General features: G+C 33.9%; 7 protein-coding genes across 7 annotated transcripts in view; 3 read left to right on the forward strand and 4 right to left on the reverse strand.

Annotated features, from left to right (window-relative positions):
• HELRODRAFT_75635 (hypothetical protein) overlaps positions 1-14,470 on the forward strand; it is a gene marked incomplete at both ends in the record, with an annotated part of 14,681 nt that extends 211 nt beyond the window's left edge. Inside the window, 26 exons of the mRNA XM_009015694.1 lie at positions 4,785-4,898; positions 5,217-5,319; positions 5,883-5,995; positions 6,868-6,938; positions 7,287-7,369; positions 7,486-7,580; positions 7,739-7,891; positions 8,011-8,111; positions 8,253-8,342; positions 8,558-8,720; positions 8,930-9,007; positions 9,339-9,504; positions 9,686-9,765; positions 9,915-10,016; positions 10,272-10,391; positions 10,752-10,849; positions 10,997-11,175; positions 11,281-11,402; positions 11,535-11,780; positions 11,935-11,997; positions 12,143-12,326; positions 12,449-12,672; positions 12,938-13,021; positions 13,324-13,569; positions 13,670-13,881; positions 14,245-14,470. Coding sequence (XP_009013942.1) covers positions 4,785-4,898; positions 5,217-5,319; positions 5,883-5,995; positions 6,868-6,938; positions 7,287-7,369; positions 7,486-7,580; positions 7,739-7,891; positions 8,011-8,111; positions 8,253-8,342; positions 8,558-8,720; positions 8,930-9,007; positions 9,339-9,504; positions 9,686-9,765; positions 9,915-10,016; positions 10,272-10,391; positions 10,752-10,849; positions 10,997-11,175; positions 11,281-11,402; positions 11,535-11,780; positions 11,935-11,997; positions 12,143-12,326; positions 12,449-12,672; positions 12,938-13,021; positions 13,324-13,569; positions 13,670-13,881; positions 14,245-14,470 — 3,516 coding nt within the window. The remainder of the gene's footprint in view (positions 1-4,784; positions 4,899-5,216; positions 5,320-5,882; positions 5,996-6,867; positions 6,939-7,286; positions 7,370-7,485; positions 7,581-7,738; positions 7,892-8,010; positions 8,112-8,252; positions 8,343-8,557; positions 8,721-8,929; positions 9,008-9,338; positions 9,505-9,685; positions 9,766-9,914; positions 10,017-10,271; positions 10,392-10,751; positions 10,850-10,996; positions 11,176-11,280; positions 11,403-11,534; positions 11,781-11,934; positions 11,998-12,142; positions 12,327-12,448; positions 12,673-12,937; positions 13,022-13,323; positions 13,570-13,669; positions 13,882-14,244) is intronic.
• Positions 14,471-34,440: 19,970 nt separating this feature from the next.
• Positions 34,441-39,318, forward strand: HELRODRAFT_169894 (hypothetical protein; the record flags this gene model as incomplete). The annotated part of the gene is made up of 6 exons (XM_009015695.1): positions 34,441-34,566; positions 34,695-34,863; positions 35,041-35,641; positions 36,235-36,523; positions 36,635-36,637; positions 37,027-39,318. The coding sequence occupies 6 exons, from the start codon at positions 34,441-34,443 to the stop codon at positions 39,316-39,318; spliced, it is 3,480 nt and encodes a 1,159-aa protein (XP_009013943.1).
• Positions 39,319-42,721: 3,403 nt separating this feature from the next.
• Positions 42,722-43,680, reverse strand: HELRODRAFT_75183 (hypothetical protein; the record flags this gene model as incomplete). Its single annotated transcript, XM_009015696.1, has 4 exons — positions 42,722-42,921; positions 43,117-43,235; positions 43,363-43,448; positions 43,615-43,680. The coding sequence occupies 4 exons, from the start codon at positions 43,678-43,680 to the stop codon at positions 42,722-42,724; spliced, it is 471 nt and encodes a 156-aa protein (XP_009013944.1).
• Positions 43,681-44,053: 373 nt separating this feature from the next.
• Positions 44,054-45,308, reverse strand: HELRODRAFT_169896 (hypothetical protein; the record flags this gene model as incomplete). Its single annotated transcript, XM_009015697.1, has 5 exons — positions 44,054-44,137; positions 44,270-44,321; positions 44,709-44,956; positions 45,093-45,168; positions 45,304-45,308. The coding sequence occupies 5 exons, from the start codon at positions 45,306-45,308 to the stop codon at positions 44,054-44,056; spliced, it is 465 nt and encodes a 154-aa protein (XP_009013945.1).
• Positions 45,309-45,621: 313 nt separating this feature from the next.
• Positions 45,622-46,023, forward strand: HELRODRAFT_169897 (hypothetical protein; the record flags this gene model as incomplete). The annotated part of the gene is made up of 2 exons (XM_009015698.1): positions 45,622-45,649; positions 45,725-46,023. 2 exons carry the CDS (start codon positions 45,622-45,624, stop codon positions 46,021-46,023), a joined length of 327 nt encoding a protein of 108 aa, XP_009013946.1.
• Positions 46,024-46,240: 217 nt separating this feature from the next.
• HELRODRAFT_190918 (hypothetical protein) lies at positions 46,241-54,132 on the reverse strand. The gene is made up of 25 exons (XM_009015699.1): positions 53,972-54,132; positions 53,719-53,771; positions 53,426-53,461; positions 53,087-53,174; positions 52,823-52,965; positions 52,639-52,752; positions 52,160-52,382; positions 51,783-51,872; positions 51,498-51,556; positions 51,249-51,369; positions 51,015-51,128; positions 50,473-50,753; positions 50,244-50,358; positions 50,050-50,105; positions 49,887-49,976; positions 49,256-49,439; positions 48,931-49,047; positions 48,613-48,708; positions 48,483-48,547; positions 48,076-48,243; positions 47,868-47,959; positions 47,552-47,706; positions 47,201-47,268; positions 46,829-46,951; positions 46,241-46,550 (listed from the first exon to the last, which is right to left on the reverse strand). Exons 1-25 carry the CDS (start codon positions 54,015-54,017, stop codon positions 46,419-46,421), a joined length of 2,829 nt encoding a protein of 942 aa, XP_009013947.1. The 5' UTR covers positions 54,018-54,132; the 3' UTR covers positions 46,241-46,418.
• Positions 54,133-54,276: 144 nt separating this feature from the next.
• HELRODRAFT_98272 (hypothetical protein) lies at positions 54,277-60,593 on the reverse strand. The gene is made up of 19 exons (XM_009015700.1): positions 60,446-60,593; positions 59,680-59,997; positions 59,429-59,497; positions 59,146-59,209; positions 58,766-58,854; positions 58,437-58,601; positions 58,330-58,368; positions 58,087-58,226; positions 57,712-57,829; positions 57,207-57,244; positions 56,695-56,819; positions 56,250-56,389; positions 55,918-56,010; positions 55,680-55,772; positions 55,406-55,557; positions 55,135-55,308; positions 54,861-55,030; positions 54,700-54,768; positions 54,277-54,590 (listed from the first exon to the last, which is right to left on the reverse strand). Exons 2-19 carry the CDS (start codon positions 59,932-59,934, stop codon positions 54,427-54,429), a joined length of 2,157 nt encoding a protein of 718 aa, XP_009013948.1. The 5' UTR covers positions 59,935-59,997; positions 60,446-60,593; the 3' UTR covers positions 54,277-54,426.
• Positions 60,594-62,192: the final 1,599 nt, after the last annotated feature.

The following is a 62,192-nucleotide window of genomic DNA, read 5'->3' on the forward strand; positions in this document are numbered from 1 at the left end:
TCCATCATTATCATCACCATCATTTTGGGAAACCATAGCTTTTATTACATACTATAGCTATAAGATTTGTCATCATCAATATAACATCATCGACATTGTCATCTTAAAATATGTTGTATTAGTGGTATCATCATTTAGGTAATAACCATTGCTTTGTAATCCATCATAATTTTTTATAAGAATTATTAAGCAAACAAGCATGCATACATACATACATACCTACATACATACATACATACATACATACAATTTGTATCGAGGTCCTCGGCCCCATGGACCGTAACACCTCCGGGTTTTTCAATCGGATTTGTAAAAATATCAGTATTAGGTCAGGCGATAGTAGGGAATATTTTTTTGCTATGAATAATATCTCGTGCATTCTGCAGCGGTTTTTGCGCGTCTGTGTGTTGGAAAATGTGGAGTTGAATGCCGACGGGGTTGAGTGACGTTATAGCAAATAAAATCAAATTTAGTCAGACGCTTGGCTTTTGGTGTCATTCGTCAATGATTTGGTTTTAACACATACATACATACATACATACATACATGCATACATACATACATACATACATACATACATACATACATACATACATACATACATACATACATACATACATTTTTGGAACCTTTAACATTTTGTATCAATTTATCATTTACAACAGGGATTTTTCCTAAGTGTCTAAAAATAACAAAAGTTATTTCAATTCAAAAAAGTGGTCAAACTGATCTTGTTTCTAACTACCGTCCTATATCTTTGGTATCATCAATCTCCAAAATTTTGGAAAAAATGTTGCATTCAAAAATATCAAAATTTTTTGATGAGTGTGGTTTTCTATTTCCATGTCAATATGGATTTAAAAAAGACTGCTCCACCGAATTAGCGGTTTTGGACGTAATGCAATTCATAACTAAAAACATCGATCAAAAATTAATAACTATGGATATTTTTATTGATATTTCGAAAGCATTTGATTCTATCAATCACGACTTGTTGTTAAAAAAACTTTATCATTATGGAATTCGTGGTTTAGCCTGGAGTTGGTGTCGGAGCTATTTAATAGATCGACATCAATATGTAATCAACAGAGGTGTTATATCTAATTTGTTGCCAATAGGTAGCGGAGTGCCGCAAGGATCCATACTTGGTCCACTTTTCTTCAACATTTTTATCAATGATTTAACAAATATTAGCTCATCCCTTAAATTTGTTATGTATGCAGACGATACAACAATCTTGGCAAGTGGTAATTCGGTGCATGAAGTCGAAACTCTTTTGAATATTGAACTTGTTCATTTATCTCGATGGATGACTTTTAACTATTTGAAAATTAATATATCTAAAACTAATGTTATTTTGATTGGACCTAAAATCGTGACTAATTCGCATTTTTTTTCAATAATGTATAATAACTGTCCTATAAATAGAGTCGATATGATTAAATTTTTGGGTATTATTATTACTAGTAATTTAAATTGGAAAGACCATATTATATATATTTCAAAAAAATTTCCAAAAACCTTGGTGTTATATATAAATTAAAGTTTTTGTTGCCCAGGCATATTCTTATTAGTCTTTATTATTCTCTTATATATCCTTATTTTATATATGGTATTATTATTTGGGGTCGTCAGGTTAAATGTCATATGTCAATATTAATTGGTTGCCAATATTTTTTCATTAGAATTTATTATGGTTTAAAAAAATTTGATCATATCTCATCACATTTTTAACAGTCTGGTTTATTAACAATTAATCAATTGTATGTTTTAAGAATTTTAATATTTTTTTTTAAGTTAATTGCTTTAAATATGTATCCTCAGTTCCACTCATGTTTGCTGACTTCTTATGCAGCGGGTGTTTGGGTTCTGCGCCATACCCCGATCTATCGTACTACCATGTCTCATACTGTATTACATTCAAATTTTGTATTGAACTTTGGTGTAAAATTGTGGGAGTTACTTCCATTTAATCCGCTGTCGGGGATTTGTTTGGGAATGTTTAAGAAAAAGGTTATTAGGTTGTTATTATCTAATTTTTTCTCATAATTTATTTCTTTTTCTTTTCTTCATTGTTTTGTAACATTTTAATTTACTTTGTGATGGATTGACAGATTTATCATTTTCTGTAACTTACTTGATTTGATTATTTCTGTTTGATTTTTGTTTTTGACCAGACCATACAAGCCTACTGTAGGCTTCTGGTCCAAGGTCTTGGAAATAAATAAATAAATAATAAATAAATAAATACATACATACATACATACATACATACATACATACATACATACATACATACATACATACATACATACATACATACATACATACACACACACACACACACATACATACATACATACATACATACACACATACATATGTACATGCTTAAATACATACGTACATAAAGCAAGCATACAAGCACATTCATATAAACAAACAAACAAATGCGCATACAAACATACATACAAGTATAGCATTAAATTAGTTTCATTTAATGACAAAAGCAGTTGGAAATATTGAAAAGTTATAAATTTAAAAATTGCTTCCTATCTCAAATTGGCTCTCAACAGTCAATTTCTATCATCATTATCTATCGTTGTTGTCGTGGTTATTTATTATTTATAATTATTATTATGTATTATTATTATTATATTATTAGTTTATTAATTTTTTCGTTAACTGCTCTTATCACTGCTACTGATTTAGCAATAATAATCAGTTAATCACTTAATTACTTACCTGTTTGATTAATTGATTCTTTCGTACACTCTTTTTATTTCTTTATCTATCCATTCACTCATTCATTCATTCGTTCATTCATTCATTCTTTCATTCATTCATTCATTCGTTCATTCATCCACTCATTCATTCACTCTGTCAGAAAAAAAAATCAATTTTTTTTCCATTCGTCCCATTTAATCGCACAGTTTTTAGAGAGCTGATTCTCTAACACGCAATTGCGTTTTCTGGAACGGACGCTCAGCCACACACGCACACACACACACACACACGCACATACACACACACATGTACACATTCATTGCAGACACATTTGAGATAAGACATAACGCTTAAGACTGGTGTTCTGTTTATTCTGCTACGTTCTAACAGGTCTTCTAGAACATGCTTACCTGATCATATCAGGGTTCAAATTCGTTTGGGTTCATTCGTTCGTTCGTTAGTTTGTTCATTCATTCGTTCATTCATCCATCCATTCATCAATTCATTCATTCATTCGTTCATTCATCCATTCATCAATTCATTCATTCATTCATTCATTTTTTTACCCATCTATTCATTCATTCGTTCATGCAGTATGAATTTTTTCATATTTTTTATTATTCATTCATTCGTTCATTCATTTGTTAACTCTTTCATTCATTAATTTAATTTTTCACTCATTCATTCATTCCATTATTCATTAATTAATTATTTCATTCATCATCTCGCCATCCATCCATCCATCCATTCAACTTGTTTAATTTCTGGGTCATTAAACCTTCTAGTTTATTGAACTATCATTAGTTATGTAACTTACTTATTTGCTCTTTTATTCGTACCTTTGATGATGATGATGATGATGAATGAAAATCTATCATCGTCATCTCCGCTCTTACTTTAATCATCTTCATCATCGCCTTAATCATCGTTGCCTTCATCATCACCACCATCACCACCACCATCATCACCACCATCATCACCACCATCATCATCACCACCATCATCACCACCATCATCACCACCATCATCACCACCATCATCACCACCACCATCATCACCACCATCATCACCATCATCATCACCACCATCATCGTCATCACCACCATCGTCATCATTGTCATCATCATTGTGGTTATCGCCATCCTAGAATAAATTATATAAAGATTTCAGTACAACAACCTGTTTATTTAATTTCTTAATAGTAATTAAATGATTCAACATTCAAATGGCTGGAACTCTTTTGAGAAATTAATTTCTTCTTTTGGTTTATTCGTTTGTTTTGTTCGTTCGTTCGCTCGTAAGTTCGTTCAACATCATCATCATGTATGTGTGTGTGTGTGTGTGTGTGTGTGTGTGTGTGTGTGTGTGTGTGTGTGTGTGTGTGTGTGTATGTGTATGTGTAAGTGTGTGTAGGTTTACAAATGTGTGTGTTAAATTAGCAACAAACGGTTTCTGATAACATTGCACTGATCAGCTTTATTGATATTATTATTATTATTTGTCGTGTCTGATGATGTTTTTGTTGTTGTTGCTGTTGTTGTTAGTATTATTGTTGATGTTGTTCTTTCTTTTTATTGCCAAGTAAAGTACACACATGCATATTAAACTGCCAGGCTGGTTGATGTTATGTATGGGAGTGTCGCAAATATATTGGCGGTTTTTTTTTTAACTTTTTTGGCTTTGCTATCCGCGACATTTTTGATGGGGAGTATCGAATTTGATAGCGCCGGTTCTGTTTTTTAAGATAGAAAAATAATCGGTACTCGATACCGATACTTTGGATTGGATGGTCATCAGGTGGACGTGTTTTTTATTTCTTTCATCAGTGGTTGTTTCAATTTTCAGAGTTTAGCGCACTTTTAAATGGTGAATTTGGGGGTTTTAAATTAAGTTCTATTGCGCTCTTTTCAAGATCGTGCTCTGTTCTAACTATCCTTTATCTTCACCATAATTTCCATAATAATAATAATTATTATTATTATAATAATAATAATTATTATTATTATAATTATAATAATAATAATAAATTATTACTTCCATCCCTTCCCCAATGATAGAATAATTACATCTCAACGTCCAAGTACAGTGTTATAACATTCATACCGAAGAATTTGTTCGAGCAGTTCCAGAGGATTGCAAACTTTTATTTTCTAATACTGCTCGTTCTGCAGGTAAGTACTTGTTTGTGTGTGTGTGTGTGTGTGTGTGTGTGTATATGTATGTGTGTCTGTATATATGTATGCTGAGTGGAGTGAATGAATGAGTGGAGTGAATGTATGAATGAGTGGAGTGAATGAATGAATGAGTGAAACGATGAATGAATGAATGAGTAAAACGATGGATGAATGAATGAAACGATGAATGAATGAGTGAATGGCTGAACAGATGAATGATTGAACTAACTATGAATGGATAATTGAATGAGTAAGTGAATGGATGAATGACAAAATGAATGAATAAACAAATAAATGAATAAAAAAAAATGACAGTTGATCCCCCAAATTTCTTCCCTCACTCCACTGACAACCATCATCCCACTGATTGCTGTCCTGACTATCAGTGCTATAAAAGATGCCGTTGATGATTGGGTAAGTGCGTGTGCGTGCGTGCGTGCGTACGTGTGTGTGTGGTGTGTACGTGTGTGCGTGCGTGTGTGTGTATGTATGTGTGAATGTATTTTTTGTATGTCTGTGTTAGTTATGTCTATCATCATTTACTTGCCATCATGTTCACCTTTGCCATAATTTTGTCTTTAAAAAAAATTCAACATCACCGTTCATCTTCGTCATCGTCTTCATTATCATCTACTCATCATCTTCGTCATCGTCTTCATCATCATCTTCTTCATCATCATCATCGTCTTCATCATAATCTACTCATCATCTTCTTCATCGTCATCATCATCATCGTCTTCATCATCATCTTCTTCATCGTCATCATCATCATCGTCTTCATCATCATCTTCTTCATCGTCATCATCATCATCGTCTTCATCATCATCTTCTTCATCGTCATCATCATCATCGTCTTCATCATCATCTTCGTCATCGTCTTCATCATCATTTACCTATTCATTTTCGTCATCGTCTTCATCATTTGTCCACTAAACAATTCACCACCATCACCATAGCAACGTCATAAGAGCGACAACAAAGTTAACAACCGGTCGACATGGGTGCTTTCCAGTGGTGGCAAGTTGGTTGAGGAAAGATGGCGTCGTGTTGTTGTCGGGGACATCATCAAACTAGAGAATAACCAATTCGTTACTGTGTGTTTGTGTGTCTTTCTGTGTCTGTATGTGTGTGTGTTTGTGTGTGTAAGAGTGTGTTTGTGTGCGTGTGCTTGTCTAGGTAAGAGTGTGTGTGTTGTGTGTTTGTCTATGTAAGAGAATGTTTGTGTGTGTGTTTTCCGTTTTTGTCATTCGTTCGTTCATTCATTCATCCATTCGTTCGTTTCGTTAGTTGTGTGTATGTGTGTGTACGTGTATAAGTGTATAATGCTAACGAAGATGATGCTGATGACGATGACTATGTGAGTGGCCTCAAAAGTCAGAAATAATTTTTTTTTATAATTCGTCTGGTCTGTTGGAGAGTAGTTGATAATAACCAGTCGCGCTCGGAGTTTATAAAAAATTTATAGGAAATATAAAAACAAATAAATAGATAAATAATAATAACTATTATTATTATTATTGTTATTGTTGTTGTTGAAAAAATAATATTAGAAAAGTTAAGAAAAAATAGAACCGAACCAAAACAACAACAATGAGAATGGCGTCATGTTATGCTGGGATATGTATGTATATTTATGAATGCTAATACATTTATCGATTTGTTTTTTAAACTTTGCCAGATGAAAATAATAATAATAATAATAAATAGCAATAATAATGGTAATAATAATAATAATAATTATTATTATTATTGTTATTATTTTAAAAATTATTCAAACACAAGTTCATGAGTTGCGGAGTGCCCATTTAAATTTATAGTACACAGATGTTGTAACCAGTGAGAACGTTAAAAGTTCATTCATTCATTTTTTTTTCGTTCGTTCATTTTAAAAAATATTCAACATAATAACTATTATTAATAATTAATATTAAATAATTATGAATGATAATATATATTATTATTATAGGCCGACTTGTTGATTCTATCCTCAAGCGAGCCAAACAGCTTATGCTACGTGGAGACAGCTGAACTTGACGGGTGAGGTTATTTTTATTGTTTTTATTTATTTTTATTTAATTTTTTATTTGTTTATTTATTTTTTTGTTTATTTTGGAAAACAAACAACACGCATACTTGTTTTTATTACTAAATTTCTATTCGTTTGTTGTAAAAAAAAGTCATAATTTTTCCTCTTAAATATTAACTTTTCGACGTAGAAATTTAATTTATTCGATAAGAAAAATCAAAATCAAACAATCATTATTACCTAATTATTAAAAATAAGATCGCAAATAATTTTTCGTGTTATTTCTTTTTTGTCATTTTCATTCTTCAAAATGAGATCAGAATGAATTGAATGTTAATAATTTCCGATTTAAAAAATAGCGAAACCAACCTGAAAGTCAGGCAGGCGTTGGCCGTCACTGGCAAAATGGAAAGTAACCTGGAACAGATGTCTGAATTTGACGGTAATACACTCGCCCACACGCACACACACACGCACACACACACACACGCACACACACACACGCACACACACAGGCAGACTTTGTGTAATGTGTTTTCACGTTCGTAATTTTCACAGGCCTAATCGAATGCGAGTCGCCGAATAACAATTTGAATACCTTTGAAGGGGTCTTATATTACGACGACGAATCATACTCTCTCAGTAACAATAACGTCAGTCTTGTTTGTTACCTCCCTGATAGATAATAATAATCGTTACTCTTACGTTGGTCACGGTTGATATTTAATGTTTTAATCGTTTACGTCAGCATCTTCGTCGTCATCACCATCTTCATCACCATCTTCATTACCATCTTCATCATCTTCCTCAGCTTCTCCTCCGCGGTTGCATCCTCCGAAACACGGAATGGTGCTTCGGACTGGTGGTGTTTGCCGGGAAGGACACGAAGCTGATGATGAATAGTGGCAAGGGCACTTTCAAGAGAACCAACATCGATAAACTTCTCAACAAGCTCATCATAGGGGTTAGTTGGCTGCTTGGCTGGTTAGCTAGGTTCTATTTCTTTATTTGTTCGTTCCTTCGCTTACTTGTGCTTCATTCATTCACTCATTTATTCACTCACTCACTCACTTAATGACACAGATTTTCATCTTCCTCTTCCTAATCTGTGCCTTCTGTTCGATTGGTTGCGGCATCTGGGAACTGAAGCTGGGCTATCAGTTCCAGCACTTCCTCCCCTGGGAGTCCTTCATTCCGGGAAGTTTCCTCACAAATAATCCACCACCATCCCCACCATCATCGAATCCATCATCGAATTCATCCTTGTCGTCTTCGTCGTCATCGTGGCTCGTGTCATCACCGTCATCGAAATTGAACCCGAACAGGACATACGGGGTCACGGTGTCGGCCCTTCTTGTCTTTCTCTCCTACTTCATTGTCCTCAACACGCTGGTACCAATCTCGCTGTACGTTAGGTAGGTTAGGCTGGTGGGCTGCTAGTTTTGGTTGAGTTGATTTGATTGGTTAGTAGTGAATGGCTAGTTTTAATTTGACATTAGTTTGGTTAGTTGTGATTGGCCGGTTGTGATCGGTCGGTTGATCGTAATTGGTTGATGAATTTTGTGAAATGGTCTAATCAGTTTGTTAATGTTTTTTATTTTTAATTTTTTAATTCTTTGGACGCCGATAGCGTGGAGATGATAAGATTCGGACACAGCTGGTGGATAAACTGGGATAAAGAGATGTACTACAAACCGCTGGATATTCCCGCCAAATCCCGAACTACTACCCTCAACGAAGAACTTGGTCAGATCCGGTTTATATTTTCCGATAAGACCGGTACCTTAACTCAGGTATGTTTGCGTGTGTCCGTTGAATGGTTGGTTGGTAGGTTGATTGATTGATTGATTGATTGGTTGAAGGATTGATTGATTGAAGGATTGATTGATTGAAGGATGGATTGAAGGATGGATTGAGAGTTTTAATTATTCTTGGATAGATGATTTTTTGATTTATTGGTTTACAACTACTAACTAAACATGGCCTGGCCATTGACACACAGAACATAATGGCATTCCTCAAATGTTCCATCAATGGTATTAAGTACGGTCATTCGTCTGACGATCCTAAGCTTAAAGAGGTCATTATTCTTTCATCATTTTATCACCATCATTTCATCATTCCCATCAGCCAACCAATCAATCCAACAATCCACCAATCAATCCAACAATCCACCAATCAATCCAACAATCCACCAATCAATCCAACAATCCACCAATCAATCCAACAATCCAACAATCAATCCAACAATCCACCAATCAATCCAACAATCCAACAATCAATCCAACAATCCACCAATCAATCCAACAATCCACCAATCAATCCAACAATCCACCAATCAATCAATCAATCTACCAATCAATCAATCCACCAATCAATCAATCGTAAAATATTTTTTGAATCCGTATCAGCAAAAAGGCAGACGAGTAGATTTTTCAGACAATCCCATGTACGAGCCGTCGTTCAAGTTCTACGACCAGGATCTCTGGGAGCAAGTGAAACGCGGGAATCCTCACGTACACATGTTTTTCCGTCTGCTCTCCTTATGTCACACTGTCATGCCGGACACTGTTTCAGGTTCGGTGCTTGGTTGATTGGCTCATTGTGTGGTTGGTTAACTGATTGATTGGTTGGCTGGTTCTTTGGCTGGCTGGTTGGTTGGTTAACTGATTAGTTGATTGATATATTGGTTGATTGATATAATGGTTGATCGATTGATCGGTTGGTTGATTGGCAGTTTTGAAATTGTCTCTCTCAGGTAACTTGGAATACAAAGCACAGTCGCCTGATGAGGGTGCGCTAGTTTCCGCCGCCAGGAATTTCGGTTTCGTCTTCAAAGTAAGAATGACATCATCATCATCAGTATTACCATCTACAAAATCATCATCTATTATTATTATTATTATTATTATTATTATTATTATTATTATTATTATTATTATTATTATTATTATTATTATTATTATTATTACAAACATCATTATCAGGATCGATCGATGAACTCCATAACGGTTGAGGTGATGGGCAGGACAGAGATACATGACCTTCTCGTCATCCTCGACTTCACTAACGAACGGAAACGAATGTCTGTTAGTGCATTCGTTTGTTCGTTCGTTCGTTCGTCCGTTCATTTATTTCGTCCGTCCCATCTATCAGTCAATTTTTCCATCCATCTTTCTGTTTATCTATCTATCAATCAATCAATCGAAACAAAAGAATAGTAGACAGACACACAGACAGACAGATAGACACACAGACAGACAAACATACAGACACATGAATGGACGAAGCCTGGCACACACACACACACACACACACACACACAAACATACGCACATACGTAGGTTATATTGAAGAAAGACAACAGGATAACTCTGTACTGCAAAGGGGCTGATTCAACTGTTTTCAAACTACTGGATAAGAAGTCGCATGCTCTTATGACCGAGACTAACAATCACTTGAATGTCTGTTGCTATTGTTTTAAATGTTTCAATTCGTTCTTTTGTTCGTTCGTTCGTTCGTTTGTTGGCCTGTTTGTTTGTTTACTCGTCCTACCTCGGGAAACCGGGTCTCTGGACGCAAAACGAAGATTGATTGATTGATTGATTTGTTTGTTTACTCGATTATTCCTTCATTCATTCATTCATACATACGTACACACATACATACATACAAACAAACATATATACATACAAACATCCAACATACATACATACATACAAACAAACATACATACATACATGCAATACATACATACATACATACATGCAATACATACATACACACACAAACATACATACACAAACATACGTACGTACGTACAGTTGTTTGCACAGAATGGTCTGAGAACATTAGTTTGTGCCTTCAAAGAGATAGATCCGTTTTTCTATCAACAATGGGTTCATAAATATCACAAAGCCAGGTTTATTACTTATGTTTATTATTTTTTTCTTCTTCTTATTATTATTATTGTTGTTGTTGTTGATGATGATGATAGTGGTGATAACGATGATGATGATGATGAGGAAGAGGACGATGATGACGACGACGATGATGATGACCAAAACAGCGTAGCACTGGTGAACAGAGCCGAAAAGTTGGAGGAGGTGTACGAGGAGATAGAGCGGGGCATGGTCCTGATAGGAGCCACAGCCATCGAGGACAAGCTGCAGGACGGTGTCTCACAGACCATCAACAACCTGGTGGCCGCCAACATGAAGTTCTGGCTACTCACTGGCGATAAGATTGGTCAGTCGTTGATGTTGTTGTTATTATTATTATTATTATATTATTGCTGCAATAATAATAATAATAATAATGATTGTTATTATAATTATTGTTGATGCCGTGCAGAGACTGCAGTGAACATCGGCTACAGTTGCGGCCTCTTGAAGGACGAGATGGAGGACGTGTTCATCGTCGACGAGGAAACGAGGCAAGCCACCGTGAAGACGGTCGAGGATAAGTTGAAAATTGTGCAAAATTACTGCGCCAGGAACCGGATTACATTCTCAAAATCAGCTGCCCCTTTAGCTCCGGCTGGCAGTTCATCAGCTTTGAGCTCAAAAGCTGGAAGTTCAGCTGTTTCTGGGAACGTGACTGCTAAGAATAAAGATGTTTTGAACGCTCCTGCTAAGAATTCGGCTACCGCTAATTTATCTAGTATGAGTTTTGTGGGTTTATTTTCTGCTAATTCGTCTCCTTCTTCTAGGGTCCCAGATCTTGCAGTTGCGGGTGCAGCTGTGAAGTTCGAAAGTAGGGAAGATGATGAGAGGGGAAAGAGAGAGGCTCTGTTGAAGAAGTCGAAGGCTGACGACGAGAAGAAGAAAGAGAAGAGTCGGAAAGGTGGGGAGGTGTTTCTACTGCTTGCTTGCTCGCTGTAACGTTTTTTCATTACACGTGCAATTGTTTTTATATATTTTTCATAATTATTACAATGTTCTTAGTATAAAATGCTATTTGCCAATTTCTGAACCAGTTTGTTTTCCTACTTTGATAGCCGCAGAGATGGAGGATGGTCTGTCCTCCTCACTCGGCGCCTTCGCTCTCGTCATCAGTGGAGCCAGTCTGGTTACTCTTTTTTTTTTATTTCTCCTTTCATTTCTTCATTCATTCATTCCTTCATTCATTCATTCATTCATTCATTCGCTCATTCATTCATTCAAGAAAGCATACAAATTCCACATACAAATCAAACGCACACACGTGCACACAGTTGTACATGTTAGAAAGTGACTTGGAAGACATGTTCTGCGAGCTCGGGTGCTCCTGCTCGACTGTCATCTGCTGCCGAGTGACCCCCCTACAGAAGGCCATGGTGGTCGACCTGATCAAGAAAAAAAAGAAAACAATTACACTGGCTATCGGCGATGGCGCCAATGACGTCAGCATGATTAGGAGTTAGTCTTGATGTCGCTGTTATAACGTTGTTGCAGTTACACACGCACGCACTCACACACCCAGCACACACACACACACACACACACATTTCAAATTCTCACTCATCATGTTCGCCTCCCAGCTGCTCACATAGGTGTCGGTCTGAGTGGCCAAGAGGGTATGCAAGCTGTCTTAGCTAGCGACTTCTCACTCGCCCAGTTTCGATACCTGGAAAGGTTGCTGCTGGTTCACGGCAGGTGGTCCTATTTAAGGATGTGCAAATTCCTCAGTTACTTCTTCTACAAAAATTTTGCGTTCACATTTTGCCACGTCTGGTATGCATTTTTCTGCGGGTTCTCTGCTCAGGTTTGTGTGGAGTTTGTTGCTGTGTGTGTGTGTGTATGTTTGTTTGTGTGTGTGTGTATTTGTTTGTGTGTGTAGCTGCGTGTGTGTATGTGTGTGAGATAATTTGACGAATTTGTTTACTTAAAAGTGCAGTGTAGTACCGAGTAGGACAGTGTTTTCATTATAAACATTTTTTTTATCTCGAAGTATCAAATTAAAATTTTTTTAAACATTGAAGTCTTATTCCTAAAAATATAAACAACAACGTAATCAACAACAACAACAGACTCTATACGATGAGGCCTTCATATCGTTGTACAACATATGCTACACATCACTGCCAGTACTTGCTCTGGGCATATTTGAACAGGTTCCAAATGACACCATTTCTAAAAATAACCTCACGAATTAATTATTCATAAATTAATGGCGAGGTTTGTTGTAATTTAGAATTTTTTTATTTGAGAGTTAATATTTGTTTTCGGTTGCACTCAGCCATCGTGTAATCTTTGCCTTACGATTTGAATGAATGACGAATGAATGGTTGATTGATTGATTGAATGAATGAGTTAGTGAATTGAGTGAACGAATGGATGAAGGAATGATTGATTGAACGCGTGAATGAAGCACAGACACACAACTTCATTCACACGCACACACACACGCACACAGGACGTTAATGACGATTACAGCCTGACCTATCCAAGCCTCTACACGCCAGGCCATAAAAATTTATTCTTCAACAAGAAAATTTTTGCCATGAGTGTAGTGGAGGGGGTGGTTTCTTCGCTGGTCCTCTTTTTCGTCCCCTATGCCTCTTTCTACAACGCCGTCAAACCGAACGGGCAAGACCTCGGGGGCCACAAGGCGTTCGGCACTATCGTCGCTAGTTCGCTCATTGTTACTGTTACACTTAGGGTCGGTTGGCTGATTGAGTGATTGGTTGGTTGATTGGTTGGTTGGTTGGTTGGTTGGTTTGGCTTGAAGAAATGATTTCGCATCTGGATGATTATTGCAGTGTGCCTTAGACACTTGGTTCTGGACAGGTTTCAATCATTTTGTGATATGGGGCAGCATCGTCTTCTACTTCGCGTTCACCTTCATCTTCTACTCAGAACTCTTCGACTACACGTACCTAGGGACGTCCGAGAACGTCATGGGCACGACGAACTTCTTCTTCACGCTCATCCTTGTCGTCACCATGCTTCTGCTTCCTGTCGTTTCTCTCAGGTAGGTTGGTGGGCTGGCTGGTTGGTTGGCTGGCTGGTTGGTTGGTTGGCTGGTTGGTTGGCTGGCTGGTTGGTTGGTTGACTGGTTGGTTGGCTGGTTGGTTGGTTGGTTGACTGGCTGGTTGGTTGACTGATTGGTTGACTGGTTGGTTGACTGGTTGGTTGACTGGCTGGTTGGTTGGCTGGCTGGCTGGTTGGTTGGCTGGTTGGTTGGCTGGCTGGTTGGTTGGCTGGCTGGTTGGTTGGTTGACTGGTTGGTTGGCTGGCTGGTTGGTTGGTTGGTTGACTGGTTGGTTGGCCGATTGATTGATAGATGCGTTGCAAGTGTTCCAGTGATAAACCACTAGGACAACCACAACAACAGATTTTACAGGTTGAATAAGAACCCGACACTAACAGACCTAGCGCGAGTGAAACAGCGCGAAACGCACTACAAAAACGCGCGTCTGAGTCGCCTGACACGCGGTCCCAAAGCCTCCTCTGTGGCTAACCTGATGGTCAGGCAGAGGAGTGGCTACGCATTCTCTCACCAGGAAGGCTTTGGAAATCTTATCACATCCGGTTGGTTGATTGATTGGTTGGTTGACTGATTGAATTATTGGTTGATTGATTGAATCAATTGATTAACTGATTTCATTAAACATAAACACAACAAACTTTTATCACAAATCTATATTGTCGTGTTTATGGGCTAATAGTTTAATGAAATGATTTAATTAATAAGTAAAAAATCATCCAACCAACTAATCATCCAACCAATCAGGTTCCTTCTTCAAGCAGAAGAGGATAACACACGCCATGAAATCCCTGGCTATCCCAGGGGCAGCGGTAGTCGGGATCAGATTGAACGACAAAGCAGCAGCAGCAACTTCGGCAGCGGCTCCAACAGCCGCCAACCGAACAAGCTCAACACAGCAAAGCGTCAGATCTCAACAGCAGCCACAGGAGCCCGGCTGCTTCGCTGGCTTCTGCGACGCCCTCTGCTCGTGTTGCGATCAAAGTCGCGACTCGCGAACAACCGCCAAGAGATCCGTTGTCAGACGAGCGGCTAGCATCGGCGGGAAAAGTTTATCCAACGCCCCCAGTAGCAGCAACAACAATAACAGCAATAACAACAACAACATTACTAATGTTATTGTTAATAGGAACAGCCTTGACCAAGGTGATAACAATAACATTAACGACAACAACAACAGCAGCAACAACATCAGCATTGATAGCATTGATAAGATAACTGACAATGATATGATGACAGTTAAAGGTAGACCTAATAAGGATTATGTGAGTAAAGCCGATGACGATGATGACGGCGACGATGATGATAAAATTAGAGAACTTAAAATCTTGAGATCACTCGTTGAGTCATGATGATGATGATGATGATGATGATGATGATGATGATGATGATGATAATGATGGTGGTTGTGGTTGTGGTTTGTTTCTTTGAGGTGGTGATGATGATGATCGCCAAGATGATGATGATGATGATGGTGATTGTCAGGCTGATGATGAAGATGAAGAAGAATTCGAATATCACGGTAATAGGAAAGGTAATGCAGACTCCGGCTTACACACACACATACACACACACGCTCACACAAACAAACACACGCACACACACACGCGCACACAAACAAGCGGTTTTTTTGTCCCATTGTAGACATCTCTACAGTATTACGATGCGATGATGAATAGATAGGAGAACGTAAATTTGGATAAATACATTAATAATATAAAAATAATAAATAAAAATAAACTATTTATATTTCTAATTATGGCACATTACGTTCGTGTAGCTCTTAATTCTGTCGGTTTTATGAATATCTATTTTTTACGCTTCAAATGAATTGAAGTTTTCTATCCTATCCAGGTATGTATGCGTGCATGCGTTCGTTTCTTTATATTTACATATATATGTTATAGATGGTAGCTAGTTATTAAAGGTAACCTATTTTAAACGTTTGTAAATAAATAAACATGCTACGTGGTTTATCAATCAACTGATTGATTGATTGGTTGGTTGATTGATTGGTTGGTTGGTTGGTTGGTTGGTTGGTTGGTTGGTTGGTTGGTTGGTTGGTTGGTTGGTTGGTTGGTTGGTTGGTTCGTTGGTTCGTTGGTTGGTTGGTTCGTTGGTTCGTTGGTTGGGTGAGTGAGTGAGTGAGTGAGTGAGTGAGTGAGTGAGTGAGTGAGTGAGTGAGTGAGTGAGTGAGTGAGTGAGTGATTAGTTTAATTGATTGATTGGTTTAACTGATTGATTAATTAGTTCGTATATCAATGAACTTTCTCACTTAACTCTCAAGTAAATTACAATAACCTAATGGCTTAACTTAAATTCATTCATCTTTTGTTTTTATTCTTTCATTAATTTATTCACTCATTTGTTTGTTTGTTTGTTTATACATTTATACATTCATTCGTTCGTTCATTCATTCATTCGTTCGTCCATTCATTCATTCATTTTTGTCAACTATTCCATATGCTTCTCAATGAGCGACGTCTTACTTTTCAATCATACATCCTACATATATTTTCCAACTTTTTATCATTTATATTATTGTCATTATTATTATTGTTATTATCATTATCATTATTTTTATTATTATTAATGTTATAATTGTTGTTGTTTTTATTATTTATTTAAATTTTATCAATTATTTCTCTGATCTCATTTCAATTTAAATGCGTACTTTTAAATGTTAAATTGATAACTAGAGATATCCATTCTATTCTCTCTCTCTCTCTCTCTCTTTCTCTCTCTCTCTCTCTCTCCCTTTCTATATATATATATATATATATATATATATATATATCCATCTATCTTTTTCTTAACTTATTTTTAATTTCATCTCAATTTTTTCATTATATATAAATATGTCAGTAAATGTATATAGAGAAAGAGAGAGAGAGAGAAAGAGCGAGAGAGAAAGAGAAAGAGAGAGTGCATACATACATGTATATATATATATATATATTTATTGAGAAAGAGAGAGGGAGAGAGGGGGTGGGGGAGGGGAGGAGAACGAAAAAACTTCCTGTTAGTAATTTGTGTGTGTGGTTTAAGTGGTTTAAGTTCCCTTTGTCATAGCAGATACAATGGAATGTTTTTACTTTCCATGTAATGAATGTTCATAGACATGTTTGCAATGAATTAATTACGATGAATTTTCAAAAATGTTAATTATTTAATTAATTAATTAATTAGCAATGAATGTTAGGTGTTGAAGTTATATTAAGAGTTAAGTATCATTATTTGTTGATACTATCATTAGTTTTTTCTACTATCCTTGTATCATTCTCATCGTCTACATCATTTTGAATTTGATATCTCGATGTCATATTTGTCGTGGGTATCATCACTTGCATCACCGCTGTCCTGGCTAGTCTGCTACATAAATACATACCACAATCATACATACACACGTACATACACACACAGAGAAACACATAAACACACACACACATAAACATACATTCACACATACGTTAGATAATGAGTAAATATTTATTTCTATTCGGATCACTTGAATTTATTGGCTAATGCTGGACGACGATGACGATAGCAGTGAGGATTAAGAATGTATGGTTTTCTGTTACTATCATTCTTCTTCTTCTTCTTCTTCTTCTTCTTCTTCTTCTTCTTCTTCTTCTTCTGATTATGTCTTCTAGGTGAGATGTTTTTATGTCTTACTTACATCCACCCATCCATTCATTCATTCATTCATCCATTCATTCATTCATCCGTTCATTCATTAATTCATTCATTTATCCATTTATTCATTCATTAACGTTTGTTTCATTTCATTTGCACGTGCGCTTATATTTACCATACATACACACATGCATACACACATGCATACACACATACATACATACGTACACACACACATACATACACATATATACACACACACACACACACACACACACACACACACACATATGGAGTGCACCGTCGGATTGCGTCATCGGTGGATCTTCACGTAAGCAAAGGGTTCAATTCTTGATAGGCACCCCGTGAACAAAACTGACGGGCCCACCTTCCCATGCCACTGCTGCTCTGGACGTCGCGTTTTCTTTTATCATCAAGGACAGCGATTCGAGTTCTTTTAAATCCATCGACCGCTGTCTTGCATTTCCTTCTCCACATTCTTATCAAAATCATGATAGTACATCATGACAAGAGAAGTCTGGGTTGGTTGAGTCTACATTTCTTCGGGTTGTCTTTCCGGTTGGCCGCACTGGGCCAACTGTGCAAAAAACACAAGTTTGGGGATTCTTGGAATTTTACGGAGGTATGTTACGTGTGGAACCAATCAAGCCGACGTATGTGATGGCGATGTGTTGTCATATACATACGCACTTACATACGCACTTTCACGGTTATTTGTAGGCTTTAAAACCAGTAAAAATCCGTTTCTTACTTTAATAGTAATAGTTTTTAAACCTTTAATGTAATAATATTAACTATATTTATGTATAGATGATGTCTATACTTATTTAAATCAGTTGTATATATTTTATATGTATGTATGTATGTATGTGTATGTATGTATGTATGTATGTATTTATATTTATTTTTCAAACCTTTTATCATTGCTACGTACAGCTCTGTGCTATTTCATAAGGTGATGATGATGTTTTTCTGCTATCATCATCATCACCACCGCCATCATCATCATCAAGATGAAATCGAATAAAAAAATTATATTACATTGTTCTCAGTTGTTTTATACTTGCATTTAGCTTCAATCCATTGGTTTTAATATATGTATGTGTGTGTTATGTGTGTGATTGTTTGTTTGTGTGTGTGTCTGTGTCTGTGTCTGTGCTTTTACAAACCCCATTTATATATATATATATATATATATTTATCTCTAAATTTTCATTGTAATTTTTGTTATATATGTTTGTATATGTACACACACGCACACACACACACAAATATATATATATATATATATATATATAATATTTTAGGTCTGTCATTATGGGACCGCATATAGTCAGATGATTTTATTTGTTATAGAAATCCTTATCATCATTGCCCATTGAATTTGATTCAAATATTTCAGTATTATTATTATTATTTTATTATTATTATGGTTATTATTATTATTGTTATTGTTATTATTATGGTAATTATTATTATTATTATTTGTGTTATTAATATTATTTTTATTATATTGTTTTTAATGTTCAATGGTCATTCGTTCGTCATTAAATTCATAGGATTTTCTCTTTCCCTATCCCTTTCGCCTCATTCTTTCTATCATAGTTGAATGTCCATACGTAACGAGGTATATATATTGGCTACAATACTTTTTTCATACAATTAAGGATTAATTAATTAAATTAATTAATTATATAGTTAATTAGTTTATTGATTAATTAAGTGTTTGATTTGTAAATTTCTCATCACTATTATTGCCTACTACGACATGCATGTATACATTTTCATATATTTATTTATATGTATATATATATATAATAATAATAATAATAATTGCATATATATATATATATATATATATATATATATATATATATAGTTAAACTATATATATATATATATATATATATATATATAGTTAAACTATATTTTGAATATATTAATAAATAAAACGTGTAAATACATTCTGAGTTTATCTTCTTTAAAAGGCTCGGTGTATATTAACCTATATACTACTTATATGTGTATTAGTATATATGTACGTGTGTAACGGTATACATCATAAGTATATATCGATACCAGGTATATATGGGTAAATTGGATTCTTGTGATCAGATTTCAATGGAATGAGTTGTATAGGCAAAATTTTTCTTCTATTCAGAAAATAGCTTACATATTCAGTTAATTATATCTATACGTGTATGAATACAATAGTTTAATATATGTATATATGTGTGTGTGAGTATTATTAGGTATGTATACCATTAGATGGTATATGCATTCAGTGTCAAGAAATTCATGTATCATATATAATTAGAATCTTGTCCGTATTTACTATCTTTTTTAAAAATTAATTATGTTTCAACGATGAGAGCCGTGATGAATTGAAGTTAGTAGTGGATTAAATTTATTTAATTTTTAAATAAATTTTAATTAATTTGTTTTTATTTTGCGTTCGAAACTGCTTCAAAGATTGCGTCTTCTGTTGAAAAGTTGAAATATTTTCGGATCGATTCGGTGAGCTGATCTTTTTATTTATTTATTTTTATTTATAATTTTATATTTAAATTTTTTTAAATAAAATAAAATATTGTAAATGAAATGAAATATAAATTTGTTTAAAATTTCAATAAAAATGATCAGCCAAGTCCTCTAAATCTAAACTATTGATAATTATTCATTGTCTTGCTTATAATTTTAATTTTTAAGGAAAATTTTAATTTAAATTTAAATTTTAAATGATAAATAATTGAGATATGATGAATTAAAAAGTGACTAAGCTAAATTTGAAAATATAATATACAAACTCATCGAAACTTATCTATTATATAAAAATATTGAGTGAATATTATTTTTTTATTGTTTATTCATTAAATCTTTATTAAAAAATCAATTATTCATAATAACATGGCTTGAAGTTGAAGAATATCGTGTTTCTAATCTTACATTGTTGTTATGTATTTTATATGGGTTTGTTTACTTTTAAAAACAATACAAATTCATAATCTCTCAAGTTGAGTATGCTATTTTATTTGCTCACTGAATTAAGGAAGAATAGAATAGAGAATTGTCAATAGGCAGTTCATTCATTCATTGACATATTCCTGATACTCTGGCCTATATATTTTTGCATTGTTTGTTTGCATGTCTCTGTGTGTATGTGTTTGTTCGTTTGTATGTTTGTATATTTCTATGTATGTGTTTGTTTTATCTTTGATCTACCTGTCATTCATTTATTACTCTAGAGGAATTTATTATGCATTGCTCTGCACATAAGCATTATTATTTCATTTGCCTGTTTGACCATATACATTTCAATACACACACACACACATATACAATACAACACACACACACACTTACACGTGTAACTATATACACACATATACAAAACAATAGACAAATTAATACATAGGATATAGTTGAAGTGTGTATTTTGTTCTTTCAGTTATTTATTTGTCTAGTGCATGTCCACCAGAATGTTTAATTGTGTAACTTTTTCAGTTTTTATCCATGTCCATGTTTAAAATTTCAATATTCTCCCTCTTTCTCTCTCTCTCTCTCTCTTTCTCTCTCCCTTTTGTCTCACTTTTTGTTGCAAGTATGCTTAGACAACTTGTTTGTTTGTTTGTAGCAGTTTATTTATTGCTCGGGTTGGGTTATGAATGCATACGTACACACGCATCGTAAATCATTGTCAAGTTCCTTAAGTTTAAAACCGAAATTTTTATTTATTTTTAGCATGATAGAACATTTAATCAGGATAAAACCAAAAAGGCTTTTGGCTTTGAACTCAAGAAACTTGACAAAAAATCGAATAATTAAACGCGAAGCTAACTAATAAGGGCAGAACATGCTGTGATTTTCATCAATAATACATATATACATACGCATTCCTGTCATTGTATGTCAAGGTTGAAACAGTGATTTCAGTATGGAGTAATAGTTAGTTAAGCACGCAATTGCAGTTTAGTAGAAGCATTCCAGGTATTTAACAGTCTGATTATCATCATTTTTATTATTTGTTTTTGTTATTTTTATTGTTGTCATATTATTTTATGGGTTAGTTTAAATTGATTAGTAGTGCTAAAAGTATTAGTAGAAGTATGTGTGCGTGTGTGTGTGTTGGTGTTGTGATGGGTATCTATTTTGTATTAAGTGTATTATGTATTTTTTTGTTGTGCGTGTGTGTGTAAACCTTAGCTTTTTGTGACAGTTTTAATCATATAATTTGAATGATTAAACCATTTTACATCACACATGTTCAGTTGATCATTCATTTAATCGTTTTATTCATTCATTTTTTCTTCACTTTCTCTTTTTTTTATTTTACACACACACACACACACACACACACACACAGGCATTTGTTTTATATACCTTTTAAAGTTAATTTTCAAGTTAGCAATTTAAAATGTGTCTAGGCAATCATTGGAATTTGCTTGTTAGGAATGTTGAAGCATTAGTATGCCTATGTTTGTATGTTTGCTTGTAAGAGTGCATGTATGTGTGTGTGTGTGAATTTAACTATACTCTATTGAGATTTTTTTCATATCTTTAATCTTTGTGTGTTTTTGTGAAAGTTGAGAGAGAGAGAGAAAGAGAGGGAGGGAGAGAGAGAGAGAGAGAGAGAGAGAGAGAGAGAGAGAGTAATATTAATAAATAACAGTAACAATAATTAGTTAAGCATACAGAAATGTCACACCATGTGACTAGTCTAAATTGATTGGAAAGTTTAAATTTGATTTATATGAGGTTATGGAATTTGTAGGGGAGTATTTTCACCCATAACAATAATAATAACGATAATAATAACAATAATAATCATAATAATAATAATTATTTATTGTAATTGATGATGATGATGGCTTGGTGATGGCATTTTCATTGTTCCTAGGTCTTATGGTGTAAATTGTAATCTATTTGCTAACAAATTTCTTACTGCTTCTTTAATTCAATGTATTTGGCTAATTGTGTTTACTGTTATTTCTTCATTCAATCTTTTATTCATCCATTTTCCATTCATTCATCTATTTATTCATTCATTCGTTCCACCTTTTCATCCATCCATCCATCCTTCAGTCCATCCGTTCATTCCTTCATATGATCATCATTTTCACATCTGTTTACAAACAAAACATGGTATATTTTAGTTTGGTTTTAAATTTAACACCCCGAAGCACGTAGGTACACAAATACACACATACATGCATACATACATACAAACATACACATATACATGTATATATGTGTTATTTTCTCACCTGGCTTTCCATAACTCTTTCATCTTTGTTTTTATTTCTGTCTATGCTTAATTTTATTCTTGTAAACTTTTTCCATCTTAAAAACTTTTTTTTTCGTTATTGTGCGTGTGCGTGTGTGTGCGTCTGTATGTTTGTTCGCCAGTATGTGCACGTACATCTGCATGGTTTGCTCATACATACCTAGGTATTGTTTGTACACTGAGAGGTATACAGTTACAATTAAGTTTACATTTTTCTCCTAAGTCGCCAATACATTCAAAAGTTTTCGTGTACACAAAAAAATTGTACACATGCATATACAAACACACGTAGATGAATTTATATACCTATAAATATACTGGTACTTCTACAAACCACACCTGGTGTTGGTATTTCTAGGTGTATAACAGGCATTTGATGGGCTGTATTTATAACTTATACCAAACTGGAACATCATTCAACAAATTTAAACATGATTACAGAGCTGGTATGCATTTGTGACATTACTTAATTTAAACTAGTCACACCCACGTGCATACAAAATTTACATATACACATACAATTACACATGTACAGGTATACAAATTTTATACAAAAATCATACATACATACATATACATATGCCTGTGTAGTATATTATTTAGACAAGTGCAATCAATGAATGTGTGTACACATGCATACGAATTTCTACCGTGAACATACGCACACCACGTGTTGTACGCTCGTGTTCGTTGTACATCAATAGAAACGTACACACACTTTCATATTCAAATGTGTAGATACCATATACAACGTTACATACAATATATGTCTGTCTGTTTGTTTGTTTGTTTTGTTTGTTTGTTTGTTTGTTTGTTTGTTTGTTTGTTTGTTTGTTTGTTTGTTTGTTTGTTTGTTTGTTTATAGATATACATTGTACACGTATATACAATGTATAAACCTAGATACACACACACACACGTACATACGTAGACTCGCTAACATTCATAACTAGTTGTACTGTACACTAATTGAGTTTACACGGACACATTCAACACACACACACACACGCACGCACACACTTATGTATGTATTAACATTTGATAATGAAATTTTCAGTGCTCTTCTGCTGATGATGAGTGTATATACGTGTGTTTGTTTGTATGTGTGTGTGTATGTTTCTGTATACGTGTATGTTTGTGTGTACTGACATACAAACACCCACGTAATTGTGTATATCTGTAAATATGTTGTACACATGGTGTATGTGTGTTTCTTTGTTTGTAAACATTATGATGGTATGATTGTATTCTGCTTTGTATGCTTGCAAATATGCCAGTTTTTATTGGTACATTTGCATGTTTGTTTGCTTGTGTGTGTGTGTGTGTGGGGGGGGGGGTATATTTCAGCTCATTAAGGCATTGCTTTCTTCTTTGTTAATGATATTTACACATTCATGTTAATCAGCTCTAAAATCACACATGCACGTACACACGTACATTCATAGATACATACTTGCATGTATGTATGTGCATGTATACACGTATGTATCTTTGTGTGTGCGTGCGTGTGTGTGTAATATGCGTAAAATGTAAATTTTAAAGTAGGTACTTCAAGAATGATGATGAAGACGATGATGTATTTACAGGCGAACAATCACATAACCTTTTTGTCCTCTTATATGTACGTATGTATGTGTGTTTGTTTGTATGTATGTAACTATGTGTGTCTGTATTTGTGTATATATGTGTATGTATCTACTTGTGCGTTAACTAGTGTAACTGTGTGTGCGTATCTATGAATGTATGTATTCGTGTGTGTGTGTGTGTGTGTGTGTGTGTGTGTGTGTGTGTGTGTGTGTGTGTGTGTGTGTGTGTGTGTGTGCTTAACTACTTTAAAATAGCCTCTATTTATTTATCAGTAATAATAATAATATTCCTATTATTTGTATTTAAATTCATATTTCTGTTTCACACTTTTTAATCGCTGATCAGTTGGAGTTGAGCGTTGAACTGTGAGAAACTATATGAGAAACTATGCCGAAATATTTATACACGCGCACACACACAAACACACACACATATATATACATATAATATTATTTTCCCACTTGTTATTATTTCTATTATGAAACAAATAAAGAACTTGACTAAAAATACGTTGTTATATTTATCATTGTGTGTGTGTGATTATTATTATTATTATTTTTATAAAATTTATTAGACGCGCAATTCAATCACTTTTGCTTGCTTGTATATATCTGTAATGACACAAATTCAGGCGCTCTGAGAATCGTGAGAGTGATGTGTATTTTTTGATATTTTTACATGCTTCGTATTGTATTTATGCTAAGATTAGACATGACATAATCGTGTATGTGAGTGTGTATGTGGGTGTGTTTGTTTGTTTGTATAAATACTCCATGTATGTATGATGTATGTATGTATGTGTATGTGTGTGTATGTATGTGTATGTTGTATGTATGTATGCATGCATGAATACTGATACCATCTACCCTTCCAACGTTTATGATTGGTCTAGACATATTGGAAATTGTAAATCTATAGACTGTCTCTTTACTGAACAAGGAGCTATCTATCGACCCCCCCCCTCTCTTTCTCTCTCTTTCTCTCTCTTTCTCTCTCTCTCTCTATATATATTTATTTATTGTTTTATTTTATATGCGGTAGATAGCATCAATATATTCATGTATATTCTTATTCGTAGCAGCGGTTTAGATGGGTCAGTTAGTTGACCGGTCAATTGGTTGGTCGGTTGGTTGGCTGATTGGTTGGTTGATTGATTGGTTGATTGTTTGGTTGGTTGGTTGGTTGATTGGTTGAATGATTGGTGTGTAATGGGTGAGGTTTCTCTCCAGTGATTAGTTTTATTTGGCTGATGATTTCTGGTTTATTTTTATTATCATATCGTGATCTTTCTCGCGTGATGTGGTCGGTTCAGCCAAGCAACTTCTCGTGATAATGACGTTCATTTGTGTTTTATGCTCATTATTTTTCAACATATTTTGTTATTTTATTCATTTATTATTTTATTATTATTATTATTATTATTATTTAGTTTTAATTTAAATGCCCTTTTGTTGTATAGTAACATTAACAACAGTGGGAGTGCAGGCTGCTTTATAAATCAATTAAAATCTGTGTCCTCTTGCCTAAGGCTCTAAGAACCCAACCTAAATGAGGATGTTGATAATAGTAGTATTAGCACTACTACCACTACTACTACTACTGCTGATATGAATAATTATAATAATAATAATAATATTGTAATATTCAATAACATGTATCAGTTTACATCAAAGGGTTCAGGCATTTAATTCAAGGCTGTCTTCTATCAGAGCATGGCTAATTAGCCCCTTTTTAATTTTTTTTATTATTATTATTATTATTGTTGCTCTTATTTTTGTTTTTATTTAAAATGTGATACCATTTGAATTTTATTACCGTTATTTGCACAAGAAAATGTACACATAATATCATCATTCTGTTTATAATTATCTTCTTATTGTAAACATTCTATCTATCTACCTATTTATCTATCTATCTATCTATCTATCTATCTATCTATCTATCTATCTATCTATCTATCTATCTATCTATCTATCTATCTATCTATATATCTATATATCTATATATCTATATATCTATCTATCTATCTATCTATCTATCTATATATCTATCTATCTATATATCTATCTATCTATCTATCTATCTATCTATATACCGATCTATCTATCTCTATGTATAGTTATCTTATTTCTCCTAACTAATATTCTGACTAATATGTGACTATCTTTTTCTATCTCTTTTTTTCACTCTCTCTCTCTCTCTCTCTCTCTCTCTCTCTCTCTCTCTCTCTCTCTCTCTCTCTCTCTCTCTCTCTCTCTGTTGTGATGTTTTCAATATAATTATATGACTCAGTAGTGTTTTATGGCTCTTCAGTAACCGCCATCCTTTCGTCTTCGTTGTCACTCTCTTTTTTTTTTTTTTTCTCATTTTCTCATCACCATAATTATCGCCATCCTCATCAGCTGCTACTATGTTATTTTCGCCATGTTGTTGTGGTTGTTGTTATTATTGTTATTTGTGTTATTACTGTTTGGAGGCACATGGATGACATGTATGACATTAAACAGAAATAGGACACTACATGATAACTCTACACTGGCCTGTAGCTGATTTCATCATTGTCTTCACGGTTGTCATCATCCTGCTACTTAATTTTAACATTGTGAAGTGGTTAAAATATGATTAAAAAAATTCAAATTTAAAAAAAAATCATGTCGTCAATCACCTTGCTTATCATCAATTTTAACCCATCAACATCGTCGTCGTTATCATCATCATGGTATCATCATGGTATTATGATACCGTGATATCATCATAGTATCACGAATGATGATCCTAGCCAGCTTCCTCTCAAGCAGTATGTAACTAATTGTTTCCTCATACTATACATCGGAACTCGCTTATTCATTCGTTCGTTCGTTCATCCGTTCATTCATTCATTCATTCATTCATTCATTCATTCATCTGTTCGTTCTTTTTCTTTCTTTCATTCATTAATATTTATTCATTCGCTTATACATTCATCTCTTTGGTCATTTGTTTATTCATTTATTAATAAATTATTTATTCTATAAAACATTCATTTTATAATTTATTTTTTCATTTGCTCTATCATTCATTCATTCATTTATTCACTCATCTGCTCATTCATTCAGTTGTTCATTCATCCGATGGTTGTTAGTTCGGTAATAAATTCTTGAATTTCACTGCTATTTTTGACTTGTATATCTCTGAATCTTTATGTGTGTGTGTATGTGTGTGTGTGTTTGTTTGTGTGTGTATGTAGGCTCGTGCATATACCAGCGTATGAAAATTGTATAAGTGAGTTTTTGAGTGTACATTAAGTCATGTCAGTTTGCATATGTATCATTTCACCATCAATTACTTTATGGTTATTATTGTACTGTCTTTTTGTTGTTGTTATTATTATTGTTTTATTGTTATTAATGTTATTTGGTTGGTTGGTTGGTTGGTTGGTTGGTTGGTTGGTTGGTTGGTTGCTTGGTTGGTTGGTTGGTTGGTTGGTTGGTTGGTTGATGTCAGGACAGAAGCATGTATGCAAATTTTTATGACGGAGCAAACAATTCTGATTGGACGTCTTCGTCTATTCCATCAACATCACCATCATCATGGTCGTCATCATCGTCAGCTTCATAAGTTATTTAGAGTCATCATCATCGTCGTCATCGTTTTCCGGTCTATTTGGTTATTTATCTCCAGCATCATCGTCGTCATCGTCATCCTAATCTAATTTTGGCATTATTTTTGATTGCCAGCATTTAAGTATGACGATCTGGATCGTGATCATTGTTATCATCCGATGTATTCATTCTTATATATTTTTTGTATAAGGTTTTTGTTGTTATCATTTTTCTCTCTTTCTCTCTCTTTCTCTCTCCCTCTCTCTCTCTCTTTCTGGCAAATATTAAGTGTAAAGAAATATTTCAAAAAAGAACAAACTCCATTCTTTATATATGGGGCACTAAGTTTTTTTTAGAAAATAAATTAGGTTTAACTAGTTTTTTAGTGTTTGTGTGTGTCTGTGTGTGTGTATATATTGGTTGTACGTGTGTGTGTGTGCGCGCGCGTGTATCTGTGTGCGCGTGTGTCTGTGTGTTTGTTTGTCATATGCCAGTCTTGATTGATGTTATATTTTGCTCTCGCTTTAAAATATTTACGATGGGAATTGTAATGATAATGATGATGATGATTGTGATGATGTGATGGTGATGATAATGATGATGATGATGATGATAGTGGCGGTAGCGATGATGATAATTATGATGTTCTTGTAGAGCATGTGATTTCATTTAAAAGTCCTACTACATCTTAGCAAGACTGGAAATGTTTGAATTCATTCATTGAAAACAACCCATGCGTTAATTAGCAGATATAATTTGCAATAGCTTAGCGAAGGATTACACAACCGAACGGTACAGGTACAGCCAAATTAACCAAAAAATACCACAAATACGAACGCCAGCAGAGAAACAGAAGCATAAATTACTTTGAAAAGTTTTTTTTTCACTAATTTTATACATCAAGGCTGTCTTCTCTTTGTTCGTCGTGCCCTCCATAAACGTTGAAATATATTATTATTAAAAATATAATATAAAAATATAATATAAAAATATAATGTAAAGTGTAATATTATGAATATATTTATAGGTGTGTTTGTTCGTGTGCGTGTGCGTGTGTGTGCGTGTTTCTATATTATTCTATAGTTTTATCACGTACAGATGTTTGTATGCACCGCATGTATGTACGTATGTAGTATGTGTATGTGTGTGTGTGTGTGTGTGTGTGTGTGTGTGTGTGTGTGTGTGTGTGTGTGTGTCTGAAATTTTCTAGTATTTATTTTGCTTTTGTACTTCCAGTTAAGTGAGTGTGTTTGTCTTTGTGTGTGTGTTTGTCTCTTTGTGTGTGTCTGTCTGATGTGCGTGTGTATCTGTGTGTTGTTTTTGTGTGTACATAAAAACGTGTGCGTAGACAAGATACACAAACATGTACGCGCGCACACACACACTTTTGTACGTACATACAAAAAAAACTCGAGCGTACGCGCAAAAATACATGATCATTACACATAGACACGCAACATACGAACGCACATGGACACAAATACACACACACACACACATACATACATAAATACATATGCACACACAAGCATACACATACACGTGCACTTACATGCACAAATATTTTTCCAGGTCAAGGTTCGAATCTACGTTTCAACATATACGTGTGTGTCTGTGTGTGTGTGTGTGTGTGTGTGTGTGTGTTCTTTTTTCAACCTTCCCTAACCTAAGTAGTATTTTCTTCAGATTATCTTCTCTCATATACAAGTGTATAGTTATGTTATGTTTGTACGTATTTGTTTGTATGCGCGTGTGTTTGTATGTGCGTGTGTTTGTATGTGCGTGTGTTTGTATGTGTGTATGTTTGTATGTATGTGTGTTTGTATGTCCACACTTGGAATGTGCTTTACTTTTAAAGTAATTCTAACTTCCCGAGAGTAATGTTAGACATTTAAAGTTTACATTCACTTTTACTCTCTCAGTTGGTTAACACCTAAGTGGGAAATATAATACACACTTGAACGCACACACTCGAACACACACACGCACGCACACATGCATGTACCAAATAGTGAATTTGGTCTATAGTCGAATAGTTGAGCCAAAGTGTAAGGACGAATGACAAAAACCCCAATATTTCCAAAGAAAATATATTTCTCAGTAAAAAAAAACAAGTTGTTAAAAAATCAGCAGATTCATACCTATCAAACAATTCTTCACCGAGATAATAATATCCCATTTCTTGTTTAAATTCAACTGCAATTTAATAAGGATCAAGAATTATTGCCCTGGAACCTCCAAAATAGTCTCTATGTTTGTCACTTCTGCCTGTAAAAGGACAGAAGCCGAAACCACAAATATTCGATTCGTCTCTAAAATGTACATATCACCGTGCTTATTCGTCCATGCACACAGGTACGTCTTAATGCGATAAACCCGTGATTGCTGACTGCTACGTTAAATGTACTCTTGTACGTACGTGATGAGAGAGAGAGACGTACGTGATGAGAGAGAGAGAGAGAGAGAGAGAGAGAGAGAGAGAGACAGAGAGAGATTGCCAATGTCCCCGTCCAGATGTGAATATACATGATGTGTAGGCTGTGTGTATGTGTGTGTGTGTGTATGTGTGTGTGTGTGTGTGTTGCGTGTCTCATGAAATTGTGGTTGTTAAATGTTGTTAGTTCGCCTGATGATGATGTTGTGAACTTTCTCTCCCAGCTTCTCCCATAATCATTTCAATTTTACTACTTATGCTACTTTTCCCTTTTCCTACAAAAGAGTTACACCTCCTTTTCTAATTGATCTCATGAACGGCGTACACACACACACAAATCTGTCTGTATAACAAAAACAAACACACACCACACACACACACACACACACACACACACACACACACACATGTTAAATATTATTATATTATTATGCAACTTTTCTAGTGCTAATCATTGAATCTAGTTCGTCAGGCATAATTTCTATTTGGTACTGTATGCCGTTGTGCTGTGTGAGTTGGTCTTTCTTAGTATTTTTATTGTATTGCATTTCTCTATTGTTGTCTTTTCTCTCTCTCTCTCTTTTTCTCTCTCTCTTTTTTTTTCTCTCTCTCTCTATCTCTCTTTCATTCCGAGTGTTTCATGAGTATATAAATTGAACAATACTGATGCCTTTGTTTGTTTTTTGTATTGTTTCAATTTCGGTTTGCACTTCTTCTGCTGCAGCACTGCTTCTTGGAATCTTCATTTGAATGTGGTTGGTGTCTATTACGCATTGTAAGCCAGCTCTCCGCATTCTGTACTAGATGTTTTATCATTTATAATAATAATAATAATAATAATTACCATAATAATAATAATAATAATAATAATAATAATAATAGCAATAAACGAGAACGTATTTCGTTTATCTAGAAGTGCGTAGTTTGACCCGGCTTGCATTCGAACCAGGTCACCGAGCAACTGCTCCGTTCTTCTTCTTATCGCTGTTTGTGTATTTCCTTAGTGTGGTGGAAGAATAGTTTTGCACTTGAGTAGAAAATTCAAATATTTTTGTACGGCTGGTTTGGCTCTTTGATGCTACTGATGATGATGACGACGACGATGATGATGTTGATGCTGTGATGACAGTGATGGTGCTGATGTTGTAGTGATGATGACGTAATGTATGTTAATACACGTTTGCATGTATGTATGTATGTATATAGAATGATTTATAACTGTTTTTATGTTATTTTATAACACACACACACAATCACACACACACAATCACATACTCACACACACACGCATAAATCTCACACACATATATGTAATATTGTGTGTTTTTAGTTGAAAGCATTAAATTTTTTTTCTAATGCTTTTTCGCTTTTCAAGATTTTATTTCAAAGTTAAGACGTTTTTGTCATCATCATCGTTTGTGGCTTCATTTTGCTTTGATGATGCTGCTGCTGATGATGATGAGGATGATGATGTGTTTTCTGTTATTTATATATATTTATGAGCGTTTTGTTTTGATGCGTTCATGCTTGTATGTGTGTGTGTGAGTGTGTATGTGTGCTTGTGTATGTGCGTATATGTGTGTGTTTGTTTGTGTGTGTTGTGTGTATGAGTGTATGTTTGTGTGTGTGTGTGTCATCATCATCATCATCTTATACATCATCATCATCACCATCATCGTCATCATTACCGTCATCATTGTGTATCAACAAATCAGGGCTAAATTAATGATTTGTTTATAATTGCAACAGGCATGATGATTAATGTAATTCATTTCATTTTATTCGTTTATATTAGTGCTTCAGTGTAACTGTGTGTGTGTGTATGTGTGCGTGTGCGTGCGTGCGTGCGTGTGTTTGTCTGTATGTGTGCGCGCGTGTGTGTGTGTATGTATGTATATGTGTGTGCGTGTGTGTGTGTGTATGCGTGTATACATGCGGGTATTCATGTGATTTAGTGTGGATGAAATACGGCTGTAAATCATTAACAACCTCCAAACAAATGCTGATGTTGAAGAGATTTTAAAACTTTTTGAAATACCGCTACAAGATTCTATCTCTCATATAACTTTATCTCTCATATTTACATTGTTGGGAAATTTATTATAGATTTTGGAACCGATTCAAGACGCAAACTGAATTTCGAAATGTTCAAAGTTCATGCCTCCTCTTAATTTACCCCAGCCACCAGAGTTCCAACTTTGTCTTCTACAACTATTGTACCTATGTGTTTGTGTGTGTGTGTATATAAATTAATGTGTTAAAGATTTTAAACTCTCAAAATTTATTTTTTTCTTTTTTACAATACGAATTCACTGACATATTAATTTTATGTATTGCTTGTTTTTAAACACGCACACACACGCATTATTGTATATATATGTGTGTGTGTGTGTGTGTGTGTGTGTGCTTATGTAACACCTACCATTTTGTGTAAAATACGTTTTGACTTATTAAATATAGGGGCTTTTAAATTAAATGATTGTTGTTAATTGCTTAGGCAAACAATTGAACAAACAAATAAACATCTTGTATAACCTTAAACATCAAAGTAGATTTGCGCGTGTGCGTGTGTGTGTGTGGGTCCGTGTAAGTTTGTGTGTGTGTGTGTGTGTTTGTGCTTCTTTTGATCTGTTCAATAGACGATGATTGCCTATATCCTATGCAAATATTTGATTTTGTGTGAACATGTTAATGGTCTACTTGCCGAAATGATAACGATGATGATGGTGATGAAGACGATGATGATTATGACGTAATAAGTCTTTTAATTATTCCTTTCCACTTCTGCCTATCACTCTCTCTCTTTTCACACACACATGCACGCACACACACACGTATATATATATATATATATAATATATATATATAATATATATATATATTATATATATATTATATTATATATATATATATATATATATATATATTCAGGATGCTGTTTTTTATTTTTTTTAAACATGTGTCATTTTTAGCTTTCAAAAGAGTAGTAGTAGTACTGCAGCAGCAGCAGCAGTAGTAGTAGTAGTAGTGAGAGTGGTATTAGTAGTAGTAATTATAGTAGCATGAGAGTTGACAGTTAAAAAATTATGGTGATAATGATTTTTATTTGAAGTTTTATCTTCTGTTTTATTTGTCATCTTGTACATGTGTATGCGTGTATGTGTATATATATATATTTGTGTATGCGTGTATGTGTATATATATATATTTGTGTGTGTGTGTTGTGTGTAGATGTATGTGTGTGTGTGTTTGTGTAGTTTTCCCTGTGTTGATTCAAATTTTTAATAGGATTATACATAGGTTTATTATTTGATGTTATCTAGTATATGGTATTAAATTTTATACGTAAAAAAATTAGCTTCCGCACTTTTTAAGAGTTGATTGAGTTATTTTCTTTTTTCATAATTTTATTGGGGTTAAGAAGAGCTCGCATTCTATATTTAAACGTAATTAGTAATAATTATTAAATATATTATTATATTATAATATAATAATATTAATAGTAACTGTGATTATTCATTTTTTTTACAGATTCTTCGTTTTGCTTTCCCCTCCTCTGCTGATTCATTCATTCACTCATTCGGTCTACTCATTCATTTTTCACTCTACTCTCGTTCCTGGTTGGACAGTTAAACATCATCATCAGCATCATCGTCATCAACATCATTATCACATCAATTACATTAATTTGTCTATAGACATTAATCTATAGGCAGTCTATATATAAAGACATCTATAGACATCATTCATTGGCCATCTCCATCAGCTATTACTCACAAATCAAACGACAGCAACATCAACAACAACAGCGTAGAATGTCAACCACAATGACGATGAAGACACACAGCACTGCACAACAACAACAACAACAACATCAACACAAACACGCAACAACACCGCAACAACAACAACTCTACAGCCTTCTGGTGGCAGCAGAACTGCAACAATACCAACACGACCTCGCAACAAAGCTGCACATCACTACCCTCTCTCAATTAAAAATGGCCGCCGATGAGGAACTCATTTCCCTAATTAGTATGAGTAGGCCGGAAGTTAGGCGACTGAGAAGGTTCATTAAAAAGATGGGTGGCCAGCTATCGTCTTGGGGTCTTGAAAAGTTAAAAAATGTCAGTTGATGGTTTCTTTAGGAATAATTTTTTTTTGATTTATAATTATTCATTCGTAATTATTATAATTTTGGTGAATTTCTCGGTGAATTTTTTTTAAAGTTTGTGTTACATTAACTGACATTCAGATCTTGTCCAAGTCCACACACGAGACAACCACACCAATAACAGCTTCAAACTCTGCAGATCTCTGCTGCTTACCAACATCTCAACAACAACAACATCATCAACAACAACAAAATCATAAGCAACAACAACAACAACAACAATCTTTTAGTCTATTAAAAACCAAGAAAAGTGAGTTAATCATTCATTATTCCCTTGTCTCATCATTCGTCAAATTGACTCATAGTCACTTCAATATTGTATTTTCGTCATATCATATACCATATTAAAAAAAACTGATCATCACCTCCGTGAAAAATCACAATCACAGTCGTGATCACCATCATCGTCGTCGTCGTCCTTTTCCAGGCCACCAAAAGCCGAAACTGACGGCATGCATGATCAGCCTTCCCCTGAATGATCTCAGACACACCAGGCACTTTGAAAGTGATCCCAACAATACTGCTGCTGTTGATGCTGCTGTGGCTACTGCAGCGGCTGCTGGTATTTCAGTTCCGGGTGGAAGTGCTAATGGCAATGATGATGCCGATGATGAAAGTTTCGAAGATAAGCGATTTTCCTTCAAAGCAATACCCATCAGTAAACTCAACAGAAACATCAACAGCATCAACATCAATGCCATTAATAACACCTATGGCGACGACGCCACGTTAAGGACAGCAGCAGTTGCAGTAGCAACTACTACTAGCGCATCTATCCTCCCGTCTATAACAACAAAACCGTCAAAATCACCCAACAACAACACAAACATCAACGACAACATCAACAACACAAACATCAGCGAAGGCACGCCGCCGAAACATTCGCTAAGAATTCTACTATCGTCATTGTCGTCATCGTCGTCACAGTTTCCTCAAGGTCGAGCGGAGGCTTTCAAGGTCAAGTCCAGTCCTTCCAGTTATAGTGTCGTTAGTGCCGACCTATCTCACGTTGCCAGCATTGTATCTAGGTTGGTTTGCTTCTTTCACACACATACACACATACACACACACACACACTCACGTACATGCATACATACATACATCCATACATACATACAAACACACACAGACACGTACATGCATACATACATACATCCATACATACATACAAACACACACAGACACACATAAATACATACATACATACATACATACATGCATACATACATACATACATACATACATACATACATACATACATACATACATACATACACACATACATACACACATACATACATACATATATACGTTCATTGATTATGTTAATAAACACAGACGCGTACATACACATATGCACAAGCACATATACATAGGCACACATACAAACACACACAGATACACACACGTTGTTGTTGCATCTAATTAATTTGTCTGTAACATCCATTTATCTAGCATCACCACAATGTTCTTCCTGAATGTAATATCATTCATTTATTAATTACAATGATAGTTATAAAAATAATTATGGTAATATAATTATAATAATGAAATTATATAAATATATTATAACACTTATAATAAAAATAATAATAATTATTATTATTATATTTCAATCCAGTGACACTCTAACAGATGTTAGCAGCCTGCCGGGCGAGCTTGGAAGTGATGATGATGATGATAAGAACGGTTATGATGATGATGACAACGATTACAACGATGCTGATGATGATGCTAAACAGATCGCCGATGGTGATGACGATGATGGGGAGGATGAGGAAGATGATGAGGATGAAACAACCTTTGATATAACGGATAATGATGATGGGGGTAGTAATTTAACCGATGAGGATTTGAACAATGCTAACAACAACAACGTCGATGATGATGATGATGATCATCATCATCAGGTTGGCGGTGACGAATGTATTGGTAAGATGACGTCATCGTCATCATCGTCGACGACGACGATGATGACGACAACGACCTCCACATTAGCTGAAACGCCATCGTCGTCACAGCAAGTTAGTGGCTTTGAAGTTGTTGTTGTTGTCGCTTTTGAAAAATGCACACATGCATGTACACAAACGCACGAACGAAACATAAAAACTAATAAACACACACACACCACACACACACATACATACATACAAACTCACACACACACACACATACCTACATACAGACGTTCACATACACATAGGACATATATGACATATTATGAATAACAGTTCTATTTATAACATCTTGTAACACGGCTGGTTACATTGTCATATATACTAAATAAATTATGAAATTGAATGAATGAATTAATGAATGAATGAATGGATGAATGAATGAATGAGCAGATAATTTAATTAACCATAGACGTTTTAATTAACCGAATTAATTAATCGTAAACATTTCAATTAAGAATGCAGATCTTTCGTCTTCTTTATTTGAAGAAGTTATGATGGCTCTAACGTATAACAACAACAACAACAGCAACAAAAACATTAACAAAAATAGCAACAAAAACGTCAACAACAACAACAATGACGTCATTAGTGCAGTTGTTGAAGCTCCTAAATCTATCGCTACAACGGCAACTGCAAAAAATCTCAACAACAACAAAACAAAAGTCTTTCAAAATAGGTTAGCCTTCTCTGAGCCCCGTCTAGACGACTCAACAGCAACCACCACAACGACACCATCGGCCGCACCAACAGCAACCACAACATCCACGACTTCATCATCGACATCTCTAACCAGCTGCACAAACGCCAACGACCACGATGATTGCAGTGGTATACTACGCAGCCACAACAACCGCAACTGCAACAGCAGCAGCAGCAACAACAACACACACCCACACAACAACATTCAGAACCGGACTACAGACTCCTCTTTGTCGTCGGGATCTGACGGGAAATCGTCAACATCGTCACTTTCTTCTGACATGACAGCCATCTTTCCATTGTCCTCCATCACCAGTTTGTCTACCGCCGCCATTGAAAGAACCAAAGATGATAAATCGTCTCAGTCAGTTTTATCGAAAATTGGTCAGGTACTGAGTGGTGGTCATAAGGCGAAAGGTAGCGTTAGAATGAGTGGTAAAGGTGGTCGCTGCAGCAGTAGCAGCAACAACAACAACAATGGTAGTAACTTAGGTCCACGCCGTCTGTCGCACATCTCTATAGCAAGCGCTATATCCAGATTGTCTACATCCGTCAAACACATGAGTCTCGACAGCAGAAACCACCACAACAACAACAAAAAATACTGCAACACCAACAACAAATACTGCAACAACAGCAATACCGACAACGATCCTAACAAGTCATTATCATCTTCAAGTTTTTCTGGTTTTGACAGCAAGTTAAAAATAAGCGGGAACACTGCAACAGACACCCAACAGCAGCAGCAGCAGCAAGACACATCCAGCCTTCATTCATCAAACATGGCACTCAGTGACAAATCTTCCGGCAACCAGAAAACTCGCCGGTCGTCACTCATGCTCTCGGCAGTGTTCGGCGGCAGTAGCAGCAGCAACAAGAGGTCAGTTTCAAATCACAGCAAACACAAACTTCCGCCACTCGCTACCACAAACTTCAACACCAACGTTTCATTCTTCGACAAGTTAAGAGAGCAAGAACGAGAGAGGGAGGAAAAAGAGAGACAGAAATTGTTGAGGTGCACGAAAGTGACGCTGGACCAGTTGAAAGATGAAGAGAGGATTAGTGAAGATAGCGGGGTTGTACTTCCGGCGGCCAGATTATCATCGACCAGCACATCCCTGGAACAGCTGGAGAAGCCGGAACATAAGAGGCACAGTTTAAATATGGCAAGTAACAGACCAACGAACGTATCTTCAACAACTTCTGCTGGCGTCGCCACGGCTTACGCGGTAGGGAAGAGGTTCCAACATTCCTCGCTCAATATTGACTCTAAACCAATTATAAACGGTTTGTGTGACCATTGTCTCAATAGCGGCGACGACGATGGTGGTGGTGGTGGAGTGAGTAAATATGGTAACGGCGATGTCTATAATAATCATAATCGTCAGAGTGACTCGCGGCAAAATGACGTCACCAATCATCATGTCGGGATGACGTCATCGTGTTCGAACGACGGCGAGAAGCTTCTCCATAGCGACCTCTCTGACTTCTCAGATTTGTTGAATAAGTTTTCTTATAAAAATCTCAACAACAGCAACAACAACAATATGGTGACGTCTCAACACGAAGAATACCAGCAGCAGCAACAACAAAAACATCATCAAGCAGATTTGTACGACATTGACGAGGTTGATAAGACTCCAACTGTTGAAAAAACTATTAATTTCGAATTGTTGGAAAATGAATATTCTGTGAAAAAGCAACAACAACAACAACAGCAACAACAACATTCACAACTACAACTACAGCAACAACAACATTCACAACAACAACTACAACAACAACAACAACAACAACGCTATGAAGACTTAAACGCTGCCCATAGTGACAAACCCAAAATTAACTTCAACATCATCAGCGGTTACAGTATGACTTCCAGTAACATCAGTAACAACAACATCAACTGCAACAACAACAGCAACATCAACTGCAACAACAACATCAACTGCAACAACAACTGCAACAACAACAACACAACATCACTATTTTTTACAAGACAAAGGAGTTACTCATCTGGCAGTGAATCGCCTGATGTTGTTGACGTTTAAGATGATAATGATGATGATGAAGAAGATGATGATGATGAGTAGGATGATGATGATGTTGAGTAGGATGATGATGATGAGTATGATGATGATTTTTGTGGTTGTTGTTGTTCACGGTTCGGTTTTTTTTAAAATAATGTTAGAACGATTAACTTATCAAGCTTTATTTAGATTAATATTTAAATGAAATTTCGAAATGAATGAACGATCGATCTATTGGGCAAAGGTGTGAATGAATGAATGAATGAATGAATGAATGAATGAATGAATGAATGAATGAATGAATGAATGAATGAATGAATGAATGAATGAATGAATGAATGAATGAACGAATGAATGAACGAATGAATGAACGAATGAATGAACGAATGAATGAACGAACGAATGAACGAACGAATGAACGGTCAAATGAATAAGCAACTCAACTTACTTAAGTTTATTTAACGACTTATAAACATATATATATATATCTAACTTAATACACTGAAAATATTTATTTCAATTTGTGTTTTCGCCTGTTTCTTTTTAATTTGTCATATATATAGATATATATATATATATATATATATATATATATATAGGTAAATACAATTATTTGTGGTAGTCTGTCTGTGATTTAGAACCTGTATGTATGTGAGTGTATGTGTGTGAGTGTATGTGTGCGTGTATGTAAATATATACAATATGTCTTAAATGATTCACTGGACCAACAGTTATATAGAAATGTATTCGTGTTGTTGTTGTTGTTGTTGTTGTTGTTGGTTTCATTTGAAAATTTATTTAAAAAAAAAAAACATTTCTTCCTTCTTTTTGTTGATTCGATCAGTTAACTTGGTTATTATTTTCAATAACCCCAAATTATATATATACATGCATTTAAGTGTATATATATGTATGTGTGTGTGTATGTGTGTGTGTATGTGTGATGTATTGTGTGTGTGCGCGTGTGTGTGTGTGTATGTATAAAACGACAATGATAGTAAAAGTGATATAATCGTGATCATAATAATAACAATGACCGGTTAATAAATGTAATGAAGATGATGGTGATGGTGATGAAGACGATGAGGATGACGAGAATGATAATGATGAAGACGATCATGTTGATGATGATGACGATGATGATGATGATGATGATGGTGGTGGTGAAGAAGATGAAGACGATCATGGTGATGATGATGAAGAAGATGACGATGATGAAGTTTATAATTATGGAAGACATTGTTCTAATATACGTATGTCCTGATCTCAATTATTATTGCTGATAATAAAGTTAATAATACTAATAAAAACAACAATAATAATAATTATAGTAATAATAATAATTAGTATTATTATTATTAACTTGATTGTAATTTAAACTTCAAAGCCAACATTCAATGGACATTGCCATCTTCTTCTATCCATATTATTAATGTAGATACCTAATTAATTACCTTATGCGTTATTATTATTATTGTTGTTGTTGTTACTATTATTCTTATTATGATTATTTTCATTATAACATCCGTCTTAAGACGACAGATTTGTACGCTGGCTTACTAATTGTTGACAACATCAGCTGACAATAATAATAATAAGTTTAATAATAATTACGATGATAATAATATTAATTTTAATAATAATTACGATGATAATTTTGCTTATTATAACAGCTATGATGAGTATGATGGTGAAGATGATGGTGGTTTTGGTGTTTTATGCTATGTGGCCTGTAACGAATGACAATTCTCATAATCACTGTAGGTGTAGTCTTTGCTTTCTGCTCCGGCTTAAGATTGAAATAATTATTTTTCATTCGTTTATTCCAGTTTATCCATCCATCTATCCATCCATTCGTTCATTCATTCATTCATTCATTCATTCACCTTTTCATGTATTTAGTTATTTCTTAATTCATTCATTCGTTCGTTAAAATTGTACGATTACAAATTACAATCAATCCATTCACTCTCAAGTTCATTCACTTACTCTTTCATTCATTTATTCGTCCATTCATTCATCCATCCATCGTTCTTTTCATCGTAATATAGAAATATACCTAACCTACCTGAATATTCTCAACGATTTCTTCTTCAATATTCACTCTGAAATTGTTTAATTGTTTCAAATGTATTTCAAAACGTTTGTAATCTTCCTGGTTTTTACGTACGCTTTCACTTTTTCATTCTTACTCATTCTCTCATTCTTTCATTCATTTTTGTTCTAGCTCTCTCTCTCTCTCTCTCTCTCTCTCTATCTATCTATCTATCTATCTATCTATCTATATATATATATAGATATATATATATATGTATATATATATATATATATATATATATATATATCAAAACTTAGTTTATTATGATACAAAATTCATTTTACGTTTAGTTGTATGTAGATATGTACCCGTGTGTGTGTATGTGTGTGTGTATTTGTGTGTTTGCGTGTGTGCGTGTGTCTTTTTCCGTTGTTGTTTGTCTCCATCATGCATTGAACATTTAGGTTGATAATTTTTTTCTTGTTATCACGTTCGGAAACTTCTTAAATCTTATGTAAATAGAGTAGAGTAGTAGTTTAATGTCGGAAGCGGTTTTTTCTTCTCATTATTTTATTATTTCTCGTTAATATTAATATTATTATTTCATTATTTTATTCGGAGTTTATTTATTCTAGTACACGTACATTAAACTCAATCATCTCGTGCTATTTTAAGTTCGTTATTAACGTTTTTATTATTATTTCCGTTAAAATAATAATAATTATTATGATTATTATTATTATAATTAATATTATTCGGTAAATTACGGACACTTATAACCATACATCTAACCAGTGGGACTGTATTTGTATTTCAAGTACGCTACGTTTTGAAGTGTTAAAAAAACGAAATGTCATTCAATCATTCATTTATTCCTTCATTCACTCATTCCTTCTACTATAATTCACAATTCACTCATCTATTCGTCGTAATTCTTTCGCCATAATTAATTAATTCATCCAGTCATCCATCACCTCGCATCATCATGCTAGGAATTTATACGTATTAATTGTTCTCATTTTTCTTTCTAAATGATGATGACGACAATTAGTTTGAATGAATAAATAAATAAATAGAGCGAAAATTCATCATAATTCTTATTACTATACCCCCATCTTAGTTATCCTTATTACATTTGCCATTTTAAAGAAAATTTATTTAATTTTAATTACATTTTAATATTATAGAATCATGAAACAAACTTTTTTTTAATTAAATATCATTTATTTCGTTTAAATTTAAATATATGGAATAATGTAAAAACATTTAACTGTCTTTGGTACATTTTAGTGATGAATTGCTGATTACATTGAGAATAAACAGTGACAAAAAAATTTATAAACTAGGATGTGTTTTGTTGTCTCGTTACTACTAATAATAGCATCTTTAAGATTCAGTGTCTTCTACTATCTCCTGTTCACCATAATCTTCTTCATCTTCTACTTCCTCTTCAGCAACCATCACTTCGTCGTGGTGCATTGTAAATTCACTGTCTTTGGAACTGCTGCTTGTCGGTGAAGTCGTTGTGACATCTTTTTTCTTCTTATCTAACTGCACTTTTTTATCTTTCTGGTTATTTTTATACACTGCAACAAACATATTTTCATGATTTTAATGTATATCACGTCTCTATTTCTATTACATATTCATGTATCTGGAGACACATATGCATATATTTATTGTTGTCTAGTTACGAAGATCTGTTAGATATCTTATAGAAAAAAAATGAATCATTCAAAATTCTTTGGGTCACAAAAAGATTATAAATAATAAGAGGGAACCTTCAAGATTGGCTTTGAGGGGTGCGATGAATGATTCAAAATCTAGCTCCTTCATGGCGTCAAACACGTCCTGAGCATTTATCGTCTTCCTCTTTTGTTGCATTGCAAAGTTGTTTGCACTTTTTTAAAAATGTTAGAAATTTTCTAAGCTTGATTATTAATTTAATTAACTTATATAAATTCATTGATTGGAAGTTGTCTTAAAAATTTAGTTTAGTATAAATGAACTGTGAAAAGGAGATGTACCAGGAAGTTGAGTAGAGTACAAAAACACTAGCAGCCTTGGATATGGCCAACCTGGCATCTTTTGAAATGATGACATTGTCCGGCAGCTGAATGTTGTGAGAAAGTGCTTATCTGATTAGTTAATAACTACTAATTACTGAATCATAATCACTAAAAAAATAATTAATTATCTTGCCAGGATGGAACATTTAAAATAAAATGACAAAGGACAAGACAAACATCAACTGGAAACGAAACACAAACTCCACTTACGGCTTCTTTAATTATTTTCGCAATTACGGCATTCGGCAAATTTAAATCTTCTGGCCTTTCCGCCATTTTAAAAAATAAATAGTTAAATTAATGTAAATTTTAATCACTAAAAACCAAAGCCGTACTTTTAACTTTGCCGATATCAAAAACGAAATCAGGCGCTTTTTTTACAAGTTCACATTTAGTTTGTTTTCATAAAGCAAGGATGGGCAGATACTACTCTTATTAGATCTTACTATTACTCAATAGATCGAACCGTCCTGCACATCCTAACGCATACGACACATGCGGTGGACGACATTCTACGAACACGCACCACTTCGACCAGACTAGGAAATGAAAACAAGTCTCCAACAATTTTATTGTCAGCGATTCATCGAGAAATTAAAACTTGAAAAAATCAATAATTTCCAATGACGATAGTTCAAATCCAGTATAATTAACGCTTTCCACCGACTCTGGGCTGTGATTTCGGAACTTGTTTTGCTACTTTTGGCTTTGGTGCAGCTTTTGTTTGAGCAGGCTGTAGATGTAAATCATGATTGAAAATAAATATTACTGCAACTACATAAAGTGATTGTCACTAACATGTCATGAAACTGAACTGATAGTCTGGAAGTTCAAATGAATCGAAATAACATATAATAACAATCACCTTGGTAGCTTTCTTTTGTGCTTCCTTAGCCTTGGCTTTTTCTTTTGCAGCTCTGTTCATGGACGAGATATGTATCAACATTATTTGAAAGAGATATGAAACATTTCTAAAAAAACAATTTAAACCATAAATTGATGAAATGGGCAATTACAAGATATAATATTGACACAAAAACATGTGAAATAAATTTAAAGTTTAAGAAATGAATAACAAATATTTTATTTTATACAACATTGAATAAAGAAATCATCGTACTGAGTAATAAAAAGTTGTAAAACAATTGTTGGTAGGTAAAAGATGTTGAGTTCAAGCAATTAATCTAATGTTACAGACAGAATATTAAAAGCTTCCATTTCATGAATCTTCCATTTTGTCTATCTACAGTTCTACACCATTCTCATATTTGAACTTATTGACAAATAAAAATATTTGCACTCACCTAATTGCCTGTTCTCTTTGTGCTTGTCTCACCTCTGGTTTCTGATTTCTCTTGGCGATGATATCAGATAAACTGGCCCCAGTGATAGCACGTTGAAATTTTGTCGTTTTACGTGTACGCTTTTTAGTTACTTCCTCAGTCAAACCTTTCTTGTGCTTACGACGATAAAGTACAGTCCAGTGCACTTTCCTTGGGTTCCTCTTCACTAAATGGGCTTTGGAACACTTTCCATTCAAAAATTGGTAGGACTGGAAGAAAATGAAGTGGTAAATTTTACGCGATGATTTCACATGAATAGCTATTTTTTTTAATTGAATTAGTCATCAATCCAAAATTAAACAAAATTACATAAAGTAAAATCTTAAAAAATGTCGGCTAACAAACCTTGCCGTCAACTTTGACGACTCTTTTTCCATGGCCCGGGTATATTTTATACCCACTAAACACGCAAAGTTCGATTCTGAAAAAAATTTAAAAATCAATTCAATTCAATCCGATGTTTTTTTTCAAATTTTACAAAAATAAATAAACGATGGTTTAAATTTTCGCCAAAATAAATAGATTTAAAACTTGTAAAGAAACAAAAAAAACCAACTTCATGTTTACGATCGGAAACTCTCAGCTAAAAAGAACAACATACCAAAGAAAACTTAATTAGAAAAGTAACCATAACCTTTAAATACTTTTTAGACAAATACATTTTAAAACACTTTGCAAACATAATTACGAACGTTAAAAATTAGCAAAATAAAAATGTATTTAAAAAATTACATTTAAGTTTATGACATTTGCATCTTATTAATTCAAAATATAAAATTTTAATCTCTAAATGGGACACTTGCAAGTGTGAACTACCTGAACGATCCGTGCTGCCCTGACAACCGTATAGAAAACAAAATCCGGCTGTAGAAAAATGGTTTCCATAAAAGGACTGGAAGAAGGTTTTATCTTCAACAATTTAAAAACTAAGTATTGTACTTGGATTGACTTAAAAAACTAATTCACTAATTTCGCAGCCGTAAAAAGCAGTTTGGAAGATAATGGTGCCCTGGGGCCGATAAAAGCCTCGATGAGAGCAGAGATTTACAAAATCTTAAATGGAACTTCGACTAAAACGAAGATTTCTAACGAAAATTTGCTAATTAATAATCTAATTCTCGAATATTTAAAATTTAACAATTACAACACGAGTGCCTCAGTACTAACTTTAGAAAGCGGCCAGCCAGATGTTGGCTTCAATCGGGATTTCCTCAAGTCCGAGTTCAATATCACCGAAAATGATCACACAGCGTCCGTGTTAGTCTTTATTTTCTAATGTTAAACATCGAAATCACACTTAATCATTTAATTTTTTAGAGGTAATTGCATTTACACTTGCTTGCTTTGCTTTATTTATTTTAACTATCAATAATATTTTTTCTATTTTAAGGCCTCTCTTGTACAGCCTTGTGGAACACTTTATAAAGAAAACCCCGGATAAATAACGTCGTTTTAAAATCACTTTTAAAATCACTTAATAATACATTAAGTCTCATTGGATTTTATTTTTATTACAAAAACTAGGCAATCACTAATTTTAAATACAGTCTTGTTTGATTTTCAAACCATCTTTAAAATGAAACAATTTAAAAATGATACAAGTAACTTCATTAATTTTTTCAGATAAAAAAATACTACACAAAAATCTTCAGAGTACCAAGTTAATTTGTCTCACTGACAGCAGTTCTCCACCATAGATTTTTTCAAGTCCTGTATTTTATTCCAGAGAGTAACATCATCTGTACAGTCCGCTGATAATTCCTTGGCTTTCGATAAAAAATTTTTTGCTTCTTCCAAAGTCACCTTTAAATGAAAGAATTTCTAATTTTTCTTATCCACAAATCAATAATTTACTTTTATTTTATAATATTTCATTTAAACTATTAAAACCACACTTTTATAATAAAAATAAAACCAATTAAATCGAGAATCATGTGTTGTAAGCGTACAGGGACCGCAGTACAGTAGGTATAAACAACAGCCTATAATTAGCTAACAAATTAATTAGTTAATTAATTAACATATTAATACGTAAATTTATTATATTATATCGAAATAAAAACATTTAGACGAAAATGAACCTTAGATAAAAATTTTTCTTCATCATCGCCATTTTCATTCAACTCCATACCATCGTTGGATTTGTTGGATCCAACGAACGACGTAGCTGCCTGTTCCATCTCACTGGCCAGCTTTCTGGCATTCTTGGAAAAAATTTTAGGAATTTTTTTTAAATTTTAATTTGGCAAAACATTTTTTTACGTAATTATGACTTTTAAACATTTATCAATCACTGACCAAACTGCTATAGATTAACTTTCAAGACCCTTAAGAAATTTCTAATTTTCAATTAAAGTTAAGTGTGCCATTTTGTTAAAACATTAACATATTATTTCTAATGGAACGGAATGTACATGGAATAGTTTTTTTTCCTCTTGCCAAAACTAACATACCTCAACCACATGCTTTGGAAATTGGACTATCTCTGCGACATGGATACCAAAGCTCTGATCACATACACCTAAGAATTAAATCACGCATTTATTTATCCATTCTTACATTCATTTACTCTCGTTCATTCGCTCATTCATTCACCGAGTTTTTCATTTATACATTAATAATTCACATCTAAACCCATATCAATAAATCATTCCATCATTTCAATCAGCAAATTTAATTTGTAATAACAGATATACATATACAATGTTATATAAATAATATAATATTTATCAATATATTATGTGTATACATACGATATGAATACATAAAGTACATTTATTAATAAAAATGAATCTAAAACCAACCCTTTTCAACTTTGTACAACAAAGTTAATTTATCCTCTGAGGTTACGGCGGTGACGTGTAAGTTAGTAACGCAGCTAAGTTCGTCTGCCAATGAGGTCAGTTCGTGGAAGTGAGTAGCGAACAGGCAGAAGCATTCCAACTCTGCTGCTATGTGTCTTTGGAGATTGAAGGAAAGAAATTTTCATTAATGTCAATTTATGAAAAAAATTATAAAAAAAAGAAATAAAACACCGAGCGTAAGTTAGACCAAACAATCATTAAATCCTAATTCACTCTTATTAATTTACTTTCACTACTCAATATTCTCTTCTCTAACTTTGCTATAGACCACGCAAGACCGAACCCATCGTACGTTGATGTTCCTCTGCCCAACTCATCCACTATGACTAAAGAATTCTTCGTGGCTGACTGCTTGGGATGACCATAATAGTCATGATAATAATAAATAATAATAATAATAATGACAATATTAATTATAATCATAATAATAATGGTAGCACCTAAAACAGTAAAGCCAAAAGCACCTTAAGAATGTTTGCAGTCTCTAGCATCTCAGCCATGAATGTCGAGACTCCTTTTAATTGGTTGTCCCCGGCTCCAACTCGAGTCGCAACCCCATCCACCAAGGTCATTTCACAAAGGTCACACGGCACAAAGCACCCCATTTGGGCCATTAGAACAACCATAGCTGCCTGTGCAGTTGTGTGTGAGCGTGTGAATAGGTAGTAAGTTATACATAGTTGTACTATTAAATGAACAAAGTATAAAAAATTAAAAAATTTAGAACGTAGGTTAATAACTAGAAAGAATAAATAACCAAGGAGAACATAACGTAGAATAAATTAATTGATTGATTAATTGATTGGTTGGTTGATTGATTGATTGGTTGGTTGATTGATTGATTGATTGATTGATTGACAGCAAGACCAACCGATCTGATGTACGTTGATTTTCCTCCCATGTTTGGCCCAGTGACAATGTGAAAGGTTTTGTCGTCTGCCAATAAAAATAATAACAATAATAATAATAACAATAATAACGGCAATAACAACCAAACAAACCGGAAGACATGATGACGTCATTAGGAATGAAAGCAACGCCATCCTGTCTTTCAAGGCATGGATGTCGAACTCCAAGAAGTTTCAATTTTCTAACTCCTGCTTGTCATGCGTACGATGCGTATGTATGTGAGTCATAATTTACGATAGGAAATAATCTAAATGTTTGTATCCATGTATGTTTGTATGTATGTCCGTGTGTATGTTTGTATGCGTGTACGTATGAGTGCGTATGTTTGCATATAAGAGATTATATGTTTTCATTTTATACTAAATCAACAAAATTTCAGAAAAGCCCAATAAATTAACATGATACGCAACCTTCTCTAATTATATTGGGCCTAACGTAGGGGGAGGGGCCATCTAAAGAGGCAACAGCCAATGAGACGAAAACATCTATTTGGGCTATCAATTCTATCAAGCTGGATAGTGGTTCAACTGCATGGATGCGAGAAATTGAATGAGTGACTGAATGAGTGAGCAAATAGGTGAATTGAAGGAATTCAAAAAGCTAATAAAATAATTGATGGAATAAATAAATGAATGAATGAATAAACAACACATCAACCAGCCAGCCAACAACAGACCACTAACCAGCTGACGAACCACAAACAACTAACCAGCAGACGAACAACAAACGACTAACCGTATCCACAAGCAACAGAGACAATTTCGACAACGACACCTTTCTGCTGCTCAACAAACTCTTCCTTCAGGGACAGATATCTATCATTGAGGGTTTCAAGAGGCACGCTTCGAAATCGCACGCCACCCTTGTTCGTGTCGAGAGTGTGGTAGGAGCGTTCGTTGCCGCGCAGACACTTCTCTTCCTGTATGTATGAATGAATGAATGAATGAATGAATGAATGAATGAATGAATAGGTGAATGAATGAGTGAATGTATGAATGGATGAATGAATGAATGAATGAATGAATGGATGAATGAATGAATGGATGAATGAATGGATGAATGAATGAATGAATAGGTGAATGAATGAGTGAATGTATGAATGGATGAATGAATGAATGAATGGATGAATGAATGAATGAATGAATGAATGAATGAATGAATGAATGAATGAATGAATGAATAGGTGAATGAATGAGTGAATGGATGAATGAATGCACGAATATATGAATGAGTGCTGATTAAAATGGACAAAAAAAACGAAAAAAAATAAAAGAATAATTTATGTGTATGTACCGTGTGTGTGTGTGTGTGTGTGTGTGTGTGTGTGTGTGTGTGTGTGTGTGTGTGTGTGTGTGTGTGGACATACCTTCCTTGTGATTCTAAAAAAGTATCCCAGCTGCGTAGTGGCCTCCAGCTTTATCGTCTTGTTTGTCTCAAGACCTAAATCGCGGGCGGCCTTTTTAAAAAATTTAAATTTCAAAGAGAAAGTTAAACCATGCGGGCAGAAAAGTTCCAAATTAAAATGAAACCTTATTGAATTCTTTTGTCATCTTGCCTTCAACTTCTAGCATTTGCTCACTCAGACCTTTTTGAAAAGAAGAAAAAATGAGAAAAAAATTTCATCAGAAAGGAGGAATCATTACATTAGTTGTAATCTTTGTAAAGATATTTAAAACTTTATAATTGAAAAACATGACAAACAGAAAAAGTGATGAGAACCAACTTTGAAGCGATTCATCAAAATCTGATTTGACAAGGAACTCGTTGTCGTCAACTTTCTCGAGGTCCAATGTCGTTTCAACCATTTCTTTGAATTTGCCGAAGTCACTAATCAACTCCTGTAGAGATGACATTGTTCTCAATTATTTTATGAAAATTAAAAAATAAAAAATAACAATAAACAAAAAGTGAAAGTGCTAAATAATTACACAGAAAAAAAAACAATAACCCACCTTCATAGGATCCACAAATAACTCTCTCCACTTAGCACATCTCTTATTTACCATTCCACCATCTTCATCCTCTTCTTCACATCTTCCTAAAACTTCAACAAATTTAGGCAAAACTTCGACCACCTTGTATATTTTGTAGCATTCCATGAGACCAGCCTTCTTGGATTGAAGTTTTCGGGCAGCCATTTGTAAGTCTGGAGTACGTCTGAGGAGGTCATCATGTAGACAGGCTCTCAACTCTGAATTGTCTATCAGACGTTGCAGTATGTCTAGACGATCGTCTGGAAACATTCATTGCAAAGTTGCCTACTCAAGTAGATAAATATAGTAGTGAAGGAAATGGAATAATAGAAGAAGCGTTTCATCTTGTATTGAAGTGATGAGTTCAAGTGGTGTGTGTGTGTTGATTGCATACGCTGCGTGTGTGTGTGTCGAATTTAACTATTTTTTAAGTAATGCATAAGAGGAAACAATCAATAGACTAGCACACATACACACACAGGCATACACACAGACACACGCACACAAACGCAAGCACACACCAATTTGATTGGGATCAACGAGGGGTTGATGGATCCAGCTTGACAGGAGTTTTTGGCCAACGTGAGTTCTGCATCTGTTCAGCAAAGTGAACATGCTTCTATGAGAACCTGGGCCTGTGTGTGTGTATGTGTGTGTACTATGCATGTATGTTTAATGTTTGAATGAGAAAGAGAGAGAAACAAAATAAGTGAAAGAGAGAGAGAGAGAGAGAAAGAGAGAGAGAGATTACAGACCATCTTGTGGAGAGGGTAAGAGATTTAAGGCTCTGCTAGCAGCACCATCCAACTTTACAAAATTTCCAAACTGAAATGTCGAGATGTGGAACTGATTGAAGTAACTTGCGTCTGATAGTAACTGTAATGGAATGAATGAATGAATGAATAACTGAATGAATGAGCGAAACAATTAATCAATCAGCCATTTTACAAAATTATAATAAATAAAAATTTGATTAAAATCAAAAAAATTATAGCTGTCCTCACATCAAGATATTTTATCGAAGCACTAAGAGACGACAATGCCACCGTCAAGTTGGCCTCAGCTGAAAAAGAAATAAGACGGAGCGACGGACGGATTAATAGATGGATGAATGAGTGAATGATTGGAAGGATGAATAAATGAATAGATAAATTAACAAACGAACGAACGATTGTATAAATAAGTAAATGAACGAACGAACGAATGAATGAAATGAATGAAAGAACAACTAGATAGAAAGATACGCGCTGTTAAATACATGTAGATGGCTAGACCATATGAGTACTAACAGTATGTGGCGAAAGTTGGGTTTTGAGATGATTTAGGGAACTTTAAAAGTCTATTCATGTCAAGTGCAATGCCACTACTCTCAAAATCACCTGAAAATTTACAATTTTAAAAAATTAAATTAAAATATTATCTTATCTTACAAAAAAAATACCACCACAACAACTCAGTATTGGTCGAGACGAATTACATTTACATGTTACATTCCGTTAAATAAGTGGCTAGCAACAACATCCTCACAGAAGAAACAACAACCTAAACAACAACCAAATTTGAAAATTTTCTTTCAACACCCACAGCAGCAGAAGCAGCAGCACACAACTAACCAACCAAACACTCCCAACTCTCAACAAAAGTAAAGATACAACATCCATCCCACTTTTCTTCCTCTCAGTAACAGTTACGCCATTCCTTTGCAGAACAGCCTGCAAACTTTCATCACCTGCCCCGCCAACAGAACCAGCAAAGCCTTCACACAGAAGACACTCCCTTGGCCTCAACTGTACAACGACTGACTCGACATTACCGTGTCGGTCGTCATCAACCAGCTGGCAGACTACAAATTTACAGGCTGCCACGTCGCAAAATGCAATCCCCACCACCTAGAATCATAATTAACAATTATATAATTATAATTAATAATAATATTAATATGATAATTAATAATAATATAATTATAACTAATATAACTATGATACACAAACATATAATAAACATCAAATCAATGAATTGTGTACATTTTTTGTATAACAGTCACTGATAAACACACATATAAAATAAAAATACATAGGCGTGAAAACAAGTACAGATATACACACACACAAACAAACAATTACGCACGCGCACACACACACTAACATTCTGATCGGCAATCTTGCTTGATTTGATTGATATGAGACCACATCTGGCTGACTCGTCACTCGAGCCACCAAACAACAGATCCTCAAATTGACTCAAATTGCCTGGTGAGGCCTAAATAATAATAATAATATTAATAATAATAATAATAATAAACGAATTGATGAAATAAATAATTATATGCCTTGTAAGATAGAACCCACTCTTGAGTTTTCAAACTTTTTGACTTGTAAACCTCAATTCTGTACTGCTTGACGAGTAGCAGGTCCCTAATCACTGATTCGAAATTTCCTCTCTTCACTACAACATACTCTAAAGTCTTGTTGCCTGAGAGAGAGAGAGAGAAAGAAAGAGAGAATTGAAAAATATTAAATGTATGTGTGTGTATGTATATATGTGTGTGTGTATGTTTATGTGTGTTTATGGAAGCCTGCGTGTGTCAGAATACCTGATGATAAATATTTGATAGCTGTGATGGTCTTGAAGATTTCATTGGCCACAAACAATGCATCACTGCCATGAACCGTCCAGTAATCCTTTGGGGTTTGTTGGTTTGGGGATGGATGGATTTTCATGGAAATTAATTATCTAATTGATAAATTAATTAATTACTAATTAAATGATAAATAAAACAAATACATGATACAACAATGTATTTGTGAAGTATAATGACAAACAACAATAAAACAAATAAATTTTAAAATGTTGTCTGAAAATTCAGTTTAGTTAGTGTAACATTTTGAAACTTTATTTTTAAAAATAATTAAAGAAACTATGAAAAACTAACACTTCTGTCAAAAAATCGAACAGTTGAAGCCAATTTCTGAAAAAAATTCACCAATTTGTATGTAGAGGATTGGCCAGTAGTTTAAGTTTGATTGATGTTCAAAATAAAATGCTTTTTAATATATTTTATTTAAAAATTAAATTTAAGTTAAAACTTGAAATCTTGAAAATTCTTTTCACGATGATATTAAAATTAGAAGCACATTTCTTCATTCATTAATTTTTTCATTCACTTATTCATTCATCATTTTATTCATTCACTGTTTCATTTATTCATTCACTCACTCACTGCACCTCTGGTAAGGACTTATAATAGTTGATGAAGCCATACTCTTCTTGAAGGGAATCTTAAAAATTATTAAAGTTAGCAAAATGGACAAAACGTTTTTCAGAAATAAGTGATGGTATAATAATTATACTATATTATAGCAATTTCTTTAAAAAAATTAAAATTAAATAAATCCTATAATTTCATGTGATGAGTTCTAGTCAATTTGAATTCAAATTTTAAATTGAAAAATTAAAAAAAGGCCAGTGTAATTCCAACCTAGTTTAATATCCGTGGCATCATCAACTTCCATGGCCGCCATCATCAAACAAAACTCCACGGAAATAGCAACAAAATTTTATTAGATTTCAATCAACAAACCTCTCACTAATTAAATTCTATTAACTGTTGTTTAGATTGGAATGTGGCGCGTTCAAGAGAATATTAAATGTTTAAAAGTTACTAAAAAAAAGTAAAAGTGAACCTAAGTTTAAATCTGGAAAGCTCGGGTTCACAATGTACGCCGCGCAAATGAAAGGGTCATTGAGCAAAATTTGTGAGCACTCATTAGGTAAGACGATTATTGAAAATGACTTTGAAATTTGAAAATGAAAATTAGTTCACCCGACAAATCAAACGCGACTCTACATGGCAGTGTATAATCGTCGGCACTGAAAAACAAACTCACGAGTCAAATCTGCATAAATAAACTGACGCAAACAAAAATCATATAATCAAAAATTAAAAATTGAAAGATTATCAAAATCTGTGAAGCCAAAATTCTGAGTGCCGATTGAGACGTAGCCCTTGGTTGGAATATTTTCATCACCCTTCTGGAAGTGCCCCTCCATCACCAGGGTGCCATCTATGTAGGCCTCGTAACTTTTACCCTGAACAATAAAACAAGTGACCCGCTAATTATTACGATAATAGCTATTACAGACGAACATTATTTATAATCAGTTATAATTTAAGCCATTAATCACCATAAGAACTTGCCTGAACACTTAACGTAGCTCTATACCACTGGTTTGCCTCTAACTTTACTGAGATACTTTCAACAAGAAGAGTTCTTGCTGCAATGAGAATAGAAATAGAAATATAAACAGAACCAACAACGCCACAAGTATATACAAACAACATCATCCAACCAACAACGATTTCTCACAGATATCCAAATATAGATTTAATCTTTGCTCCTTGATTGACAGGTAGAAAAATACCCCGGTAGTAAGGAATGTCGTGCACCCACCATGATCAACTCTGACCGCTACGTAAGCTCCGTGTGAACTGTTCACGAACGGAAACATGACGTCTACACTGACCTCTGTGTCCGTCCTAAATGTTTGACAAATTTATTTCAAATGTAAATTAACAAACCGCTTTCATGAAAAAAATATACACATCTATAAATTGTATTTAACATCTAAATATAAACCAACCAATCAGAATCACCGATGACGCCCATAGGTGTGGTCTGTACAAACGGGCACCAATGAACGGGCGCATTTAATATGACCTGTCTCATGACCTTGTTATGTCTTCTGTAATTGGTTGACCTGATTTCAAAAACGCCCACCTGCTGAGAAAAGGCAACTGCTTCTTGGTATTCCCGATAGCCTATGTAACCAAAGAGGATAAATAAGTAGAAAAATATGTAAAATTTTATTCCAATAAATTAATTTCCAAAATAATGAAAAATTAACTAACTACTAACTTTCAAAATCATCCTTATAGACACTCGGGAATTTTCCACTTTGAGGGCTGACGTATCTGGGCTTGCCCTTGAACCCTGTACTGAGTGTTGTCAGTGTGTAGATGCTGTTGACGGACAGGTTGAGTGGATCGATTCGTCCTTCATTCACCTTCATCGTGATTGGTTAGGAATTGATCAAGTGTTACACACACATCTACAAACAGTACGAACACTTACATACAGACACACACACACACACACATACACACACACACAGACAAACATACTGACGGTTATTTTTCCCAAATAGTTAAACAGAAGACTGTCATTGTTATCCTCGGTTAATATTGACCTCCAGAGATGAAGATACGTTCTGTTGCGCGCCTGAAAATCAAAATGTCAATCAAATATTTACCTCTTTGGGAGCACACACAAACATGCAAACATACACACACACACTAACATACAAACAGTAACACACACAAACACACACATGCACATATACAAACAAACACACACACATACATACAAGGTCTCCTTTGAGAGCCAGGTTAGCAGTTTGCTGGAGAACTTTCATTGGGAAGGCTGGCGGTCTGTTGCAGAATTTATTTTCCGAGGTGTCCTTATATTGAATAAAAAAGGACGAAAAAAATATCTATAAAAAATTATATTTTTAAAAGTAAACCGAGATCAGAGCTGATTTCAACGTAGTAATCAATCACAAAAAATACTGGATTTTTAAACGCAAGCCAAGTTAGAAACTAATCAAAATCTATTTATAGTTCGTTCGTTCAATGGAAGATGAAATAAACAAAATGAACAACAACAGAAAAAGTTACAGAAGATAAAATATCTCACAACCATCGTCTCAATAACAATGGTGAACTCGTCCAAAGATGGACTGACAAGCGTGACGTAACTTCCGCCGAAGTTTAACCAACCGACACCCCGCTCAACGTTCAAATATCGCCAGCCAATCTCTGTAAACTGTGTTGTATGGGCTGAAATATGATTGGACGAATAAATTAACTGGGTCGAGTGTGCTAAAACATGATTAGACGGAAAAACAAGCCAAATGAAATTGAGTGGTTGTAGATAAGTCATATAAGAAACAAATTCAATTTTCAAATCAATAAAGACAGTCAAAAATTTATAATTACAAATAGTCTACTAAATGTTTCTCGTGATCTCAATAACATCTATTACCGTTATTAATTTCGGAATTTTTGATTTATTACTCTGTCTAGCAATTAAAAAATCAATAACCAATCAATCAATCCATCAATCAACCAGAGAAGAAACCAACCCATAGCCCAAATAGGCACCCCAACTTCATAGTGACCAGACCACGGTTCATTCGCCATCATCATGCCCTTTCCATCGTAACTCATGCCAGGGTAGAAACCACACAACATGTTCCAGGCTATCAAACTTCGATCGCAACATCAATATTTATCATCATCATTAAGTATTATTACTATAACAACAACAACACACGTTTAGACGACATTTTCCCCGAGATCGGGGGTTGCCGTTTGGCTACCTATGATGAAACCGAAATACCCCTCCACGCCATCCACATCTGTCACTAGCCTCAGTATCACGCAACCCCGCTTTCACCCTGTCCTTCTCCACCTGCTCTCTCCATCCCAATCGCGGACGACCCCTTCCTACCACTCCTTCAACCTCGAACTCCAACGCTTGCCTAATCCCGACCCTTTCATCCCTTCTCAACACATGTCCATACTTATAACTATAAGTACAAATAATAATAATAATTATTATTATTATTAACAAGATGACTCACATACGACTGACCTCGTGTACTGACCAATCAGGTAATTTCTATTCAGTAGCTATATTTAGAATTTATTACAATTATGTATGTAGCATAATAAAGAACAACGTTACACACACACACACACACACACACAACACACACACACACACAAACAAACAAACACAAAAACACACAGACACGCATATATAATATATATATATATGAACTAAAGAAACTTGAAAATGAGTTACGATCAACCGTTAGAAAAATCGAAAAGTTGGAAGTTAAGTAATGCCGAACATGCTGTGATTTTCATCACTAATTGCATATATATATATGTATATATATAATGCAGCATGAATTCAGAAAATGAGTTTATTCTGAATTTTAACAAACTAAACGTTCCCCATAAAACTTTAGCGAGAAAAATCGAAAAAACGAACTAAGAACATATTAACGCCAAACATTCGGTAGAATTTATAGAATATTGTAAAAATTATGGCCTATTAACAACATATGTATATATATATACATAACCCTAACCCTGGCCATACAACCACCGCCCTCCTGATAGTGATCGCTGCTCCAGTCTTCAGAAGACCAGAGAGGTTTATTTAATGTCAAGGACTGCTTAGTCGATTGCGAACCCATATAATGTGTGCTGTGATGATGAAGATAGTTGTGATGATGATGATGATTGTCAATACTAATGATGATAGTAACGATGATGAAATTGATGATAGGTACGGTGGGGATGTAAAAAAACCAACTGGTGCTGTCATGTAGTAACCAGGTTCGAATGCAAGAGAGATTAAAATCTATAAAATGATATGTGTGCGGTGTCAACTGACACCAGAAAATAAATATTTTCATCACTACTTTATTATTACTAATACTACTATTACTACATTTTTTTACCCTATTATATCAACGGCCTGAAATAATTCAGGATCTTTGGTGACGTCATCAACTATTGTCCAGGCCCCACCAGGTAGCTGGTCCCCGGCGACCAACTTAACACTCGTCATGTTGTGCTTGTCTAACAATCTTCTTAGTGTCTGCGTTTTTTGTTGTCTCGAGTTTGATGACGAGGTCAGATAACATTAATTACAATAATATAAATTACATCACAGATAACACCAAAGTACATGAACGTATCACCTTGATTAACTCCTTATTATAAGGCTTTTCATTCCAGATCTGAAAAATAGTTGTCTCTCATTGACGATGATGTAATGTAATTGCACTAGCAAAATAAAACAACAAACCCCTAAACAGTAGATGTCTATATCGTAATACTTTTTAGCCCCTAAAACCCATTTAACTAGGTACATCCCTGTTTTAGTGACGTCATAATAGGGTGTCCATTGGCCCCCGCTCAGCCAACCAGGGTAGCCCCAGGAGAGACCACAAAAACGAATTTTAGGGTTGCGCTGTTGAGATTAATAGGAGATTGTAAAAAGTTAAAAGATATACGAAATTTTAAATGATTGATGGTATAGTTATTAGAATACGACTAATATTTGATGGCGGGAAATTGTGATGATGACGTGATGATGATGAAGATGATGATAATGAAGTGATAGTAAGTAACCACCTTCTTAGCCTCTACCATCAGCTGCCACTCGTAACCCCTCTGGTAGTTCTCGTCAAACTCTTCGTGCATGTGTGAGGACTCCGTGCCCTCTGGTGGAAAAATGTAAAGATGTCTTATTGAAAATAATAAATGAAAAACTTCTCTAATAATTAGGACTTTTTTCATTATTATTATTCTTTAAAAAATAAGAATCCGACAGATGCAGAGCAGAAACCGTTACAGCGTGCAAGGCAATGGTATGAGATGGCCTCGGATATATATATAATGGTAACGAAAAGAAAATGAATAGGCGTCCTAATTAAAGATGTTGCAAATAATTTTTTTCTTCCTAAATCCTAATCAAGAAGTGTTTAAAAGGTAGTAGTAAGTCATTAGCAAACCTGAACTCTGGGCATCACCGCCGATCTCAACTTTGAAGATTTGAAAACCGGCTCCGAATTTTGGCTGTGGAAAAAAGTGTCGACACGTTTGAATTAAAAACGTGTTAAGATTTGCACTTAGTAAAACTTTCAAAACTAGGAATATAATATATTATATAATAGAAAAAACATTCTAATACGTCGTAAAAAAAATTTCAACCTGTGATAACTATACAAAGAAGACGATATGCAACGGTAATGAGATTTAAATAAGTTGAAAGAATGATAATTTCAGCAGATGTACCTTGAATAAAAAATCTAGAATGTCACTTTTGTACGGCTCAGGATAGTCAGACAATAGCTTCGAAGTGGCCTTTATATTATATGACAAAAGGGGTATTGTTGATTATTTAGAATTTAAATAATAATTATACAATTATAAATAAAATAATTAAAAATTATGAAAAATACTGATCAACTAACTCATAGCTGGACAATATATATTTTTCTATCAAACTAAAAAAAGACAAAATAAATAAAGAGAAAATACATTACCCCTCCCCCACTAATAGCACCAACACCGTCAAAAGTTCTTCCAAACCCATCAGAGTAATCAAAGTAGTAGGTACCATTACAAGTACTAGCATCACTCGAACCTGCAACCTGGGGTGATGCTGCTCGTGGCATTGCAGTAATTAGCAGTAGCCACGGTAAAATACTCCGTTGTAGGTAAAATATTACTGCTACTGCTATTGAGGTTGATGTGATTACATTACTTTCACGAACTGCACGCTTCTGCAAGTTTCCCATTTCATTTACTGCTTGTGTCCCTTATTTTGAAAATGTTTTTGTTTCAAAATTCGAATTTCTGATCTGAAATTCAAAATTTAAATTGATCAAATTCATTTGGAAGATGGATTTAATATAAATAATTACATTTGAAAAATCATTCCAATATCTATATTCAATCATATATGATTAGATATAAGCACTAGATAGACATGAATAATTAAATAATTGTAATATATTAGAATTACATTAGATCTATTCTAAACTAAACAATATCTTTTGGTGAAAATTAGTTTTTGAGCTTAGTCATATAATATATCAAAGAGTGAGGTTAGCAAGTGATAACTTAACTAATAATTATATCATAATATTTAATTTTAATTGTTGATTATTTTTTAATTTTAATAATATTTTAATAATGATTGAAAATTGCAAAAGAAACTTATGAAAAGCTAGCAAATGTTTGTTAAACAGAACTACATCAAACGAAGTTGTTGGCTTCAGACAAGTCAAAAAAAAAGTTATAACATACCCAAGCCAAGTAAGTGGTCACATATCTGATCAGAATAAACAATAAAAAGAGTTTTTAAAAATTTATTTAACCAATCAAAACTATTTATTGTACTACTCTCTCTTTTCTAAAACTCTCTCTAACCACTAATTCCAAATCTCCAACCCCTAATCTAAACTAAACTATTTATTAAGTATTAATTTCTTTTGAGTATTAATCTTTTATTTATTTATTAAGAATTTATTTTATTTTAAATTCAAAAAAAGTTAAATGGCTTTTAAAAGTTAACTAGTTCCAAAACTATAAGAAATAATTATATAGCGCGTAACAATTGAAAAAAACTTAACATCACCCACTTACAGCACCCACTTACAGAGGCGACAACCAACAGACTCTTTAATCATTGCACAAAATTATACCATACAGAAATTATTGCAAATTAACTCTATAAGACTATTCAAATTAAACAATAATAACAATTAATATAGTAGAAGAAACACGAAAAATCAGAATGAAATTAGTAATATTATTAAAACTATCAATATAAATGACACTCATTGTATCTTGCGTGTATAAATGATACTCTTTGTATCTTGTGTCTATAAATGATACTCTGTGTCTTGTTAAGAAAAACATGTCTAAACAATATTTATTAAACAATTAAACAAATATATACCAGAATGGAATTCACATATAAGTATACATCTCTATACACACATATACAAATGTATACATAAATATAGATACACACACATACGTATGTGATATACAAACACACATATTTATATACATAAACATATATATATATATGTATGTACGTCTGTGTGTTAAGTAAATATATTATTATGATGTTATATAGTAATAGCTGTTATATGCTATTATATTATATATTATACAATTATATAAATATATATATATTTATATAAATATAAATAATTATATAAATATATATATATATTTATACAATTATATATATATATATATATTTTGGTAACAGACTATTGTTAACGCAACATTTCAAAAATTCAACACTACTTTCAACATTGTTCAACTTTTTCATATTTCTTTTTAATTTATTAATTTCCGAGAAATTAGACATTTTATTGTTTTTTTTTTAAATTTTTATTAAATAAATTTGCAAATAGCTATTTCGAGTTATAAATAACTCATCTTCAGTGCATTATATATAAGGTATGTAAGATATTTGATATAAAGGAACAAGTAATTATTAATTTATATAAATTATTTAATTAAAACAGAAAACCAATAAAGTAAATTTAATAACTATAAACATTGTTAATATTTAATATTGTTGGATAAGATATTTAATATAATATATTTACACAACACACAACAACAACAGCATGAACAATAACAACAACAACAGTGCCAACAATGTAGATACCAACGCCACAACCCACAGCGCAAATATCACTTGCAAATGGAACATCATCACAAGAAGCAAGAAGAACCACAGCAATGATAATAATAATAATAACGTTAACAATAATAATAATAATAATGTTTTTAAATATTGTCAAAATAATATTAATAATATGTAGTTAATTAAATAAATTAATTCGCGCTTCTCGGCTGAGCGTTGATATTTACCTTAACAACCATAATATAAACAATCTCGCCGTTAAAAAAAAAAAAAAATTTTTTTTAATTTTAAAAATCGCGTTTTATATTGTTTATAGTTATTAAATTTACTTTATTGGTTTTCTGGTTTAATTAAATAATTTATATAAATTAATAATTACTTGTT

The sequence above is a fragment of the Helobdella robusta genome, assembly GCF_000326865.2.
Source record: "Helobdella robusta unplaced genomic scaffold HELROscaffold_16, whole genome shotgun sequence".
Taxonomy (NCBI): Eukaryota; Metazoa; Annelida; class Clitellata; order Rhynchobdellida; family Glossiphoniidae; genus Helobdella; species Helobdella robusta.

What these genes read in the sequence shown, in the direction of transcription:
- HELRODRAFT_190918 (XM_009015699.1), bottom strand. Translation starts at nt 54,017, where the DNA reads ATGATGGCGGCCATGGAAGTTGATGATGCCACGGATATTAAACTAG. An exon ending in GTTGTACAAAGTTGAAAAGG is followed by an intron (nt 47,269 to 47,551) that starts GTTGGTTTTAGA and finishes TTTAATTCTTAG; the next exon opens with GTGTATGTGATCAGAGCTTT. An exon ending in AAGAAAAATTTTTATCTAAG is followed by an intron (nt 46,551 to 46,828) that starts GTTCATTTTCGT and finishes TTTCATTTAAAG; the next exon opens with GTGACTTTGGAAGAAGCAAA.
- HELRODRAFT_98272 (XM_009015700.1), bottom strand. Translation starts at nt 59,934, where the DNA reads ATGGGAAACTTGCAGAAGCGTGCAGTTCGTGAAAGTAATGTAATCACA. An exon ending in TTCTAGATTTTTTATTCAAG is followed by an intron (nt 59,210 to 59,428) that starts GTACATCTGCTG and finishes TTTTTTCCACAG; the next exon opens with CCAAAATTCGGAGCCGGTTT. An exon ending in ACTATTTGGGAAAAATAACC is followed by an intron (nt 55,558 to 55,679) that starts GTCAGTATGTTT and finishes ATCACGATGAAG; the next exon opens with GTGAATGAAGGACGAATCGA.